The sequence below is a fragment of the Talpa europaea genome (assembly GCF_964194135.1).
Source record: "Talpa europaea genome assembly, chromosome: 8".
In the NCBI taxonomy this organism is placed as follows: Eukaryota; Metazoa; Chordata; class Mammalia; order Eulipotyphla; family Talpidae; genus Talpa; species Talpa europaea.
This window is the reverse complement of record NC_140075.1, coordinates 94,738,483-94,809,529: the sequence shown is the minus strand read 5'-3', so window position 1 is coordinate 94,809,529 and position 71,047 is coordinate 94,738,483. Positions and strand designations below refer to the sequence as shown.

At 47.8% G+C, this 71,047-nt stretch overlaps 2 protein-coding genes across 3 annotated transcripts; one reads left to right on the top strand and one right to left on the bottom strand.

The window, feature by feature from the left end:
* Nucleotides 1-5,116: 5,116 nt before the first annotated feature.
* Nucleotides 5,117-11,692, top strand: PIGH (phosphatidylinositol glycan anchor biosynthesis class H; the record flags this gene model as incomplete). Of its 2 annotated transcripts, none has more annotated exons than XM_084240929.1 (4): nt 5,117-5,302; nt 8,510-8,719; nt 9,737-9,820; nt 11,600-11,692. In XM_084240929.1, the coding sequence occupies 4 exons, from the start codon at nt 5,123-5,125 to the stop codon at nt 11,690-11,692; spliced, it is 567 nt and encodes a 188-aa protein (XP_084097055.1). The 2 variants fall into 2 exon arrangements, with proteins under 2 accessions (XP_084097055.1, XP_084097054.1); XM_084240928.1 differs by having other exon boundaries at nt 5,123-5,302; nt 9,740-9,820.
* A 2,598-nt stretch (nt 11,693-14,290) lies between these two features.
* PLEKHH1 (pleckstrin homology, MyTH4 and FERM domain containing H1) lies at nt 14,291-57,518 on the bottom strand (the record flags this gene model as incomplete). The annotated part of the gene is made up of 28 exons (XM_084240661.1): nt 14,291-14,452; nt 15,397-15,543; nt 15,832-15,918; nt 17,588-17,717; nt 17,844-17,986; nt 19,345-19,486; nt 20,198-20,298; nt 21,367-21,522; nt 22,655-22,832; nt 23,260-23,357; nt 23,631-23,807; nt 24,374-24,486; nt 25,266-25,374; nt 25,723-25,905; nt 26,248-26,328; nt 27,208-27,369; nt 27,728-27,814; nt 29,007-29,117; nt 30,086-30,228; nt 30,406-30,556; nt 33,199-33,290; nt 33,786-33,864; nt 37,898-38,652; nt 38,767-38,848; nt 41,785-41,868; nt 45,491-45,640; nt 46,507-46,569; nt 57,393-57,518. 28 exons carry the CDS (start codon nt 57,516-57,518, stop codon nt 14,291-14,293), a joined length of 4,092 nt encoding a protein of 1,363 aa, XP_084096787.1.
* Nucleotides 57,519-71,047: the final 13,529 nt, after the last annotated feature.

Here is a 71,047-nt window from a genome sequence, read left to right as displayed (position 1 = left end):
CAGGCTGATATGTTTTGGGACCCTGGGGGTGGAACAGTTTTGTTTGTAAACCCCAGGAGATGGGAATCTGGGGGTGGCCAGTGGGCCTTGATGGCCAAAAGCAGCCTGCGCATGCCCAGCAGCCAGGCAGAGGAGAAAAGCTAACAGAGACGGCAAAAGCTGGTGCTGATGCTAAGTTTGAGAAGCCTTGAGTGGCTGTTAAGCAGCCTGAGTATGCTGAAGATCACTGAGTCTCATAAAATCACTGTGGGTGATGCTCTGCTCATTCTTGAGTGAGGGTGAGGAGCTGAGGAACCCGTCCTTGTGGGACGGGTGGGGAATTTGGCTTGGGGTGGAGCCCAAGCCGAATGTAGTCTGGATCCCCAACCCATGTGCTTGTGCAGCGGGTTGGCCTGAGTGCAGGGGTCTGTGAGTCGCATGGGTGGCCATGAAGGCCGAATGTTGGAGCGACTGCAGACAGAAACCCTGAGGGTTGGCGATTACCCCCAACAGAATAGAATCGCCAATCCCAGAGTGAGTGCATCCTGGGGGTGGATGCTGTGTGTGGCTTGTAGCCGAGACGACAGCCAGAGAAGGCCAGGAAGCCTGACAGCTCCTAGCGTGTTACAGTAGATGCCGTGAGTGGTTCCCCTCCCTCGTATGAGCAGTGCCTTCAGCAGCAGAAGTGGTGGATCATCTGTTGGTATCAATAATTGTCTTTTGCCACTAGGTTGGTGCCCTGCCTGGACTTATTTGTGTTCTGTTGTATTTTGTTGTTATATTGTGATATATTTGCTTTTGTGGGCCATGGCTGCATTGTTTATGTTTGATAAGAAAATTGTATATATGAAGACAATATGGCAGAAAACCCTGAGGGGGTGGACTGTGGGGTGAGGAGAGGTGTCAGGCTTTTCTGCCCTCCCGCCATCGGGATGGATGGTGGATCCTTGCGGTCCTGAATGTGTGCCTTGTGGCGGGCGCCTGGAGTGGGGTGTGGGCGGGTGGATGGGATTCACCTGGGCTAAGACTGTGCTTTTAGGGGGCGGTGTCACGGGGACGCGAGAAGAAGCCGGAGAAGAAGCCGAAGTAGAAGCCAAAGTAGAAGCCGAGAGAGAAGCAGAGAAGGCCAGAGAACCCAGATAGAGTGGAGACTTGCTGGGGGCTGGGAGGCCTACCAGCCTCCCGGCCCCCCAGCACCCCTGCCTGCCATGTACTGGGTAAATCCCAATAAAAGACCTGCAAAAAGCCACTGAGGACTCTGACTCCTCCTTTACCCGGTCTGCTGGATTGGAAAACCTGCACTGGATCCATTCCAGCCCCTACATATGCTACCGTCTGATGTGGTTCTTAATGAATATAGAGGAAATGTTAAAGATACTTATAAACGGGAAAGGAGAAAAGTACATAAAGGGAGGAAAGGTTTCTATGCTTCACTCGAATTGATAAAATGCTGATACCAGCAGACTGTGATACACTGTTGTAGCTAATAGGAAAAACTAGATTGGTATTTGTCCTGGGTTCCTAACAGAGTTATTAAAAGTCCTTGTAATTTCCTGACCCTGGCTCCTAAGAGAGTTCCTAAATCCCTTGGACTTTCCTGGGATGACAGCAAGGTCTTCTGTTTTAATGAGGTGACTCTTGGTGGACCGCTGCATGGGGGCCGGTCACCAAAAAGACTAAGTCAGGATTACAAGACTGGAATTCCTGAACAACCCCCCACCCCTGCCACCATTCTTCAGAGATGGTAGAGGGACAGGAAATGGAGTTGCTGATCGATTGTACCTACATGCTGAAATTTCCATAAAATATCCCCATAGTACAGGGGCTGGAGAGTCTCCAGGTTGGTGAACACATCCGTGTAGCAGGAAGATGTGTGAACACATCCATGTACCCCAACTCCAAAGGCACAGAAGCACCTGTGCTTCTGGCCCTCAGACCTCACTCTACATATCTACTCATCTGTATCTTTTATTGTATAATAAACTAGAAAACTTAAATATTTCCCTAACCGCTGTAAAGTGTTCTAGCTGAATAACTGAGTCCAAGATCACAGAAACCTCTCATTTGTAGCTAAGTACCGACTTGTTGGGTAACCTAGGGAACAACTACTTTTGAGTGGTTCTAGAAGTGGGGAACAGTTTTGTGGGACTAATAAACCCTTAACCTGTGTAATCTGACACTATCAACCTAGAGATGTTCCACCTGACAGAACTGAGTAAAAGTGATTTAAACTGACACCAGCTGGTGTCAGAGAGAATTTCTTGGTGTAGGAAAAAACCCACATTTGTTAGAAGTGAGTAGCAGTATGAGAGTAAAGAAGAAACAAGAGGAGGACTGAATTTTTTCTAAAAGTTATATAAAAATATATATATGTGTATATATATAAATAAAACATATACATAGGTAACAGTCATAATGTAATACTACAGTTACCATTGAAAAAGTTATATAGGCCTCCCTGGTGACACAAGGGGTTAAGTCTCAGCACTATGGAAGTTATTAGCAGCCACTGCAGCATGAGTTCAATCCCTAGCCAGTACCCACATAGCACAACAGACCACTCCTGTCTTGCCTGCTGCTCCCTTTAGCATTTCAGTAGATCCGCCTGTTCTGCTCCCCACTCCGTTTCTGGTGAATCCTCTGACTCCCTGCACCTCTGGCCTATACCCCAATTCTTCTATGCATAAATAAATAAATCTTAAAAATATATATATAGACAGTGGATCACAGTGGCTACTTGTTCACCAACTACTTCTCTTTTCCTGTTGGGTATGTTGATAGATGGTGTTGCCCAGGCTCCTCTGAAGTTAGGTAAAACCATGTTAATGAGTTATGGCTAATGGAATATGGGTAGAAGCCTTGGTCATAAATCCCTTCCATGTGTGATCCTTCATCTGTTGGTTATATGCACAAGATGCACTGGGGAGAGTTATAAGGAAATTCATGGGTTTGGCAAAACTTTTGTCATCTGAACAGAAGCATCCAAGTGGAACTACTGACAATCAAGAAAGAAACATTGTGTTAAGACACTGAAACTGAGTTCTTTAAGTCCTAGAAGTCTAAGTTTTTATCAGCTGCTCTTACTTGATGATATATTCCACTGAACTTTTGAGGTGGATATATTCCAATAGCTTTTACTTGTTGATATATTCTACTTGAATAATTTAAAGTCCAACACTGACAGTCAAAAGAATCATTCTTTGCTTTTTTTACAGGGTCAGCTGTATCATAGCTGGCATCTAGGTAAATGACAAATACCTAAGTTTCAATTTCTAGTGTAGTGCCAAATTATATAATAGAGTGCAGATGATATCACGATCTAATACAGTAAAGCAGTTACTCGCATACTATTTATCCCTAATAATTTAATATATAAAAGATAACATTATGAAATGAAAACAACTGTGATTTCTACAGATGGTAATACTAACTGGTTTATTGGCTACATTCATAATCAAAAGAAATGTTGCATTTTAAGTAGAAGTAAATGGAAGTAAGGATGAAATGGATTTCATCCATTGAGTCCACATTAAGAACACCATAGGTTTCCCCAAAATATAGAGAGTGTTTATCTCGAGTCGTTGAAATGAGTGGTTTAAATTTTTCAAAATTTCCACAGTAAGGAAATATGTAAAATTATAAAAAATATGATATTTACAAGTCAGAGGGATGTATTGTTTGGTAAGATTCAGGGCATAGAAATAAAATTGAAAAAGTAATACTTCAAGAAAATTCTTTAGGGGAAAAAAAGGGGAAAATGGAGACAAAATACTAGAAAGAGAAATTGAACCTTTCATTACAGGCTTAAAGCAGGTGAGACCTTTCTGCCATTTATCATTATCCACAAATAGATTCTTTAATATGTGATACGGCCTCAAGGCCCAACCATCATAAAACTCTTTTAACAGACCACACGGCCACTCTTGGGCCACACTTAAAGGGAAAAAAAGGGAACCCACAGGTTGCTATTACTCATGAGTTCAGTAATTTTATTACGCATAATTCTGCACCTTCCACTCTTTCTTACCTTCCAACCAGACTTGCCTGCCTCCTCAATGCTCCACGCAGAAGTTTGGGAGACAGAACTCCCAGGCAGAGAAATTTAAACTCGTTAACCAGGCCTTACAAAACCCTCCTGGACCTCATCTACGTGCCTCCCCAATTCTAAATCACATTCCCCAGGCGTCAGCCTCTCACATCTCTTGATTCCTCTAATAAGCCAGCCCAGGTTTCAGGTGGTCCTTCCAGGCAAATTCCTGCTGCAGCGCTCCCCAGACGAGTCAGGCTCATCCTGCAGCTCTAGCATCTTACCTCAAAGAGATTATCCTGCGGCCCTATTGAAAATCCCCAAGCTAGGGCCTCCCCTGGTGGCGCAGAGGTTGAGCGCTGGGCTGCGAAGCTGCCCTCAGCCTCTGCAGCGCCAGTTCGATCCCCGGCCACCTGCTAGCTAGGGCCCACATGGTGCGCAGACCCCTCCTGCCGCCCGCTGCTCCCCTCAGCAGTGTACTTCGGTCCTTCTGCCTGTTCTGTTCCCCGCTCTGGCTCTGGTGGATTCTCTCACCCTCCCGTGCTTCTGACTGTACCCAGTGCTTGTATAAATAAATACATAAATCTTTAAAAAAAAAAAGAAAAGAAAATCCCCAAGCTAGCCACGGATTTCTCTGCAACCATTTCCAGTTTCTCCTAGCAGGAAGACCGCTGTCTGGAGGCAGGTGCCTTATCGGTATTAACTCCGGCATCCTCAGCATCTAACCCTAACTAGCGCAGGATGGATGGATGGAGAAGGGGTGGATGAACGAGTACCTGTGGACTGTCTCCTTGGGGTGCACTCTGGTTTAGAAATAAAAATCACTCTGTGGAGCGAAAGCACATTTCAACGTGTCCGCTGAGCTGCTGGACCCCTACGAATCCCCGCAGCAGACAGTCACTGCACCTCGGCCGAGGCCGGGCGCGGGAAGCTTCACCAGGATTGCGCCACAGCCGGCGGGGGGGGGGGGGGGGGGGAGAGCGGCGACTGCGCCTGCGCGGCGCGGGCGGGGGGGCGGGGCCCGCACCTTTTTCCGGAAGTCGGTGCGGAGCCGGCGAGAGGACGCGGCGGGCGGGCTAGAGCGACGCGGCCCGGCCGGATGGGGGCGAGCCGGCCATGGAGGACGAGCAGAGCTTCTTGGATATCTGTGGTGGCCGCCTGACCCTGCAGCGCCGCTACTACTCCCCCTCCTGTCGGGAGTTCTGCCTCAGCTGCCCCCGGCTCTCGCTGCGATCGCTCACCACTGTCACCTGCACCGTGTGGCTAGTGGCCTACGGGCTCTTCACCCTCTGCGAGGTAATGGCTGGTCGGCCCCTTCCCGCGGGCGGAATTGGGTCCTGGGGGGTGGAAGGGTCTTTAGGGTGTTGGGTGTTGGGGTGGAAGTCAGCTCTCCACAGACCCTCCTCCCCTCGTTGGACTGGAGAGCGGCGAGGCGCTGGTTCTGGGGACGCCATTCTGCTGCTGGACAGCGCTTCTCATTCCGTTTACTGAATTCTGCACTCCAGTGTCTCATCCCTCTTCCAGGTCACACTGCTCTGCATCGTGGTTCCACCCGGCATCCATCCTGCCCTTGCACGGCAGCCGAAAACTTTAGCTTCCAGTGCTCTGTGTAGTACACGGTCATAGTAGTTTAATTCCAAGGGTTCAGAGGCCTGTTAAGTGATCGTCCTCATTTATCATTTTCACTCAGAAGTATCGCTACTAACAATCTTTATAGTCTTCAAAAACTGTTTGCCTCCATAATGTGTGTGGCATGTGTGTTTACACACACACACATTACTTAAAAGCATGATAGCAGCTTTTATAGTTCTTCCTAATCTATTTTTCAAAGCAATCTAACACCCCTTCAAACCCCTCTCCTGATTTTAGGACTTCCTAAATAATTATGAGATTTCCGAGATGGGTGATTTCTAGGTTCAATTTCCAGATCATTTCTATGTTCTCTGAGATTTAGTTTTCACATTTCTAAAAGGGGATATCTGCCATACTAAATCCTCGGTGAGGGTAACGTACAGTAGCTTTGTGACAATTATCAAATAAAAGGAATTATCCTTTTGCTCCTTTCAGGATCAGTTCTAGTTTCATAATGTAGTGCTGTGACTTGAATGTTGATTCCAAGAGTGATCTGAACACTGCTTAGCACTGTACAGCAGTGCTGTATATTTAAGTACAGCAGTGCTGTATATTTAAGTTATTGTTTCCATTAACATCCATTAGCTTTTTTTTTTTCCTGGCCATCAGAGCATATTTCAGAGCAAGGTCATTTAGCATAGGTATGCGCTAAATTAAAACTGCTCTTATTTATACCAAATTGTATCCTAAGGTTGTTGAAATAATGAGTAAGTTGCCAGGACAGTCCTTTTTCCTCTGCCCTCCTGCAGATTTAATATATATTTGACTTTTAAAACTAGCTTGCGTTCTGGCCATATGGCCATGTAAGGAGGAGATACATACTTATTACATGCCAACCAAGTGCCAGACTTTACTAAATGTCTCACTCAACCTTAGAAGTAAAAAAAAGCCAAGAAGGAGTAATTTTTATTTTGTAACAAAGAGTAGTAAGTGGTAAGTAGTCATAGCGCTAGTAAGTGGCCATACCTGGGCTTCAAACCCACTGCTGATGCTGAAACTACCATATTTTAATGTATCCTCCTTGGAAAGGGTTGGCTTAAGCAAAATTTTTAAGAAGTTTGTTTTTATGCCAGCTCCTTTTTGTACCTCATCTTGGTGTACACCCAACAAGTGCTCAGGACTCAGTGATCTTATCTGTCTTTAAATACCATGGCAACACTTCAGGGCTATGTATACCACAGTTTCTTACCTTTTCTCTTATTAAGAACTATTCATTAAAGTAATGACTGAGTAAGAATGAGAAATCTTATGAAGGAATTCATTCAAACATGTAGCGTAACTTAACTCAAACAAAAAATGAATTGCTAGAATTTTAGATAGAAAAAGAAAGTATGATAAAATTCAAGTAGTAATCCTAACTAGTGCTGACCAGGTGATTACAAGATTCCATTTTGGGGGGAGACCAAAATTGTAATAAAGTCTAGCGATGTGGGCTTAGCCTAGGTGACTCCATTTTGGGCCTGTTGTCTCTTTTTTTTTTTTTATACAAGCACTGGGTACAGTCAGAAGTGAGAGTGGGTGAGAGAATTCACCAGAGCCAGAGCAAGGAACAGAACAGGCAGACAAACAAAATACACTGCTGAGGGGAGCAGTGGGCGGCAAGAGAGGTCTGCACGCCATGTGGGACCCTCGCCAGTAGCTGGAGATTGAACCGGCTCTGCAGAGGCTGTGGGCAGCTTCGCAGCCCCGCGCTCAACCACTGTGCCACCAGGGGAGGCCCTGTTGTCTTGCTTTTAACACATCCTTCTTAGTAATTGCTTTTTGGAAATAAAGGAAAAACATGGAAGAAACATCAATAAAACCACTTTCAACCTGAGAACTATTAAAAGCTTATGTGTCTTAGAAATCACAGCCATAAATTGCTACCATTTTTCTGAGTCCTTAACATATCAGTCACAACCCAAAAACAACAAAAGAGCTCCTAAATTATAGGGTCTTTATTATTTAACAAAACGAGAAGTCAGGAGGTAGGAAGATTCCAGAGGGATCTAGAAGCTCATTTGACTTTGGTTCTTTTCCTCTTGCTGCTCTTCCACCCTTAGAATCCTCTACTTGTCTCAATCTAGCCTTCCACATGGACTGGCAGAGGCCTTAATAGTTGCAGACATCAAAATCTCAGGATGAAAGGACCATCTCTTCCTCACATTTTTTATTTATTTTTAAAGATTTATTTATTTATGCATACAAGAACTGGGGTGTAGGCCAGAGGTGCCGGCCAGGTATCGAAATCGTACTGCTGTGGCTGGTGATAGCTTAATAGCACTGTGTCTTTAACCCCTGTGCCACCAGGGAGTCCCCCTTACATCTCTTTTTAAAATGGACTTATGTTTTCTAGAAGTCTCTCCAGGAGATCGCCTTTCCTGTGTCATTGGCCACAGTTGTTTCCTGTGCCCATTTCTAAACTAGTCACTCTAGGAGCGGGGACAGTCATGATTCATGCCAAACTCTCCTGCCTCCTAGTAATAGTACATGCTCCCTGGAAGGATAGAGTCGTTTATGCTATATTGTGTTTAACACTTTATAATTGTTTGATCTATGATTTTGCACTATATGTTCTCGCGAGGGAGCATGGGAGATAATGGTCTGTCCTTCAGTTGTAATTTTGGAAGAAACATTTGAGACTGGTGATGGGTAGTTTGCTGATGGAGATCCTCCTCCCCAGACCAATCCATTGCTCTCTGCTCTTATCGCACAATAGAGCCCAAACAAAAGGGATCTCCTCTTTCTCCATGCATGTACCTCCCAGCTGCTCAACTGAGAGTACAACAAAAAAGGCTTTTTCCCACATTGCCATTGTTAACTTACTAAACAGTACATAGATGCCAAGGACCACTTGGTAATCTTACTGCCTGTGTCTGGCTCTCTCTTCAGAACAGCATGATACTCTCTGCTGCCATCTTCATCACTCTCTTAGGCCTGCTTGGCTACCTCCATTTTGTGAAGATTGATCAAGAGACTCTGTTAATCATTGATTCCCTTGGCATCCAGATGACTTCTTCCTATTCATCAGGCAAAGAAAGTACCACCTTCATTGAGATGAGCAAAGTGAAGGATATCGTCATTAATGAGGCTATTTACATGGTAAGTATTTAGTTGGTAAGCAATGTAGACCTCTCTGGAGCAGGCAGCTCTCTGTGTGTTTGGATATAAACTCTTAATAAAACTTTAGTATTTGATGTTACAGAATTAAACTTAAAGACTGTTCTAGTACTTCTGGTGTTTCCTTTTTCACTGGCATATCTGCAAACCATAAAAATGAAACTTTGAAGACACATCCCTTTATTTTGAATGAGACACAGTAGATTTTCATGGGTAGGAAATCAGCATTCCAGTTTTTCTTTAAAAACAACATTTTATTTTATTGAGGTAATACTGTTTTACAGCACTATGTGTGATTCAGAGGTATAGGATTACACTTCTTCAGGTGTGTATCACCAGCCATGTCCACTACCAAGGCATCCAAGGTTCTCCAATATAGTCCATTGTGCTCCCTCCTCACTGTGCTCTCTCTTCCCCAACCTCTTCTGGTAGCCTCAGTTCTACAGTTGGATTTCTAGGGTTTGTTACTGGTTTGGCTTTATCTGACCCTTTGGTTTCTTAGTCCACATTCTACATAAAAGTGACATCATCCAGTATTTGTCTTTCTCCTGAATTACTTTGCTTAGTATAATCTCTTCCAGTTCTGTCCATGTTGTCACAAGTGGCAAGAGTTATTATTTTTTTTTTTTTATAGCTGAGTAGTAGTCCATTCTTTAATACACCACATCTTCCTGATCTGCTTATCTGTCTTTGGGCACTTAAGGTTTTTACATAGCTTTGCTATTGTCATATACCCCTTCGAGTTAGTGTTTTTGTATTCTTGGGGTAGTCAACTAGAGGTGAATTTGATGGATTGTATTTCAGCTTTATTTTGTAGCTCAGCTTCAAAATAATCTTTGGTGGTTTTATTTTTATTTAAAGGATAAGAATCTATATTTTTTCCTCATTTCAAAAGCTTACCAAGTGGTTTATTACTTAACCGTCTGTGAGCAAGTTTGGAGAAAAAGAAAACAAAAGGAGTTTCACTTAATTTCCGTTCTTTGACTTATTTTCTTACAGCAAAAGGTGATTTACTACCTCTGCATATTATTGAAGGATCCGATGGAACCACACGGAATATCCCAAGTAGTACCTGTCTTCCAGGTGAGCACACAATACTTAGGTTTCTTCAAAGAAATCCTGTACCTTTCCTCTCCTATCCGCATATCCATTGCTACTTATTTTCAGTAGGAATGTAAACTTTTATTGTCAAGATTATTCAAGGATACCTAACAAGTATTTTTAGTGAGAATAAAGAGTTATTTTAGAAGTTCCTTTCTGAGGCAGATAAGTTTTCAGAAATATGAATTCATACAAAGTTTAGAGGGAAAAAAATCAAATATGTAACAACTTGCGCCTTTAAATCAGCATTCGTCTATTTTTACTATCAGTCCTCCATTGTATGATTTCACATGGATGTTACTGATCTACACAGAACTGCTATACATTATTTTGTGTATTGCTTTTAAAATCTAACATGTATGTTTTTATGCATCTGCTTTAACTATATCACATTGAGTATCAGATACAACTATAAATCATGTCCAGGTTATTTTTTGTTTTGATCTCTTATAAAAAAAACACAGAAATTAATAAATTTCTTCGTAGGAAGAAAAGACCATATGCAGTTAATACTCCATCACTGCCTTTCTTTTTTCACAAAGGGTTAAAAATAGCAGCAGCTAAGATAAAACAATTTTTTTTCATAATTCATAATTATTTTATGAAAACTTCTGAATAGTTTTGTAGATTTTTTTCACAGTGTTTGAGATTTGACTACTGAGATTGGACAACTTTTGAGAATTTGTATTTTTTTTTTTTACAGTCTTGGCTAACAGAATTAGCTCCGTTAGAGTTTAATATGTAGGTAAAGGCATTTTAAAGTTAAATTTGTATCTCTTTAAATAATACTTTTCATATTTCCTTCTGTTACCTGTCAATATTGCTTGTTTTAAATGATCAGTCTCCTTTGTCTACTCATAGAGTTTAGATACTGATTGTGCGTTTGTAACAATTCACATATTTTGGGTAATGGTCTTTTATTAAATATGCTTTCCACATATATTTTTCCTATTCTGTGGCTTTTCTTTTACTTTTAGTTGTATTACATGTCACTGTTTAATGATTTTCTAAATTTGTATATTAAACTGCCCTTCTTGTTTCTGGGACTGTTCCATAGCTTGTGATACTTTCTGAGAGGGTCTGTCCTTGTTATACCTTGTGCTTGCTCTTAGATGGAGATTTCTTACATGTCGTTCATTTTTGTACTATGTTTGATTTCTCCTTTCGAATGTTGGCTCCATAAGATCACCACCACCAAGACACCCGTGAACCATCACCAAAGACTCTTTTGCTCTTCCCTCCCATTTTGACCACTTTCCCTCCCCTTCCCCTAATGAAGGTCTCTAATTTAGAGAATGCCTGTTAGTTTTGTCTTTTTTTCCCCCCGATCCCTTGTATGGTTTCCATATGTTCCTCCTATAAGTGAAACCATCTAATATTTTTCTTTTTCCTTCTGACTTATTTCACTGAGCATAATCCCTTCCAGCTCCATCCATATTGCTGAGAATGGCATATCTTTTTTGATTGCTGAGTAGTATTCTATTGTGTATATAAACCACATCTTGGAGACCATGACATTTTGACAAGATTAAAAAACTGTCTTCTGAGCTCCTGCTTCAGAATGTACAGGCTGGCCTGTGGGCCTAGTTTGGAACTCCTAAGAAGGTGCTCTGAGGCCTGAACTTCCTGCCCCTCTGAGCTCACACCTGTGCCACTTAAACCCCTTGCTGTGGGTGAGATTGAGGTTGCACGTGGACGCAGCACCACTAAGCACTCTCTTACGTTCATCTTGACTCTGCATTTCTCCCCTTTGGAATTCAGAGTGCCAAGCCCCGGCTGGACTGCTTGACTGAAGTGTACAGGAGCTGCCAGGAGATCCTGGCACACCAGAAAGCCACATCAACAAGCCCCTGAGTCCCAGCATACAGAAGGCCAGTATTGTCTTCCATGGGAGATGATTCCTAAGCCATAGTGGCTGGTTATTTTCTGTATTCTAGACCACGAGCTGGACACAGTCCTAGAAACCAGTATGGATGCAGTGAATCGAAGAGCTATAGAGCCAGTGACTGGAAACCTAACTCATTGTGTGATGTTGAGCAAAGGATTTATGTGTATTTGAGTGTTCCCCTTGTAAGGTTTTGCCTACTTTACCAACTGAGGGGAGATCTTAAGAAATGATGTCAGAAGTACTGCTGACGAAGAGCACTTTGTGAAATTCCTAAGCACATTTAAGTTTACTATTTGTTGAAATTTGTGAAACAAGACATGGGAAACTGGTATCAGCTCCCCTGGGAAAGTTATCATTTCCAACTGCATACTCCTATATACAAGTGAAGAAAAAAAAAAGTCAGGCCCTCAGGTACTGGTTAGCAGGAAGAAATGTCTTACAAAAGACTAGTCTCTGTCCACCTAGTTCCTGGTTGTGTACAGGGTTAATTTATGATGACTATCTTAATAAACAGATCTCCTTCCAAAGCATACACAATAATTGCCTGGTTCACAGACAGCTGCTTTTTATTGACAGACATGATCATGGCATTTCAGTTGTGGGTGTCAAGCACATTAATACTCTTCTGTTACTCAGCATTGTCAATAGTTTCAAACGATTCTTGTGCCAAGAGAGATAAGTCAAAAGAAAGAAATTTGACTTTGTTTTCCAGTCATGTTAAAAATCATGCAAACACGCAAGCTATAAAAGCCTTTGTTCATAAGGCAGTTTCTTCTGTATAGAATTAATGAACTAAGGGAGGATTCCTGCAGGATTTGGAAAGGAAAGCAGGTGGGGAAAATAGCTTGACCCCCAAATTCAGTATGAACACAGCTCCGTTTTTGCTTGCTTTTTCTTTGGAATCTAATTATTTTTTAACTCCAGGGTAGGTATTGTACTCTTTGTCTTTGAAACACTCAAGATGTTATAAAATCAGATCTGTAATCCTTGTCTTTTACATCAGTTCCAGAGGGGTTGCCCAGGAGCCTGAAGTACATGTAACTTGTTTGAGGTAGAAATGTCTGAGCTAGATCCAAATTCTGGGGCAATAGGAAGGAGCAGAAATGGCTGAAAAATTGCCAGCCTTATAAAGTCAAGTTCATTTTAAAAAGGCAGACACCATGTGCTGCCTTTTTCGTCATGCTTGTCTGTTGAAAGGGTGAGAGGAAGGTTGAGCAGCTGGGCTGTTCAGATTAGTTGCATTGCAGCCTTGCAGTTTTAGCAGTGTGTGCTACACACATTGTTCACTGTTCGGGTGAAAGGCTTGGTCTGGGCTGCTAATGCTAAACCCACAGTGTTCTGCACTTTATTGACACATGGTAACTACGAAATAAAACTCAGCATCTCTGATGTTGGAAAATCAGAGTATGAATCAACTCTTTCGTCTTTTTTTTCTGTTAGGGGAGGGTGGGGACAAAGACCATCTCATCTGTACTGGATAGGTCTAAGTCTATGAAACAAGGATATTGGTATCATCAGGAAGTGAAAAGGTGACAAAAGCTTTCACTTTCTTTCACCTGATGCCCTTAGGCTACAACAGGTATCACATATGTGCTCACTGCCCTCGAACATTCCCAGCAGAAGTCTGCCAGAAGTCTTGAGGAGAAAATCCAGGCCTATGAACCTGAATGAATCTCGTTTCTGATTTATCTTTGGTGGCCTTACAGAGCAGCAAAAAGCTGAGTGCATCTGCTTGTTATTTCAAAGGGCGGGGAAATGGATATCGACCACTTTGTCGTACAGTAGCGAGCACAGTTTTCACTGAACCCTGTCCAGCTGTTAAAACGGGGCAGGGAGAGGTCAAGTTGGACCTAGCCCTTGCTCGTGGACAGCATGTGGTGCCCATTTGGGCTTACAGTCCAACGTGAAGGAGGGAGAACAGCTTCTATCTCCATGGGACAGCACCTTGCTCTGCAAGGATGGGAGCTGCTAACCCAGGAGGGGTGCTGCAGGCACAGCTAGGGAAGGGAAAAATGAGTATTCCTTTTTATCCAGCCCTCTGTACTTTTCCCATCTGGGAAAGCAAGTCCAGTTTAGAGAGTTTACTAGGCTTTTGTCACAGTTCAGGCAAATTAAAAATTTTAGTCCTATCCTGTTCAGGGATGTTGAGAAAATTTCAAGTATAAATCCCGACACAAGGACCATATATTATATAACATAAAAATAACTAGCTTTCCTGAGAGTATCAGTGGAGACGGTTCTGACTTATGGCACTGACACCCTCAGTAACAGTGGACCGTCCCAGCCTGTGTCTAGAATCAGGCAGCATCCAGAGCTCAGTATTCCTGTGAAAGAGACTGGTTTTACAATGAGTCTGGATTTTTACAAGTTGGGCTCTGAAACATAAGGCACATAGAGGACAAAAGCTGCATGGACACTGAAATACACACTTCACAGAACAGATAGTGTAAGGGGTGAGGGTAGGTGGGGGGGCTGTTAGGCCCATCACAGTAGTATCACACCCCAGGATACCTGTCTAATTCCAGAGGCACTGGGTGGTGGCAGGGGTGGGGTGGGAGAAATAGTCACAGCAATGCTGGGCCCTTGACAGCATGTGGAACCGGAGCAAAGAACTGTCGTCCTTCCAGTTCCCACAAATGGCGGGCGGCAGGTGGGGGGCTGGGTGGGTTTGCAGCCGTGCAGCAGTGGTTCATGTAGCTGGCCACGACAAAGGTAGCTTCTGCCATCTAAGGAGACAACAGAGAACCAAGGAGCTGAACCAGCGTTGGCTGGAATCCTGGCTTTCTCACTGATTTAGATTGGATACATAACCTCCCTGGCCTTCTGTTTACCTCTTACGATACCCACCCAGGAGAAAATGTCCTCAGGATATCCTTACTATGAGGTTCAGGAGCCAGTGAAATGGACACCTGATGGTCTGGTGATCCTTTGAGAGGCACAGAACCCTCACAGAGAAGCAGATGCCACTCTGGTTATCTCTAAGCCAGGGGAGGGGACACCTTTGGAGGGAAGAGTATGTCCTCTCCTGTGGCAGGGTAGTGTTAAAAGAAGGTTTGGAAGACTTCAATTTTAGGATTAGAAAATAGTTTTCCAGTTATACTCATGGAATCAGGAACTATATATGCATCAGGACTTAGGTTTCAGAGTCTAAGTTCCTTTTTCTAGTCAGTATTTCCTGTACTGAGTAGGCACAAAGCCCTTAAAACAAAAGAGGCCTGTGGACTGTCTTCAGGGCCATAAGGAAAGGGAGCACGTGCAGATCGCCTCCCTCTGTGGCCAGCAGAGTCCAGGTAAGGTGAGAGCACCTTGAGGAAGAAGCTACGGTAGCCCAAGTCTGCTGCAAGAAGAAGAGCAGGTGGGCACTCGGCTCAAGCCTGCATGGTGCTGGGGCTTGAGAGAACTAAAAACGACAAGGTGAAGAGCCTAGTAGTAGCTGCACTGGAGTGAGTTCCCGCCCTAGCTGGTCCCTCCACCTACCAGCCGGACAGTGACTGCTGAGCTGCAACTCTACCCGAGCCCTCTCGTGTGCCGATCAGAGACAAGGTCAAATGTTGTTTTGGGGGCAGAGCCCTTCAACCCTACTGTCATAACCCCGCTTTACTTTCTAAGCTTCAAGCCCACCTCTTCATTACCAGATCACAGTAAATGGTTCAGGGGCTGTCAGACCCACCTTGGGAGCAGCCATCCGGAAGATCAACTTCTCAGTATGGCCTTTGCCGGAGCTCTGGTCTAGGGTGGATCTAATTACCAGCATGAAGTCATCCCGGCAGCCACCAAAGGTCATCACTGAGGAGTACGGGTAAGTGACATGCACCTGCTGTGGGAAGGAGCCAGTCAATTCTAGGGAAACTCCTCTTCCTACTGAGTTAGGAACCAGCATCTTCCCCCTGCCGTTACCCCCCCCCCCAATCTTTTCTAGACCAGGAAGGGAGAATTCTGAAGTGGTCATAATGTGGACGTCTAACATCTTGAGTATCTGTTGTATCTACTCTAGAGAGGAGGCAGGGACAGGGGAACCACAGTTCAGGTGTTGGGGTGCAGAGAAGAGAAGACAAGGCACTGCTCAGGAGGAGGAGGGGAAGAGGGCCACCCTCATCCTTCCTACCATGGTGTTGTGGTCCAGGATGCTGACGCCATCCTCATTCACCGCAATCCACACCAGAGCGGTCTCCCTGGAAGACAGCTGGGCAGGCTGGGGGGACAGAAAGGACCCATCAGACATATCCACAGCAAGGGATTCTGAACCATGAGAGCTTTTTGAGGAAGAAGGCACCTCTAGGGATCTGCCAGGCAGTGACTGCCAACCTTTTTCTCATCTGAGAAAACAGAAGAAGGTTATTTATGCAGCATGCAGGATAAATGATGCCTCATGCAGGAGGCGCTGCCTTGGGGTGCTGGCCACCTACTAACCCAAGGGGGGGGTCTTGTTGTTGGAGCACCTATAACCTGTCCTCTGCAGCACACTGATGAGGAGCTCTGCTGATGACAGAGATCAGGCCTGGCTGCTCTGCCAACACCAGGAGAGTAGGCTGTTTGCTCCTAACTCCTGGAAACTGACAGTAATCTACCCCCAGTCTCCCCAGCCAAAGTGCATCTTCCTTCAGCCAGCTTCCCAGGGACTGTAAAAGGAACAGAAGGGAAAGGATGCAATCTGATGGGCTTTAGGTCCTCCCAGTGAGAAAAGTGACTATTTGGTAGACAGTTCCTGGAATGACTAATTTTCTGTCAGGACATGGGGATAATCCAGAAGATTTCCTATCTCTCCTACCCAAAAGGCTGGGGCGAGAAATGTGAGAATGTGTATCTCCCCCACTGAAGGGGAAGCACGATGAAGGCAGGGCACATGTCTGATCTGCTCATCTCTCATAACCTTAAACAATTAGCACTGTGTCCCAGGCTCAGGGGCTCAGCAATTCTTCGTTGAGTGACCAAGTGAATATGTACTATCTAATCTGTATCTTCAGTGAACAGGATCAGAATCCAGTTCCAAGGACAGCATACTCTCTTCACATCCAGTAAAGGCCCAACTGAAATGACTATTGGCCACCTGGCATTCATGCAGGTGAAACGAACTGTTTCCTGAGCAGTTAGCTTCCCCTGTGGCCAGGCTAAGTCAGTAGAGATGTATTAGTCTAGAATGTCAATATGTTCCTAAGATGTCTGTTCTATCTTTCAAATACTTGATAACATTCTGTCTTTCATACCTTTTAATAAATGAAAACATACTTGAGAGGGGGATAGCATATCAAGTCTTTGAATTAGTCTATCCTATCTTTTTTTCCCCAGAGGTAGTAGCATTGAGAAAGAAGTCAAAATAGAAAAGATGAGGACCTCCCTGGTCTCCCTGGTGGCGCAGGGGGTTGAGTGCAGCGCTTTGAAGCTGTTCGCAGCCTCTGCAGCGCGGGTCTGATTCTCGGCTGGCCAAGGAGAGTCCCACATGGCACGGCAGACCTCTCCTGTCTCACCCGCTGCTCCCCTCAGCAGTGTATTTCGTCAGTCTGCCTCTTCTGTTCCCTGCTCTGTCTCTGGTGAATCCTCTCACCCTCCCGCGCCTCTCCCAGTTCTTGTATAAAAATAAATAAATCTTAAAAAAAAAAAAAAAAAAAAAAAAAAGGAAAGATGAGGGTCACACAGAAGTAATTCTGGCTCCAAAGCAGAATTTGCTCTAGACGGTAGAAATCTGGATTTGGCCAGCAATGCGTGGACAGATAGCGACCTCTGGTGGTTACTAGCGTGTGAGCAGGCGTTGCAATCTGGACTGGCTCAACATGACCTCATGGAGACAGTAGCTCCAGGAAGGAATTAGGGTGTCCCTCCTGAAAGTGTGGTAACAATTCCTACTGGAAACCACAGGCACTTACCTGAGCAGCAAAGAGCTTAGCACCAAAGAAAGGCCATTTCCGGGCCACTGTCAGGTAGATGCGGATGCACTCAGGAGAGGAGCAGCCTTGCAGTGCTGCCCACTTTGTGGCCAGCAGATCTGCCATGTGCCTGGTTGGGAGGGGCAGAGAGAAAGGGTGCTAGTGAAGTGTCAACGTGCTTTCGTCCCAGCTCTGAGGCTTCTCCAACTCTGCAGCCCCTACGTCCCCACAGCAACTTCCCACAAGACGAGCCTACCTCAGCTGTTCAGTGGATGCCCCATGTCTATAGCGCCTTGGATAGAACCGATCTAGGACCTGCTGGAGGTGATGCTGAGCCTTGGCAGGGGGTGTGCCCCCAGAGCCTGATGGGGGAGGCCTCTCCAAGTCCCCATATTCTACCTGTGGTGGAAGCACATAGAAGGACCAGTCCAGAGTCCAGAGGTGGTTGGAATGGGGGCAGAGATTGCTATTGGGAGAGGTCAAATAAACGATTAATTAATTACTAGTGGGGTATGAACAGACACATTACCTTGTTTCATAGACAGTAGAGAAACAATCTCAGTCCTAGAACATTAAAGATTGTCTAGACCAACTGCTGACATTGTCTTCTCCAAAGATAGTTAATTAGTGGCGGACAAAAGAAAGCAATGCAGAAAGTCTGGTTCCCATCCAAGAGTAGGCCTATAGGGCTGAATATGCTTCAGATCCCAGAGTGCGGCAGCATGTTCCAAGTTTGGCCTTTGAGTCAGACACCTGGCTCAAATCCTACCTCTGCCATTTACCAGCTTTGCGATCCTAATCAAACTGCTTAAACTTTTTGGATCCGATTTTCTCATTCGTTAAGTGGGAATGAGAACTGACTGGGATAACAAAATTTTTAGCACAGGGCCCGCTATAGAGTATTCAATAAATGTTCATTATGTTAAAGATCAACTGTTATTTCCCTTTTCTCTCCAGCATGTAGGTCTGATCTCTTTCTTATGGGAACCATAAAGGTATCCCGATACCTTTGGCATGAGAGCTTCCTAAAAGTAATAGGGAGATGGCCTCCCGGGTGGCGCAGCGGTGAGCGCTGGGCTGCGAAGCTGCCTGCAGCCTCTGCAGTGTCGATTCGATCCCCAGGAGCCGGGCGAGGGTCCCACATGGCGCACAGACCTCTCCTGCTATGCTCACTGCTCCCCTCAGCAGTATTATTTTGTCACTCTGCCTGCTCTGCTCCCTGCTCTGGCTCTGGTGAATTCTCTCACCCTCCCGCGCTTCTGACTGTACCCAGTGCTTGTATAAATAAGTAAATAAATCTTTAAAAAAAAAAAAAAAGTAATGGGGGAAGAGCTGAAGTTGAAATGTGCCTTCCTCTTCCTAATTCTACTTAGAATGCTTGACAGTTATTAGTACCAGTTTATCCACAGACACTAAATATCAGTCTAACCCTATGGAGGGTAAGCAGGGAGAATTTTAAGAATACAGGAAAGGAAGCTCAATTGACTGGGCCAAGATCTCAGTGGGGAAGTGGCTAGGACCCAAATCAGCTTTCAGGATTCCAAGCCCAGAGTTCTGTGTGTAGCCTGTATCTTGCAATGAGGATCTGCTAGGGGGGAGAAGGGCCCACTGCTCTCCACACCAGTGACAGCAAGACCACCCTCTCCGTGGGCACCATGGGACCTGCAGGACCTCCTGTGTTTCAGGCTAAATGGCTCATTCCACCTGTGAGTCCAAACATGGGTCTCACCCTTCCCGCTTCCCGAGCAGAATCTTACCTGGGCCATGAGGGCAGCCATCTCCAGAGCCAGTTCCTTGTTGACAGGGAATCTCCCTGCCACTATCTCTCCACTAGTTTGGGAGGCAAGCAGCAGCCGCTCCCGCTCTGTCTCCCCTTTGACTTGACTCCGAAAGTACAGCCTAAAGGCAAGAGCAACAAGAAGCCAAGACTCAACTGGGATCCCAAATGGATGAGGCCATCTCTGCATCTGTTGCTCTTGATTTCAAAGACAGAAACTACTCTTGGTAATCATCTGTGAGTCTGCTTTCTGTTGCCTCCAGAAAAAATGAAGCATGACATAGAGCAGATGCAGGGTCAGCAGCTCTCCTAGCAACAGCACGAGGCTAATTCTGAATACACCATTAGTCTTACTAGATTCGGTGAGGGAAATCTGGTACCTAGAATCGTAGGTTATTAGGGAACTGAATGAGTAAAGACTCCAAGAGATTAATGAAGATCAGTTGCCTGGAGACACTGCTTGGGATGGAATTTCTTAAACTGATAAAAAGTCAGGATGTCTCCAGTATTTCCCAGAGTTGGTATAGGACCTAGTTATTTTTAGCCTTAAATATCTAGTGTTCACACATTTCACTTTCCTAATGCAACTCATGCAGCCATGAAGGTCTCAGCAGTGTGTTTGCATGCTCACATGTACACATGCTGCACAGACATTGACAGCCTGAGCTGCCCAGGGCAGCACAGGATCAGCAGAGCCAGGCTGGCCCCAGTTAGTGACTACCAAAAGCAGTCCATCTTGGACCCCTGCTGTGAAGGAAGCAGTGAATGGCATCCCAGAGCAGCCCTCATGCTCACAGCCCCCCGCCCGTCCCCCCAAGGGCAGCGCTCAGGACCTGTTCTTGTACATCAGCTTCACAACACGTGTGCCACCCTCAAACTTTCCAGAGTGCAGCTCCTTCAGGGCTTGTTCCCACTTGGAGATGGCATCACAGATCTTGAAGAGGCAAAAGAGGACAATGAGAAAAGCCCTTAGTGACAGGAACAGGTGCAGCCAGGGCTAGCTACGGGCAGAGCAGCAGGGCAGAGATGAGTGACTGTCCTCCAGCAGGCTGACCTGCAGGGGCCTTGTATGGCCAGGACAGAGTTGCCTACGAATCTCACTGACAAGACAGGGAGGCATAGCCCTGGATCTGGCGTGAGCAGCAAAGCACAGAATGCTGCCCCACTGGCCTTACCCCCTGAGGGGACCTCCCCAGAGTAAGGTGAGCCCCCAAAATGATGTTCCATTTATAATTCCAAATGCCATTCTCTTCAACAAGTATACCCAGAGGCCTACCAAGTGACAAATCTTACAGATGCCCAGACATTTACAAAGAAGATCTGTTCTTTGTAAATACAATTCTTCCAGGCAATAGTAAAAGACTATGGAAGGCTCAGTCCTGTCCCCATAAAGAAAGCAGTCACTGGAGCCAAAGCACTCACATTCATCACACACTCATCACACACATGCCCGAACACCTAACCCCCGTAGCACTAACCCTGACTGTAACACAGCATAAGTCTTAAATCCCATTGCAGGGTCTTCGCTCACAGAGGGAACAGGAGGGTCTGCCTCCTTACAGTGTGGCTGATCCCGCAAGCATAGCACCAGCCCAGCAGAGAGGGTCAAAGTGAGGTGACCACCATGACGCCCAGTGGGTCTTGGCGTACAGATGCCGTGTGTATATGAGACCCAGCAAGCTTGGGGCTGCTGAGAAACTCCTTCCTGTCCTATGCCACACTGAGAAGCAGCATTTCTCCTGGATGTGCAACCACTCAAGGGAAGGTGTGATGTGGAGCTCTCTCCAGAAACAAGAGCATAACCAACTTTTCTCTGCCAGTATGGGCACACTTTAGGGTTGCAGCCACCCTAAAATGCCTACCTGGGGGAGCACCTTGGGCTCAGCACCAGACCTGTTGGAGAATAGTCAGCATCCACCAGACAGGCTCTTTCCCCACCAAAGACCCAAAGCCTGGAGGAGGCTCAGCAGGGGCTCAGTTGACTTAGTGGGGAGCTCATCACCTTGATACTCCCCTGCAGGCAGTGTTCCAGGTCCCTGCCAGAGGGATCATCCATGAAGAGGGCAAAGCCAGAATGTGAAGACTTCCTCATGCCTGTCTCCTGGTTCAGCCGGTGGAGGAACTCATCAACTGTGGAGGAGCCATCGAAACCAACCACCTGCAGGGGAGAGGCATTTGTCCCAGAGAGAACTCACTAGGGCTGCTGGAGGGGTCTGGGTATGGCAGGTATAAAAGCCTGGCTGAAAGGAGCAAGGCCAAGTGCAAGAGCCAAAGAAAGTTGGGTTTGTATTCAGATGCAGAGCGCTTAAGGGATGAGTCCACCCAATGTCAAGTGGAACTGGACATATGCCCTGGTCCTACTTTACTATCACTCGTTTGGAGTCCCTCCCTCATGCTGCTGAGACACTTGGTCAGTGTCTCAGCTTCTCTGTTCAATGGGCTCAAAAGATCTAGTTCTAGGGCCTCCCTTGGTGGCGCAGTGGTTGAGCGCTGGGCTGCAAAGCTGCCCCACAGCCTCTGTGGCGCCAGTTCGATCCCCGGCTGCCGGCAAGGGTCCCACATGGTGCGCAGACCTCTCCTGCCGCGTCCGCTGCTCCCCTCAGCAGTGTGTTTTGTCTGCCTGTTCTGTTCCCTGCTCTGGCTCTGGTGAATTCTCTCACCCTTCCGCACTTCTGACTGTACCCAGGGCTTGTATAAATAAATAAATAAATATTAAAAAAAAAAAGAGAGAGGGCCTCCCCGGTGGCGCAGCGGTTGAGCGCTGGGTTGCGAAACTGCGCGCGGCCTCTGCGGCACCGGTTCGATCCCCGGCTGCTCCCCGGCCACCGGAGGAGGGTCCCACATGGCGCGCAGACCTCTCCTGCCGCCCGCTGCTCCCCTCAGCAGTGTACTTCGGTCCTTCTGCCTGCTCTGCTCCCCGCTCTGGCTCTGGTGAATTCTCTCACCCTCCCTCCCGCACTTCTGACTGTACCCAGTGCATGTATAAACAAAACAAACAAACAAACCAGCAAACAAATAAATAAAGCATGCCTCTATAAAAAAAAAAAAAAAAAAAAAAAAAAAACCCTCTGGCTTTTTTAAAAAAAAAAAAAAAAGAGAGAGAGAGAGAGGAAAAAAGATCTACTTCTACAGCACCAGAAAGTGGGATTCAAACTCCTTCCTCCCTCCATGGCCCATCTTTTTGCTGGTTTGCCTAAGAACCTGCCAAGCCTAAGGAGGCATAGCACCCAAAGGAATTCTTTGGGATGGTGATATGAGCTCTGGGACAGGGAGCACACCCGGCCTCTCACCTGGTAAGTCCCATTGGCGAAATGCACGGGGATACTGAAGGGCAAGGAGTGATGGAAGGGGTTTCGCAGCAAGATGGACACCACTTCCATACGTGATGGCCTGGCTTCCCGCTCCCCAGTCTGCAGGGTTCGCTCCACTGCCCGCTGGCAGTAGGTGGCGTACTGGCCAGTTTCATTTCTGAAAAGACAGGTGAAGGAAGAAGGGATAGTAGGGAATCCATTCATTCCTGCCATCACCCTGGTTCCCTATCCAGCCCTGGACCAAATCTGCAGCCGGGCGGGCCACGAAAAAAAGCCCTGAAGAATCTGGGCTGGAGTGTTAATTTGCCAGCTAGGTTCTGCATGCTGCAGGTTGCTCACGAAGATAGTGCCCCCAGAAGTCAAAAGACATGGCACCAGAGAATGACAATTTGGGGGCACTGCTGCCTCACATGCGGACCCCACAAAACACAAGGATTGGTGTACAGGGGGCCCTCACATGCTCCCATTGCCACTTGCCATTTGCATACACGATGATGATCAAACTCAGAGGGTAGGGAGGACCTGACCTAGTTCCCTGTGTCGCTCCTGCTGGAGTGGCAGGGACAGTGACACTCACTACTCACCTGGGATCTGCGTGGCGCTGGAGCCGCTGTTTGACATACCAGAGGAAGTGGTGCTGAGGCAGGAAGAGTGGGGCGCACAGAGCCAGGAGCTGCCAGCACTGTGGGAGGAAGAGGCCGCACGGGGTGGGGGTGAGAGCTGGGTCTGCAGTATCACCAGCCCTCGGTCGTGAGCTACACAGCCCTCAGCTCTCTCTCCAAATGGAGCCCCCAACCTTCTGTGGGTACCAGGAAGGCCAACTTGGTCAGGCTGTGCCCAGAAGAGCAATCACAGTTTGTGCACAGACATCTAGGAGGGGGCACAGAGTGGGCAGCTGTGAGCACTGAGGCTGCCCATGACCTCCTGTCAGCTGCTGTGCCCTGAGGTTGCCCACCTGCATGAGGGAGTACTTCTGAGTCGGGCGGCAGCTGGTCTGCTTCATGAGTTGGCAGTAGATCTCGCTCTGCAGCTCGGGGTGAACCAGGCAGACCTGCAGGGCTGCCTGGGCTAGGGACACGTGGTAGTCCACTGAGGCAGCTTCCACAGGCACGTTGATGAAGAGCTGGCAGGACTGCACGGAAATGACGGTGGGCACATTCAGTCTCTGGCTCTCATCCTCAGTGACAGCGGACAGACTGTGGCCCCAGGGCTCAAGGGACGCTCACCAGGATCCTGCCCTTGCTCAGAGGGTGTGTTACTGCCTGAGAGCATCTGTGCGTGCTGAGAGGGGCTACTTTGGGGTGGAATCATTCCTCTAATGTTTCCATTACATAAGCAAGCATATTCATTTTTTGGAAAGACACCATATTCAGATGGGCATAAAGAACAGTCTAAAATAGGTCACAGGTACAGATGCAACATAAGCCTAGCCTTTCCTGCTGGGAGCTTCTCATGAGGAATTTCACTGATGCTTCCCAAGGGCTCATAAGTGAAGTCCCAGAGCTGCCTTCCCTCCAAAAAGGACACCATGACTGCCCTGTGGAGCTCATTCCCTACCTCTTCAGACCCTCTGCAAGTAGCCTCCTAACTGGATGGATCCTGCACCCAAGTATAGCCACAGAGGGGGTGGCGGGCAGAGCCAGGGCACACAGTGGGTGTGACGCCAGAGGGTGGGTCTGGGCTCTGCTCCTACTTTACCTTGAAGAGCTTGAGCGCCTCGGTCTGCAGGGCCTCAGAGGGCAGGGTGGTGAGGGAGGCACACAGCCCGTCTTTGCTGTAGCACAGCATGGGGTGCCTCCAGAGTGGGGAATCTGCCCAAAGCACAGCACCAGCAGTTAGCACTGAACTCTCATCCCACCCTCACCCCACTTTCTTTTGTGGGGAAGGCTTGGGTTGTGCTGGGATGCCCTCTGTGGAGTGTGGGGTATGTGGCTGTGCCCTGAAGGAATAGAGGCGTCACGCTGGGTTTTCCTCCCTGGAGTGTAGCGAATGCAGCTGTGCTCACCAGCATGCTCACCAGCAAGGCTTACAGGAAGGAGGTTACTCCTTGGCTCATAGGTGGTGACAGTATAGAGTGTGCCAGGTGGGGGGCACCTGAGAGCACATGCATGCGCAGGGGAGGTCAGGGTGGGGGAGTGCATGCATCAGCCTGAAATTAATAAGCCTCAGGTATAAAGAGGTGTATGTGGTATGTGCCATTAGTTCCTCCAGATCCTGAGAATCAGTTGCAAAATAAAGACTCCCCAGACACCCAGGCTCAGTGTAGCCTGATGTCAATTTAGGTTTCTTATTGATGGATTCTGACTACAGAGTTACCAGCTACTCTCTTTCCTCAACCCTCTGCCCAGCTAGCAAAGTTGCAGGTTTGACAAAGTAAAATGCTGACCCAGGTCACTGGAAACTGCTTCCCAGGTAAACTCCCCCAGACACAGAGTGGTCACCTCTATCTTCACCAGACAAGGGCGATGGAGTCTATGACTTAGGCAGCCACAAAACAGCTTCAGGGTACAGTCCTGCTCTATCTAGATTACTGACCAACAATTATGGTCAAAACCCTCCAACCCAAGCAGTAATGGCCACCAGGCCTTACCTGGGTCTCCTTCGCCATCCATCAGTTTTCCAATGAGCTGCTCATAGGTAGTGCCCACCTTGGCACTGCTGTTACCTGCAGCCACTGTGAGGTGGTAAAGCCATGTGTCCTGGAAAAGAATGGAATGCCATCTGATGGGGCTGGGTTTGGGGGGAAGCATGGAGGCAAGAGCTCCAGGAGGGCCTCCTTAAAGGGGCCAAGCCTGGTGTGGGGCACAGCTGATTGGCTGGCACAACTCAAGGTCACCAGTCTTTAAGGAGAAAGACTCAGGACTAGGTGATGATGAATGCAGGTTTCTGAGCCTGTGGTTCTGTTATGACTCCAAAGAAGAGATTGGTCACTGGATGCAGATTCAACATAACAAAATTCCCATGCAGGGAATACTAGTTTCCATAATGTCCAGGCAGGAAATAAACATGAATTTGGGAAGTTCTGGGGAAGGAGAAAGAGCCCTTACCTTTTCATGCTTGGTGCCAATGAGGAGGTAGGTGGGGCTGTGCTCTGGGGGGTGGATCACCAGGGTGCAGTGTGAGGACAGCAACCGCCCGGTTCCTGCAGCCTCGTAGTCCTCGTCTGAGTCACAAGATCGATCTACTTCCTCTATGCGTGCGTCCCGCACAGGCAGGCGGCCTAGGGGTCGCTGTGGACACGAGCCTTCCATGAAAGTGGGTGTGGTGGGGAGTCCCCTCTATCTGAACCCTCAGGCCCAAGGCTGGGAAATGATGGATGTTGTCAGATGACAGGACAGGGAGGGAGAGAATCTGGTTCCTGGCTGAGCCTTGCTTGGAGAACCACAGATCTGCCTCACAGGCAGAATCTGTGCGCCACACACACTGGCCACATATTCTGGAGGGCTCCAGCCCGCTGGCTTTATAATTGTGGGGTAAGGTGGGGTAGTGGGTAGAACTGGAACCTTCCATCAGAATGTAGAGCCACAGGAATGTGGTTTGGGAAAAGCAGAGCGTGGGAGATCAGGAAGTACCTTGTCTTCATGGCTCCGATAGTAGTAGAAGGTTCTCCCAATGAGAGCACACCAGACCAGCTTGGAGTGGCCATGCTTTACCTGTAAGAAACGAACCAGCATTATTAAAGCCAGGTGACCCCATAAGTGAATCCAGGACTGGCCAAGAGAAGCCATAGGGAGGCAGCTCTCAACACTCCTGATCAAACTCAGGTCTGCAGTGGAGACTCCACCACCCAGACGCCCAACTCATGGGACCAGCCCTTCCACACCACAGGCCACATGTGCGCCACGTGGCGTGCCACATGTCCTTGGACAAACTGATAAACCAGGACAATCTCAAGCTCTGACCCAGGAATATGAATACGGGCTCAACTAACTAGCTGGCAGAGGCCAGAGTTGTAAGGATGCCAAGTAAGGTTACAGGTATGGTTGCCGGCCCTCAGGCAAGTGTGAAGCCTGAGGGAACAGCGGCTGCACTCAGGAGAGCGACAGGAACACTTGCTGAATGGGCAGTGGAGGCGAAGTCGTGGGCGCTGAGCTTCCTTGTGCTTGGCTGCTGGTGTTCGGGTCTCCTTGCTAATGTACCTTTTCCTGGGTTTGACAGGCCCTAACTAAAATGTCTGTGGTAAGACCTGGGAGGTAATTAGTCTTCAAATGGCCCTTGCCTAGGTCACTATTAATATGAGGGGTGGTGGGTACAGGTAGGGATGGGGAGCAACTCCAGATGACCTCAAGGTGGGCACAAGACATTCCTTGCCCTCCTTGTCCCTCCTGTCCTGATCCCTGTTTCCAGAGACTCATCTACCATCACCTGGCGTGGCCAGACTATGTGAGAGCTCACCAGCTGGTCACTGAGGAAATCCCTGGAGAAACAAACTGTGGATAAAGAGGGGCCCACGCCCCCTTGGCACTCTGGCTCCTGACTCCCTGGCTCTTGGGGAGACCACATTCCTCTCTCACTAGCCCAGGCCAGCTTACCTTGGTGAGCCAGCCCTTCACGGTGGGCTTGGTGCCACCCTGAGGCAGGGCAGGAGGCCCAACGGCCTGGACCTTCAGCAGGCTCTGTAACACTCGGATCCACTCCTCCAGCAGGCTGGGTGAATCCGCCGTCAGGTAATAGGTTTTCTTCTCAGAGATGAGCTGTGGAGAAGGGTGAGGGGTTGGGAGCCAGAAGCAGAGGGGGAACAGGAAGGTGAAGTAACAGGAACATGGCTCTGAGGTGGCAAAACCCTGAACCCCCTGGGCCTTCCTTCTCCCCACCCTGGACTCCCTCCTTCCCTTCCTTTCCTGATCTTTTCCCCCTGTCTCTCCTACCTCCATTCCTTCTCTCACAGTCTATCTCCTGTTCCTTTCTTGTACTTACAAATTAGGGTCACACCCAAATGCTGTTGTGATGTTTCTCCCACATGCTTATCTTGCCCCATCTTTGCTTCTAGTCTTATCCAAACCCAGCACCTCTTCTGTCTAAAATACTAGCTGCAAGGATAAAGCTGCTCACCTGGAATGTCTGGGCGCCCTCCCCTCGAACAATTTGGCAACGGGAGTTCAATTCCACCTGTCCTTGAGGTTTCCGGATGACGTCACTCTGGAAAGTAAGGACAGAGAGGGGAGTGTGGTGGCTTTTAAGGACACATCATTTATGCTCATCTCCCCTCCAGGCAGAGGGGAAGAGAGTCCTGAGCTTTCCTGGGCCACGGTAGATGGGCAATTTGCTCTGAATCCCAGTTCTGGCTAAATGGAGCAATGATGAGAGCTGGGTCCTTCTGCCTAGGCCTCCTTAAAAAAGAGCCTTTGAAATTAGGTTAGAGGGCCTTCCTGCTGGCACAAGGGTTAAGTACTGCACTATGAAGCAATCCACAGCCTCTGCAGCACGAGTTTGATCCCTGGCCGCCAGGGAGCAACCCACCTGTCTTGCCTGCTGCTCCCCTCAGCAGTGTACTTCGGTCAATCTGTCTGTTCTGTTCCCTACTCTGTCTCTGGTAAATCCTCCCACCCCCTGCATCTCTGGCCTGTACCCCAGTTCTTATATGCATAAATAACTCTTAAAAAAAATAAAATTAGGTTAGAAACCCTTTAATTCTTTCTACCACATCCTTTATCCCAAGTGTGGCAAGTAAGTGGCATGTATGCCACTGTGGCCCTTTCCAGCACCAGCATCTAGCGCCAGGGTCCAGCACCACCACAGACATCACTAATCAACCAGAGCAGACCTGCTCTTGGGGAACATGGGTCCAGAGTCCTTAACACGGTGTTGGAGACAGCTGCTACAGGTCAGCTGGAGCTACACAAGAGACAAGGCCTTCTTGCCCTCTTTAAAATGTTAACTTGGGTGTCCCAGTCAGGTCTTGGAATCACGTCAAACTAGGTCCCAACACCCAAGGCTCTCTAATTCCAAATAGAGCAGGAAAGAGGTGGAGAAAGTAATGGGCTTCCCTGTCAGAACAATCTTGTCCTCTTGTCTGTGAGGGCAGCCTGGAGATTGCTCCTTTATAGGACATATTGGCTTAAGAAGAAATTGGGTTCTGAAGAAGGAATCACCAAGCCAATTCTCTAAAACTGCCTCTGATGCCTCGGGGCCTGGTTCCTGGTGAGAACCAGTGGCCAGCCAGAGGACAGGTCTTGTACTTTGCAGCTCAAAGCCTTGAGTGCCCAGCCAGCTGTCTCCCCACCTGCCAGATCTTTGCCCTCTGGCCTCAACCCCTCTTTGAGTCCCTCTCACAAAGTTCTGAGTCTGGAGTAGGGTCGTCCTGACTACCATTAGGGAGTAGGGGTCTTACCGGGGACTTGTAGTACATAATCTGTCCCTGCCTCAGGACAAACCAGCGCCTCTTCCAGGTCTTCACCCGGCTCCCCATTTTTAGCAGGTAGCCAGACTTCTCCAGTAACTCCTGCAGGGGTGCAAGGGCACCAGGAAAGAATAGGGAAGTCACTCAGGGTTTCTGGACATCACAGGCCAAAATGGGCCCACTGAGTCACTGCTTTGTCATCTATTAAAACATACAATTGAGTACCAACTATGTGTGCTTTCAGGGCATTGTGCCCTGCTACATGTCTGGAGGGAGGGGGGCGGGTCCTGCTGTAGAAGGAACAGGCTGGTTGGGGATAACACCTGGCCTAAGAAGACAGTTGATGGGGGACACAGAGAGAACGGTGGGAAGGGATACAGGGGAGAGCTGGACCTGGGCTGGCCTTGGAAGAGAAGAGCAGCCTTTCCTTCAAAGATGAGCTGAAAAGAGGAGGAGGCTATTCCAGGCAGCAGAGAGGGGAGAGAGAGGTCTAGGGAACAGCAGATAACCTATCAGGCAGGGGTGGAAGGTTCGTAAGGTGGGCAGATGACGAGGGGCAGCACAGTGGTGTGGAGCAAAGGCTCGGAATGGCGGAGACCAGGGTTTGTGCTGGCATGTGATAGGTGTCTCTGAGTCTCAGGCTTGTCATCCATAAAACGGGATAATAATCCTGACAGGACTGTGAGGACAAATGAGACTGTGCATACGAAGCACTGAGCACAGAGCCTGGCACGGCTAGCTGTCAACAGACGTGAGCTCTTAGCGGTCCAGCGTCAGCAAGGGGCTAAGTGACTGAGGGCATGAGAACTCCTCCTGGAGCCAGGTGGGCTTTGGTGGGCTCTGAACTGCCATTCCTGATTGGATGAGGAGCTCAGCCCCCTCCCCTTATCAGGACAGTGTGTGCTCTTCCCAGGGCCTCTTGTCTGGGACAGCCCCTTCACCAAAGCCAGGCACCCCTCATTTCACAACAGTTGCTGCCTGTGTCCTGTGCAGAGGGTCCTGGAAAGCCTCTGCTGGAGGTCGGCTCCCACCCCGTCCTGCCTCAGCCCCCCTGGGGATGCCCAGCTCACCCCGCCTAGGCCCAGCCCGTCAGTAGAGTAGGTCGAGGTACGCTGCAGTTTGTGTTCAGGCTCGGAGTAGTCGCTGTCCAGTGAGCAGGCATCCGGGGGGATGGCGTAGTCACCCTCAGAGCTCAGTGAGGACATGGAGACTCCTGGCCAAGGGAGGAGGAGTCAAGGCCTGAATCCGGCCTGCACAGCCCAGGAACTTGCCCACCGGGGACCCCGAATCAGGTGCTGAGGGCTCAAGGACAGAGGGCAGGGATGGCCATGGCAGGAGGTAAAGAATCCATGTGGCCTCCCTCCCATCCTGCCCCCTCACTGCTCCCTACCTCTCTTGATGGCCCGTGGGCTGCCCAGTCCGCTGGTCTTCCTGGACTCAGAGCAGGGGACTGAAGTTCGGAAACTTGCCTGAGAGCTGCAGTCATCATCGGACCCAGAGGACTCGTCCACAAAGGGTACGCTGCTAATTTGCATGGCTCTCTGCAATGAAGACCTTCCCGCTGCAGCTCAGGCTGCAAGGCCTCCCACCTGTGCTTGAGCTCAGCTGCTCAGGTGTGGCCTATGCAGCCTGTCTGGGGCACATGGGTGCCATCCACTAACAGGGTACCCAACAAACAACTGTTCCTTCCTGACCCCACTCCTGTGTCCTCCATGCTCCTCCCTGAGCCTCCCTCTCACATCATCCTCTGTGCTCCCCAAAGGAGCTGCCCCATCCGGGCTAGTCACCTGGTCACTAGGGGTGACTCACTCCTGGCCACTAGGGGTCAGAATGCCACACCAGGGGACAAGTGTGAGAAAAGAGCTTTAAAAATGTGTGGGAAAACATGAAGTGACAGATAATCAGCAAGCAACTAAAAGACCAATTTGGGCCTCCCTGGTGGCACAGGGGTTAAGTCTCAGCACTATGAAGCTATCTGCAGCCACTGTGGCACAAGTTCAATCCCTGGCCATGGTACAGACCTTTCCTGTCTCACCCATCGCACCCCCCGGCAGTGTATTTCAGTGGCTCTGCCTGTTCTGCTCCCCACTCTGTCTCTGGTGAATCCTCTCACCCCCTGCATCTCTGGCCTGTACCCCAACTCTTGCATGCATAAATAAATAAATCTTAAGGGCCTCCCTGGTGGTGCAAGGGGTTAAGACACAACCTATGAAGCTATCTGCAGCCACTGCAGCACGAGTTCGACCCCCTGGCTGGCCAGGGAGCAACCCACATGGCATGGCAGACCTCTCCTGGCTTGCCCACTGTTCCCCTCAGCAGTGTATTTCAGTCAGTCTGCCTGTTCTGCTCCCCACTCTGTCTCTGGTGAATCCTCTCACCCCTTTCCCCCACACCCCTGGCCTGTACTCCAGCACTTGTATGCATAAATAACTTTTTAAAAAATCTTAAAAAAAAAAGACTAATTGTCTCAATACTGGTGGAAGTGTGGGGTAAGGGATGCTCTGAAATATGATAAAGTCTTTTTAGAAGATAATTGGATAGTACTAAAATTTAAAACATGCACACAATTGCCTATAAATTCCACCTCTAGAAATGTCCCACAAAAACATGCGCAAAGGACCTCCCTTGGTGGCGCAGCGGTTGAGTGCTGGGCTGTGAAGTTGCCCACAGCCTCTGCAGCGCAGGTTCAATCCCCAGCCACCGGTGAGGGTCCCACATGTCTGTTCTGCTCCCCACTCTGGCTTTGGTGAATTCTCTCACCCTCCTGCGCTTCTGACTGTACCCAGTGTGCTTGTATAAATAAATAAATAAATAAATCTTTTTTAAAAGAATTTAAAAAAATGCACAAATAACTGCACTATGATAAATCTGCACAGTGATGTCTATCACAGCACTTATTTTAGAGAAAAGCAGAGAGATAAGACCTAAGTGGTCAGGTTAGGCCAGTATGGGGCATCGATACCAAGGGGTAGATCCCTAAAAGGGGAGGCAGAGCTGTGTGACAGAGGCAGAGCATGGCAGGGAGACATGACACACAGCTGGCTAGATAAGCCAGGGGTATAATATGATCCTGTGTGTGTGTGAGAGAGAGAGAGACAGAGACAGAGAGAGAAAATGACAGACGCAAAGAATTTCTGTAAACATATTCCCAAGAGGGTCTTACATAATAAACACCACATCAGCCGCTCTCATCCCAAGACTACCCACCTTTATCTAAACAGCATTTCTTTTCATAAACCTGACCCTTTCAGGGGCAGCTCTTTGTGCCTGCTTGTGTCCAAGCAAGCGTCCTCTCTTTTTTTTAATAATAAACCTGACCTTTTGGATATTAAAAAACAAAAAAACGCCAAATCATTGATGATAGTTGCCTCTAGGGTTAGGAATCAGGGAGAACAATATGAGAAAAAAATTTTACCTTTGGGGCCTCCCCTGGTGGCACAGTGGTTGAGCGCTGGGCTGTGAAGCTGCCCGCAGCCTCTGCAGCACCGGTTCGATCACTGGCCACAGGCGAGGGTCCCATATGGCGTGCAGACCTCTCCTGCCACACCCGCTGCTCCCCTCAGCAGTGTACTTCGTCAGTCTGTCTGTTTTGTTCCCCGCTCTGGCTCTGGTGAATCCACTCACCCTCCCATGCTTCTGACTATACCCAGTGCTTGCATAAATAAATAAATAAATCTTTAAAAAAAAACCAAAATTTTACCTTTGGCTTTACATTCTTCTATAAATAGTCTTATAAAGCATTACTTTATAAGAGTAAAAGTTATCTCAGAAAGCAGTAAAAATGTGTATGAAAATATCATGTTGCAGTCATATCTGAATTCTGTTAAAAAAATATGTAGAGACAGTTTGAGAGTACACAGGGGAATGTCTTAAAGACATGTAAGAAATTCTAGAAGGAGCCTCACTGCCCTCTGAAACAGACATGTGGAAAGATGGGGCCAGGAGGCGGAGTCAGCAGAGGGTTAACTTTTAACTTTTTACTTGGCCCACAATCACACTGATTCAAAATTTTATAAATGTAGAATTTTTATAAAAAAATCTAATAAATAGTAAAATGACATATGGAGGGGTGAGCTCCTAGAGCAGAGCCATGTGTTGTGCAGAAGCCTCACCCTAGGCCCCTCTCCAGCCACTGAATGCCAAGGGAGGGGCCCTTGGGTGGGGCAAAGCAGCAGATTCTTACCCCCTTCAGGGTTGTGTAGACCGGCACAGTGACATTCTTGTAGATGAGGCCAGAGAAAGGCCCAGGGGATGCCAGGGCAGGAGGGCTTGAAGCTGCAGGGGGTGGAGAAGAGGAATGAGATTAACTCAGGTGGCATAACCCGGGTACAGGATGTGGGGCGGCAGAATGCTGGGCAGAGTAAGAGGAGATCCCTAGAGACAGTTCCCTGAAAAGGCCCTCTGGGGACAGACAGGTGACAGATCTCAGGGCAGGGAAGGCCATCTTCAGGCCCCATCACTGTGCTGGCCTGTGACTCAGGAGCCAGTGGGTGGGGAAGCATTTCTTGGGTGGGCTCCTACCTCCTACCCCAGCCCCTGCTGTGGAACCAGTGCAGGTGGAGACATCTCTGGAGTTCGGAGTTCCAGCTCTGCACCTGCCACAGTGCTGCTCACTTGCAGCAGGTGACAGCCGAACCTGAACCATTTCCATTTCCCTTGCTGTGTGATTTCTCCTGTAGCTCACAGGCAAAGGGAGGGGATGGAGGGTGCTGCTCAGTCATCTCCTCGCCATTGCCTACCCAGTCCTCCGAGAGCACGCCTAGGACTTACCGCAGCTGGTAGCATTACTTCTGGGAGACACGTCTGAGAGCCGCATGCCTGACGTGGCCACAGCATAGATTCGGCTCTCCTGCAATGAGAGTTCCCAGAAGGGTCAGGGCCCAGGACTGGGCTCACCTCAGCAACCTCTGAGGTGTGGGAGAGAGAGCTCCGCTTTGGGGGTGGGCAGACCTGGGGTCACATCCAGGCCTGGCAGTGACTGCTGAGTTACATCATTTCTGGGCCTCATTTTTCTTAGCTCTAAAATGGGGGTAAAAGTCTTAGCTCTCAGGCTGTTGTGAGAGTCAAAGTGAAATCATTAACGTAAAATCTAATACCTGAAATATAATCAGAGCCCAACTGACTTTCTCTCTCTCTGCCATCTGGCCCTTGGGATGGGAAGTTCATCTGGAGGAGAGGGGTGTAGGAGCTGGTCTCCCTGATTCTTGCTCATTCGAGAGTCCTTGGGGCTCAGGCTCAGGTTGGGGGTGTTCATAATGAGGATGTCAGCGCCACGCAGAGAGTGTGCCCTTTGGTAAGCCAGTTCTCTAGAAGCTGGAACACATTTTTTCCCTCCAGTATTGTTACATCTTGGCTAGGCTTCAGGGTCAAGCTACAAAGCATGTTTTAGCTCACCAGGCTCCAGAATCCAAAAAAGGGAACTTCCCTCCCCCTAGATTCTTCCCTCAGCCCTCAACCCTCAGGTTGTCCCTGGAGCCTTTTCTGAAGGTTTTGATCTCACAAACAACCAGTAGGCCCTGCCTATGCTTTTCCATATCTCTCTTTTGCACTCAAGATAAAGGGAAAACAAAGATCCCCCCCCCCCCCAGGTGACAGCTTACCCTGGCTCAGGGAAAAACTCTCTCTGGCCTTGGGAGACTTCCTAGCCAAGTCCTTCGCTCCCTCCACCCCCTAGTTCCCAGACAGCTGCTCAGTCACCACTGCTAAGGATGTGGCCTCAAATCCAGGGGCCATGGGGCTCTCTAACTGATAGGGGCTATGGAGGAAGAGGACACCATATCTGCTATAGGAATCTGCACGTACACACATAGCAGAGGCCACATGCAAACACCATGTGATTACTAATCTACTCTTTGAACTGAAACCCTTGCTTTGAACTAAGAGTTCTGCCCCAATGATGCCTGAAGATGTGTTGGACACTGATGCCATCAGGAGAAAATAGCGCCGGCAAGGCACGAAGCAGGTTTTCTATGATGCCGGCAGACGGGAAAAGGAGTCCTGGCGCCCTCAGTGGCTTTTTCCAGCTTTTTTGTGTGTGTGTGTGTGGGACCCTTGCGGGTGGCCGAGGATCAAATTGGCGCTGCAGAGGCTGTGGGCAGCCTCGCAACCCAGCGCTCAACCGCTGCGCCACCAGGGGAGTAAGGCAACCAGGTGCAGGGCAGGTGGTGTTGGGGGGAAGGGGGCCAGAAGGCTCGCAGGCCTCCAGCCCCCAGCAAATCTTTACTCTTTCTGGGCTCTCTGGCTTCTCTTGTGGTCTCATCTCTAGTCTACCGCACTGTCCTCTGCCTCCTCCCGTCCTCTGCTGCTGTGCTCGCTTGTATGCTCCATCTCTCAACTCAGCTGTGCCCACTTATACATGCCCACACCACACTTCAGGCGTCCGCCATCGGGCACACATGTTAAGACCAAAAGTGTCTATTATCGATGCTAATGGTGGGAGGGCGGAAAAAACCTGGTAAGTTCCATTTACTCTACTGAGAACAAAGATGTTTTCCCAGGCCCAGGGAAACAGGCCATACATGCATCAAGATGACTAAGGAGGTGACAACAAATGGGACGTGATGAAGATGAGGGCACCGACTGCAATGGTCTGCTGTGGCAGGAGGCTCGCTTATGATTAAGTGTCTTTGTTTAGTTCTCTAAGAAAAGGCCAGCTTGAGATGAGATGTTAGAAGGGGCTTTCATGGCGAAATGCCCATGCTTTCAGCTGGCTGGCTCTCTGATAGAAAGTGTGTCATAGGTTCAATTCCTGTCTCTGTTCAATTGGATGCCAACAGCGATAGGCAGCCCGACCCTGGCATTTTCTGGTTATACAACTACTGGCATTTCAAAAGGACACCCTTCAAAAGGTGTTGCTGAAAAGGTGGGTCTCTAAGACAGTGGTGTGGGGTGGTGCTACTTTAATGTAAACCCCCTCCAGAGTACCCCATTCCCTCTGCTGCCAGGAGACAGACAGTTGCCATTCACAGGTGCAGCCTCACACCATAGTGGCATCTGGGGGTCTGACTGTAACAGGGTGGTCCCCAGAAAAAGGGGAGGTTCCAGGTTCCCTGCCCTACCCAAGGGAGGGTGGAGCAGAGCAGGGAGGAGAAGAAGCTGAGAGGACACTGAGAAGGAAGGAAGCAGGATGGAGAGCAAGAGGGAGACCTGGAGAAGGCATGTGGAGCAGAGAGACATGTGAAGAAACTGCTCTTGCTTCTTGGTCCTGGACTGGGTGAAACAGATGCGGGTGAGAGAGCCGTGGGGAGGTGACAATGGCAACCTTTTTTTTTTTTTTTTTTTTTGTGGGACCCTCTCTGGCGGCTGAGGAATGAACCGGCAGCCCAGCGCTTAACTGCTGCGCCACCAGGGGAGGCCCTGACAATGGCAACTTTTATCTCAATTTTGATTTTGCTCTTTTCCTCCAGACTTGTCTGACTGCTTCTGACCATGTTCTATGGGTCCCCGCTGGAAGGTGCTTTAGACTTGTGGCAGGCTTTCGGGCCGCGCTTTGGGCCAATCCTGTTTGGGTGGACTTTTACCCACGAGGGGACGGGTAACTTTGGGTGCTTGATTTAGAAACTATATTCTTTGTCTTTTCTGTATCACACACTAATTGTATTAAAGTTCCTCTCCATAAAGGTCTTACATGTTTTGTTTTGATGGGGCAGATGGCAGAACCTATTTAAAACAGGCAGGTTTTGGGCCTCCTTGGTGGCGCAAGGGGTTAAGCTATGAAGCTATCAGCAGCCACTGCAGCACAAGTTTGATCCCCAGCCAGGGAGCTACCCACATGGCACAGCGGACCTCTCCCGTCTCGCCCACTGCTCCCCTCAGTAGTGTATTTCAGTCAATTTGCCTGTTCTGTTCCCCACTCTGTCTCTGGTGAATCCTCTCACCCGCGACACCTCTGGCCTGCATCCTGTTCTTGTATGCATAAATAAATACATCTTAAAAAAAATAAAACAGGCAGGTTTGGGGGTTCTGGGGTGCCCCGTGACCACGGGAACAAGGCTGACATGCTCTGCCATGTCCCCTAAGAGGCAGTACAGCTGGAGGTGTCTTACAGCATAGCCCTGGACTAGCCATTACAAGACTTTGGGGAAGTCACTAAGACAGCCATTTCCTTACCTGTAAAAGGGTTCCACCACCTAACCCCCTGCACAGGTAGAGTCCTGCCCACATGCTAGGCTCTGTGCTAAGCACCTGACACCCATCATCTCATCACATTGTCACCACATACCTCACATTTATTTTAACTTTTTTATCATGGAAAATGTCAGACACAGAAGTTGAGTATAAAGAATAACCTCAGTTCCCCAGGTCCCCATGACCCAACTCCACAAAGATAAATGCCTGACAGTATTGCAGCAATACCCCCCACACCGGGGCAAGGTTCCAAGGCAGTCCAAAGACATTGTGTCATCCATTACCACCAGGAAGGAATCCAAGGCTCAGAAATAATAAAAATAGCCAGTACTGACATACCAATTAGTATGAGCCATTACTGCAAGTGCTTACTACATATTAACACATTTAGTCCTCACCAAAACACTGTAAAGGAAGTATCATTATTCCCATTTTACAGATAGGGAAGTTGAGGCAGGGTTGGGGGGGGTTAGTGCCTCGTCCTGGGTCACACAGTTAGCATTTCCACCCTGGGGGTTGATCCTGGGACCTGAGCTCTTAACCACCACACCACACCACCTCAGAGTTTAATCAGAAGATTAAAGGTAAATGTGCACCAGCTCAGTGGCTGGCGAACAGCAGCACCCTGTGAGCATTCTAAACCCTGGCTGTGCCCCATGCGGTTGGATGGTCTGGGCAGGGCGTTGGATGATCTCCCAGAGCTGCCCTGAGGATGACACCCGTGCCCAGCTCTGCCCCGCTGCTCAGGCTCTTACCCAAGATGGAAATCGGTGTAGGGGGGGTGTAGGTGGTTTGTTCCCTGAGTCCACTTCCTCCAGCTCAGCTCCAGGGACCTTTGAGCTTTCTCTTTCCTCCTTCTTCCCTGCTGCTGGTTGATCCTCCATCTCCATCTTCTCTGGTTCTTCCAGAGGCTCAGCTCGGGGCTCCTCAGGAAGGCCGGAGGGGTGGAGGGCCGACAGGGTCCCCATATCAATGCTCACCATGTTGTGGAAGTGCCCAGGGCTGACCTGGGGCTGGCTGTGGTGCCGCTTGGCCAGCTGGATGCTGTCCCTCGGGGTGCCAGGAGTCCGCACCTTCGGGAGTGTCAGACTGCTGCCAGGACCACCTTCCCTGACAGAGGTCTTTGTCCCAGGGAATGTCCCCCCCTGAGCGATGGCCAGGCCCTCTCCCCAGGAAGCTGAACCACGTCTTGGGGTGTGAGGTTTCATACACAACTGGCAAGGAGAACCCTGTCTTCCTAGAGGTGGAAGAGTCTTGGCCTCCGGTATTTCCCTGGAATGGACCGTGCTGGAATTAGAATCCGCCAATGGGCTTTCTGCTTTAGGAACAGCGTCCTTGCTCTGTGCTGCACCTGAATAAGATGCAGGCGGAGATGCCTTCAGGGCACCCTGGGCCTGAGGGCCACTGTCCTGCCCCACTGGTCGGGTTCCTGGCTTTGAAAGGGCAGAATCCTGTTCTGGGGTTCCCTGGGGGTTCACCAGTAGCTTCCCCGAAGGTGCCATCTGAAGAGCTGTGGTTGGGTCAAAAACAGGCATAGTGAGAGCACCCTTAATTCAGCCCCACACCTAAACACACACACACACACACACACACACGAACACACACACCCCTCTGGCCTGCTCACCTCCTAGTGCATCTTGAAGGGCTCCTACTTGCTCTACCAGGCGCTGATTACAGCTTTTCAGGTGCTGATTCTCCATCTCAAGCTAGGCAAAGAGAAAAAGATTTAGACTACTCAGCCTTTAGGTTCAGACATATAATTCAAAATAAGGCTAAAATTATTTTTAAAGATTAAATCTTTGAAGAGGAACACATGCCCCCCCCCCCCAATCCAAGGCTGATCCTTCCAGGGAGTCCTGCCCTCACCTCTTCCCTCCTGCTAACTGGCTTTAGTTGGGACAGACTTGCATTTGGCAGCTCCTACGCTTTCTTTGCTAGTTATTTTTCATCCTTTTTTAAAATGTGAAATGTAGCACGTCTGTAGAAAACCACACACACATCAATGATCAGATGAATGAATGACTCTGAAATGAATACTCATGTGACCACCACTACCCAGAAAGCAGAAGTTTGTAAGACAAGAGTAAATAAATTAAAAAAAAAATACAATGCACCCAAATTATAGTGCTGCCTTTCTCTTTAAGTCCTCATGAATTAAAGGCCTGAGTTAGCTTGATGATGGGAACTTATACAATGGTCATTAGGTCGTAACTCTTAGCAGCAGCCACCAGAGAAAGCAGGGCGCCAGTGCTTTCCTATTGGCTTAATCTGCTAACTAGAGAGAAAGCTTCGAGCTAGGAGCTCCCACTTCTTACATTGTGAGCATCTGGCTATTCAATTAATTCTTGTTAGTTGATTGCTTACATCAATAAATCTGTCTTCAGGCCTCCCTGGTGGTGCAAGGGGTTAAGCACATAAATATGAAGGTATCCGCAGCCTCTGCAGCATGAGTTCGATTCCCGGCTGCCAGGGAGCAACTCACATGTTGCAGCATACCTCTCCTGCCCTACACGCTGCTCCCCTCAGCAGTGTACTTCGGTCAGTCTGCCTGTTCTGTTCCCCACTCTGTCTCTGGTGAGTCCTCTCACCCTCTGCACCTCTGGCCTGTACCCCAGTTCTTGCATACATAAATAAATAAATCTTTAAAAAAAAATCCGTTCTCAACAGGAGTGTAAAAAATATATAATAATAAAAATTTGCCAGTGTCCAGACATGTCCCCACCTCTCCTTACACCCTCACTCCCCGCCATGGTAGCCACTCTTCTAAGTTTATGACTCACTTCTCTACTTTCCAGGCTTTTCCACCCAAGCACACATCCCTACAATGTTCATCGAGTTGTGTCCCTCTCCGAACTTGATTACAGCTGATATCGGAACAACACAGGCGGCAGGGGTGCTGAGTCCCAGGCAATCAAAACCCATGTATTGCTTTGACTCCCCCAAAACTTAACTACTAATAGCCTATTGTAGACCAAAAGCTTTACTGATAACATTGATTAACACCTATTTTATATATTATATGTTTCATATACTGTATTCTCACAATAGAGGAAGGAGCCATGTGAAGAGCTATAATTGGGTCAAAAATGCACACAGCACCAGCACCCTCAATTCAGCCCCACATCCAACATCAGAGAGAAAGGAAATTTATTAAGAAAATCAATGGAGAGTACATTCACAGTACTGCACTGATCTGCTGAGTTTACATGGTCTGATGACCAGATATTCTGCAAGTGATTGGACCCTCACAGTTCAACCTGCCCTGTGTCGGGCTGCTTGGCGTGGAGGAGGTGCTTCTGCACTGACTTTTCTTGCTCAACAGACTAGCTGTGAGACCCAACTTCAAGTTGCTGCCCTTGCTTTTTTATTTTAAAAAATTTGTTTATTTATGCATACAAGAATTGGGGTATAGGCCAGAGTTGTGGGGGGTGAGAGGATTCACCAGAGACAGAGTGGGGAACAGAACAGGCAGACTGACTGAAATACACTGCTGAGAGGAACAGCGGGCAAGTCAGGAGAGGTCTGCTGCGCCATGTGGGTAGCTCTCTGGCTGGGGATTGAACTCATGCTGCAGTGGCTGCAGCGAGCCTCACAGGTTGCGTCTTAACCCCTTGCGCCACCAGGGAGGCCCACTGCCCTTGCTTTGAAACAAAATCCAACACACTTTTATTGAGCACCTTTTAGCAAGGGTTAGGTTGTAGAACATGGAGGTAATGGAGGCCACAGCCTCAGTTCTGTCTCCCAGAACTTGTCGCCTTGCCGGTGACATGAGATGTGTGTGCACAGGAGACGAGTTGGGGGGGATGGATGCAAAAGGAGGCCACGCTCCCTGCAGGTGCGAACCACTTGTGTCAGAGAGAGGAAGGAAAGCTAAGTGTTCATTCTTTAATTCCCTTTCCTATTGTTTAGAAAGTTGTTTTTTTTTTTTTTTGGCCTGGGGAACTGTAGCTTCTAGATTGGAGTTTCTTAATAAATTAAGTGGTGACCAGGGATGAACTTTGAAATAAATGAATAGAGGTTATCATAGAGCTGGGGAAGCTGGGGAAGAGAGAACACTCAGTGTTTAGTGGATATAGTTTCTGTTTGAGTATTTTGGGAATAAGGATGGGGATGGTAGCATGACATTGTGAATGAACTTAATGGCCTAAATTGTATATTTAAAAAACAGTGTATTTCAGTAGATCTGCCTGTTCTGCTCCCCACTCTGTCTCTGGTGAATCCTCTTACCCCATCCCACACCTCTGGCCTACGCCCCAGTTCCTGTATATATAAATAAATCTTTAAAAAAAAAATAAAGACAACTAAACTGGTCAACTTTATGTCTATGACATCACAAAAAAAATTTTTTTAAAGAATCAGAGGAACAGAAGAGAATGTGGAGATAGGAATTATGTGGGTACCTCAGATGGAAAGTGAGCCTCTTTCCTTCTCCCCAAATTAAACACAGCACAAAGCCCCTCAAAAGCTCTGGGAAAATCCAACCCAGACAGAAAGATGGGAAAAGTAAGTGAAGCATCTTAGCATTTAAGCAGAATGAAGGGTCAATGATTAACAACAACGGCCAGTCCGAACCACAGAGGCAGGAGAATCACCGATGTGAGAACAAAGCTCTCACACCCGGTCCCGATACTCCTCCACTCACCTCGGCCAACTTCACTGTCACCCACTCCTTGATCTTTGCAGCTTTTTCTTGAACAATTTTTGCTTCCTCAGCTCTCATCTGCTTCTGCAAGAGAGGGCCTCTAGTTAATCTCAGCAGTCATGGTGCAGTGAATAATCAGCGGTGGGAAGCCCTGAGAAGAAATATCAAGCAACTGGAGGGGATAGCAATAGAAAAAAGAGTTCATTTAATTTTTTTTTAACTCTAAAAATGGAAAAGATCTTCCTAAGCCTTTTTGAAGGAGCAATTTAATCATATCTGTCAACATTTTAAATGTATATGTCATTCACCTAACAAGCCCATTGCTTAGGAATCATTTTTTGCAATATTATTTGATAAGTCAACAAAACCAAAATACTCAAAACTGGAAATAACCTAAACACCCTACCAATCATGGGCTGGCTAAATAAACAAAATGAAATGCTGTGCTTTGACACACAAGAAATGTTCATAATGAACAGTGGTTAACAGCGAGGAGTGGAGTGTCCTCCCTAGTGGCCTAGGGGTTATGTCTCAGGGCTGTCTATCACTTTTACCACCTGAGCTCCATCCTCAGCCAAGGAGCTGACCCACATGGCAAGGAGCTGAGGACCTTTCCTGTCTCGCCTGCTGCTCAACTCAGCAGTGTATTTCAGTACATCTGCCTGTTCTGCTCCCCATTCTGTCTCTGGTGAATCCTCTCTCACCCCCGTACCGCTGGCCTGTACCCCAGCTCTTATATGCATAAATAAATAAAGACAATCTTTAAAAAAAAACAAAAACAGCAAGAAGTGGAAATGAAGGACTGGAGATAGAGGGAAAATATTACTTGTCATTTTATCCCATTTTGGTCTTTGTGCATTTTTTTACTGTTAGCATGTATTTAGATTACATTTTTAAAAAAACAGCTACATGAGTACAAAAGTGCATTTCTTCAAAAAAAAAAAATCAAAAGGATAAGAGATGATTTAAAAGCAAGGTTTGTTGCCCTCCTATCCACCTTATTTACATCATGATAGTGGCCAGCTAAGCTAGGAGTCCCTACTATTTGGAAACACACTGGTTTGAGAGATCTGCTGTGAGCTGCACTGGAACTGCTTTGAAGTCAACTTTTCTGTGCACAGAGTAGTCATCTGTTTGAAAATACAAAGCTTCTTCATATCGGCTTATATAAATAAACAGTGTGACACTCTGAAAAAGAAGCTTGGCGTGGTAGTGGTAGGACAGGAATTGAAACAAAATCAGATGGAAACATACTGAAAATCCCACATTACTCATCGCCAAAGTAATTTTCATAAAGATGATGTTCAACAACATCAGAAAAGACACATAATCAAGGAGACACCGATTAGTGTGTTTACTATAACGTGACACATTTAACACGGACTATTTTTCAATTTTTAGAAAGCTACACACGCCAACACTTTGTAAGTTTTCAAAGTTAAAAATTTCCCTGCTTTTAAACAGCTCTTCAGAATTGTGAATTTATAATAGTCTGAAGTTCATGTGCAGCTTTGTTTAGGCGAAGCAACATCTTGTCCATCTGATAATATTTCAAATTATTTTTAGTTTTTTTGTTTAAATTATTGCTTGATTGCTACAACTCAACATGACTTTTCCATTGAGAAGCAAAACAGGACCCAGAGATGGAGACTGCGCCATTTAAGTTTTCATTTTTATGCTCCACAGTGTTAAAAAGTATATCTACAGGCCTCCTCGGTGGCGCAGCGGTTGAGCGCTGGGTTGCGAAGCTGCCTGCAGCCTCTGCAGCCAGTTCGATCCCCGGCTGCTCCCCGGCCACCGGAGGAGGGTCCCATGGCGCGCAGACCTCTCCTGCTGCCCGCTGCTCCCCTCAGCAGTGTCCTTCAGTCCTTCTGCCTGTTCTGCTCCCCGCTCTGGCTCTGGTGAATTCTCTCACCCTCCCGCGCTTCTGACTGTACCCAGTGCATGTATAAACCAAACAAATAATAAATAAAAATAAATAAATAAGACATGCCTCTAGAAAATTTAAAAAAAAAAAAAAAGTATATCTACAAATAAGCAAAAAACAGTCGGGAGAGCACCCTGCTGAGTGGGCACTTCACGGTCCTCGCACCTTTGCAGGCTTGGAGTGGAACCCTGGGGGTTCGCCTGTGTCCTAGTCACTAGAGCACCCAGGAGTTGAGCGACCAACATTGAGGGCTCTGGTTGCACTTCAAGGCGATGCCGCCTGCCAACTGTAAGATGGTGGACATGAGCTCTCAACAGGGAGTCTGTGGATATGAGAAGGGGACGGGAACCTATCAGACCCTGAGTATTTAGGGGTAGCAGGGCCTTATGAGCATATAGTTTGTCAAACTATGGACCTCAGTCCAAATTCAAGCTTCCACCAGTTTTTTTCTCCATGACAATTTTTGCAGAGTCATAATACCACCAGGTCCTTCACTCTTGCTACAATGACACAGTCAAGTAGTTGCCCAAGGCCTAAAATAATTACTCTTTGGCCCTTTACAGGAAAAGTTCACCAACCCCTGTCCTAGTTTGATACCTTGTAGAAACAGCAGCCAGAGGGGTGGAAGGACTTGCTGCTGTCAGTTTCTGGCACAGCCAGGGCTACTGACTTGCAGGACAGTATTCTTTCATTCTGATCCTGACCTCCTGATTATCACTGTAAAATGATTTTTTTCTCACCTGAGCTTTAGCAGGGGAGCTTTTGCTCACCCATCCTCAGGAGGCTGTCACTGCTAACTACAAACAATTCAAGAGAGAAAACAAAATTAAAATTCTATTTTCCCATGATTTTTCAGGAGCACATGGTGCCCCACGACCTACACAGGCACACAGCACAAAGGAAATGCTCGAAGAATGATGATGAATGATTACCAGTGTGCCCAGGATGGTGGGAAGTTTCTACCAGGACCACTGGGGCCATCATGGAGAAGGCACATGTGGAGAATTAAAAGCCCTTTGGTTACACTTGGGGTTGTTGGTTGGATGTGACAGAGCCCTGGGACCAGGGAAAAGTTGGGCAGGTGAGACCAATGACAGTGGGGAGAAACAGAACAGGATTAAGTGAATGAGACTGAGAAGGGAGGAAGCTTGGCCTAGGGAGCTGGCAGGGGGAGGTTTCAGATGTCCCTGCAGGAGCCGGGGGCTGTCTCCACATGCTCAGAGGGGAGCTCTTGCTGTCCACAGGCGGGTAGCAATTCTGGCCTCTGCAAATTCAGGTTCACTGAGAAATGCTGGCCACCTAGCAGTCTGTCCAGCTGTGTGCTGCTTGGACGCTATAGGCCAGCATGGTATCCCTCATGTGGGCAGGTGAGAGGTGAGGATGGAAGGTTGGGAAGGAAAAGTCCTCCTTACACTCGCACTGACCTCGTGTTCCATACTATACACACTTACCTGAAGTAACGTGCGCAAGAACCCATGCGGTATTTTGGTGCCTACTTGATAGATGTGTAAAGTGAGAATCAGCACCTTGAGTAACTGCCCAGTCAGAGAGCAGCAGGTGTCATAAGTGGAATTCAAGCCCAGATTGGTCTGCCTCTCAGGTTCTTTTCCAACTACATGCCCTGCCTGATTCTTTCTCATCTGTGAGTGGGAAAGAGCTTCCAGGAATGAAGTCTCCACAGGAAAGGTCTCTTGATGGAGTGAGGTGTCCATCACTGGAGGGATCTTGCAGAGGGGCTGTGCTAAGCCAAGCACTGGCGCCATGGCACATGGGCCTTACCTGCTTCTCCAGCTGAGCCTCCAGCTGACTGATGAGCTCATCTTTGCTTTCCATGGCTTTGAGCAATTCCTGGTACTTCTGGTGCAGGCTGCCTGCTGAGTCCACATTCTTCAGATTGCACAGTTTCACCTTTTCTTCCATCACACCCACCTGAAAAGTATCAATCATCTCAAAAATCTCAAAGGGTTGGGATAAGGTAGATGAAGAAATAAATGGCCACTAACACAGGACAGGCTGCTTCTGATGAGCGAGTCTATGACTTGACTTGACTCTACCTGGTCAGGGGCCAATTCATTCAATGACCATTTATTAAGGCCTCAACTGGGCAAAAGAATTGACAAGGAAGGCATAGCCAGGTATTGGCCTTGCAATTCTGGAGGCCCCAGCAGGGACAAATGGGGCAGAATAGCCCTGGTGGGGAACTGCTCCACCCTCACTATGGCAGAGTCATCTGCTACTCACTGAATGTCCACATGTGCTCCCATGTTTCCCAGCCCCCATGTGGATAGATGGCCATAAGTTTGTTCCCGTCAAAAGCCCTGAAGGACTGACACGTTTCTGGGCCAAAATGTTTAAGAGCTAGAACACAAGCTCTCTTTCTGTGTCATAGCAACAAAGAAGCTGCATGTTCCAGATGGTGCAGCTAGAAGATGGGACGCTCCCGCAGCCTGGATCCCTGAATCACTGTGAGAGGCAGACTCCCTGGATAACCATCAGTGAAGTGGCACCACGAATGAGAATTGAACATGATAAACCGCTGGATGTCAGCCTTACTACTCAAAGCACAACTGAGCCTGTGTGGACTAATGCACACACATGCTCCCAGCACTGGGCCTCACTCAAAGACTCCTGCAGGCCCACAACGAGCTCCATGCTCCTTTATTTGTTTGGACAGTCTAACAGGCTGATTTGTAAGGAGCTCCTTGTCTCTGTAAGGAGCTCATCACCATGATGAGTGTGTCCACGTGTCCATGGGTCAATGGTCATCCCCTCTGCATATACCCACTCCCAGTTACCTGGGTCTCTGCGTTCTCTGCCCTCTGCTCTGCCTCCAGCAGCCTCTGCTCCAGCTCCTGCATCTGCTCAACCAGAGAGGGAGGGGAGATGTAGGTATGGTGTCCACATCAAGGCAAGGGGGGCAAACTGTGCAGACACAGCATGCAGGCAACTGTATGTTACACATACTGTAGACGCATTAAGTTCCAGCCTTGTCCTTGAGGCCTTGCTTTCCAAGCTCTAGCCCAGCCCTCGCCCAACTACCCCCTGCAGATTTGGCCTTTTCTCCAGAAACCCAATCTTCTCCCTTTGGCCTGGACCCTGGCTTCATGTTTACCAGTAAACTGAGTAAGTCATTCCTTTTCTCTTTCCCAATCTCTTACCTTCTCAGCTCAAATTCTGCTTTCTCTCCCTGATTAAAGAATGGAAGAAGAGAAACCCCCAGCTGACTGCAGGACAGAGAAAGGAGAGTTACCCCAGAGTAGATCATGTTTGAGAACCTAGGGCCCCTCTTTTCTCAGGGCAGACCTTGCTCATCCATCTTTCTCAGGCCAGCTGCTCTCAGTACACCCTCCCTCTGAAGGGACCTGCGGATTCCAAGTAAACTCAAGATGTTCAGGCCCTTGGGCCCCCCATGGCAAGGACCACCTTTGACAGGTAATCATTTGCTCAGAACAAGGATGCCTGCACATATCAAATCATCAAGTGTTCTGAGAAGGGGGCTTGGTTCTATCAGACTCAGGTATCCATCAGAGTCAGGTGGCCTTTCTGACATCAAACACAGGCCTGCCTTCCAGGAGTCCCTTGGCCTTCAAACAGCAGCTTTGCAACTTTAGGGGAGATAACAGAATAGGATAAACCCATGTTGTGGTTACAGGGGTGGCTGCTTGGTGCTTGGGTGGGTGCGATGGTGGGTGATGCTGGTCACACCAGCAGTGACCTAGTGACCAAGTGACTACTGTATAACCATCCCCTTTCAGCACCAGACCCTCCTGGGCTGATCAGGTTCTCTCTTCCCAGGAATCTGAAATCTGGGATTGAGAGACCAGGGATGGGGTGGCGGGGGCTGCTCCAGAGATAAGCACACAAACTTCCCGAGCCTCCACCATTGGGTAGTTCCTTCAGTTCTGTGAGTGGTGCCAGGAGCCTCCTGATCAATTTCCTGTTTGCTTAGGCTAACCAGATTTGGAGTTTTTCCCCACAATCATATGGACCATTTAGGTTTTTTTGGGCTATGATAAAAAATAGTGAATGAAAAGGCTTTAGAGTCTTGACAAATTTGCTAGATTAACCTTCAGTGGGATCACAGAAGGCTATGAGTCCATCCGCCTGTAGCTGAGAAGACATGGGATTTCTCCAGGAGATCATTCCTAGTCGTGACTTGCAACACCTGATGGAGAACGCTGTCTTCCTATTTTACAGATGGAGAAACCAAGGTAGCAGGAAGCGCAGACTGTACCTGAGTCCCAGCGGGGCATTTCCATTTAGGTCAAGAGATGTCAATGACACTGGTGAGGAGCCAGAAATCACCCCATTATTGTTGCAATTGTATGGGGAATGTAAAAATAAAATTTAAAAAAAAGAAAAAAAAGAAAAATCTGTCTAAATAAAGCCTAAAATACCATTTTCAAAAGAAAAGAAAAGAAAAAGAAATCACCCCGTTATTAACACAGGGAACAGCTCCCTCTTCCCCACCCAAGATCGGCAGGTCATACATCCCTTTAAGAAGTGCCATCCCCGAGGCCGATGGAAGCAAAGGCACTTTTCAGAGCAGGCGTCTCCTCCCAGCCTTGGTTTGGCCACCACGTGGCCCTCGAGACCACTGACCCTCCCAGCTTGGAATCTCTGGCAAGGACACTCGAGATGCAAAGCAAAGTATTCTTTTTTCTCTAAAACTAATTTCTGAAGACTAAAAACCTTTCGAACTGCAGCTTTTTAAACAGTGTGAGGCCATCCACGTAGCCTTCACGGCGCTGCAGCCATCATCCGCATCCTGCTGTCCTGGCTGGAAGAGGTATTTTGAACATCCTGTTTCCTCTATTTTCATGAAAATATATCTTCTCCGTTGCCCGTGGAGGACTTCCAGGTGTGTTTCTGCCGGAATGTCAGTTTTAGAGTTTCCCAACTCTTCCTTTCATCTCAGCAGCAACACTTCTGACAACGGCAGGCTGCTCTTCACATGCTCCTGCCTTGACGGCAGCTCTAAGCACAGAGGCTACGGGTTGGCCTCCCCTTCTTTAGTTCTCTTTCTCCTCTCAGAAGGTTCCTTAGCACTGCGCCCTCAGCCACCCTTTGAGTCTGTGGGGCTGGGGTGATGCACCAGTTGAGGAGGTGTCAGGCTCCAGAGACTAACTCAGTTGGGACCTACTTTCCCCAGCTTTCACTGCACACGAGACTCTTGAGCTGTTGGAGCACCAGCAGCTGCAGTGAGTTCTGGGCAGCGCTGATGAAATGCACCTGCCCAGCCTGCCCGCAGCTCAGCGGAGCTGTGACACACCAGCCCTGCAGTGGGAGCACCGTCTTGCTTGCTGAGCAAAGGCACATCTCGCTGGCTCTCAGCTACCCCTTCAAAAAGGGGGCACACATTCTCAGCACTGTGCTGCACTCACCGTAGAGATGGGTACAGGTAAGAGCCAAGGCTCTGGAACCTACCTGGTACCACCAGGGTATGAGTTTGGAGAAGTTCCCAAACTTCTCTGCATCTCGTTTCCTCAATAAAAAGAGAGGGATGAGTGCCCACTCCCAGACACTGTGGTGTAGGGTGCACAAGATACCTCACTTGAAGCTCATGCACTTGACCTGGCTAAGCAGGTTACAGACCTAAGCAGGTTACAGACTGGTCTTCCATATACAAAGATGGCACTTAGGGCCAGAGAGCCCAGTGTGTCTGGGAGAGTGTCATGTTCTCCTGCTGTCTGGGGATAATTAGTACTAGAGCCTCCTTTCTCTCTCCAAAGTGTCCTGGTTCAGACGATAATTTATATGGTTGTCCCATGAGCCACTGATACAAAGAATGGCTTGGAGCTAGATGTGGCCGGCTATTAGCCCACAGAGTGTTGTGCACATTGAGCCAACAGATAACTAAATAAGCCATTAGCTAGTGACTGGCATTGTTTTAAGCCCTTCACATATATTAACTCATTTAATCTTTATCCCAGCCCCAGAAGCAGGTACTGTTATTAACCCTGTTGCATAGATAAGGAAGCTGACTCAGAAGGGTTAGGTAACTTGCCTAAGGTCACACAGCTAGGAGGGAGAGCCGGAATTTAAACTCAGAAGGACTGGCTGGAGTCTCTGGTTCTGTGAGGCACTGTGCCTGCCTCTCCCATCCAAATCTTATGTCACACAAGCTCCAGATTCCACACAAAATCCCAAATTCCAGCTTCTCTAAAAAACTTAGATCTGAATAAACTATGGTTACAATTTCCCATGGATGGGCCTCCCTGGTGGTGCAAGAGTTAAGATACAACCTATGAAGCAATCCACAGTCACTGCAGCATGAGTTCAATTCCCGGCCAGCCAGGGAGCAATCCACATGGCACAGCAGACCTCTCCTGTTTCTCCCGCTGCTCCCCTCAGCAGTGTACTTCAGTCAGTCTGCCTGTTCTGTTCCCCACTCTGTCTCTGGTGAATCCTCTCAACCCCCCCCCCCCCGCACACACACACCTCTGGCCTGTACCCCAGTTCTTGTATGCATAAATAAGTAAATCTTTAAAAAAAATTCCCATGGATATAACTGCCTTCCTTCTCCAATTGTAGCATGTTCCCTCCAGGTCTCCCCAGAACCCACTCTCACTGTCTCACTTATCTAATTTACCCGCAAGCATTGAGTTTGCAACCCCTAGTTTTAGCTACTAAATGGTTCTAATTCTGTTGTCTTCAAAGACAATGGTTTTCAATTTATCAATTTTTAGTAGCAGATTTTTTGCTCAATTGAAATCATCTCCTTATTCCTAAGTATATAAAATACACTAGTGAGGGGCTGCCCTGGTGCCTAAATGGACTAGAGGTGGGGGGAGAAAGTCTAAGTCTTGTCTGTGGGATCTACCTCACCCCCACAGCCCCTCCCAGAGCTCAAGGCACCCACTGGGTGGGTGCCAGCTGGGTGGCACCCAGGGTGAGGCTGTGGCAAGAGTCCATGGCAGTACATATCAGAAGATTCAGGGATGTAAGAAACTGTGTGCCTTATCCCAGGGGGAATGGACCCAGGAATGTGCTAGAAAAGAAACCCCAGGTGATCCTGATGAAGGTGATCCCAATGAAGGTGAAGAACACTGGAGTGTGCAGAAGGCAAAGCAAAGCTAACTGACAACTCTGGGGTGCTGCCAGGCGGAGGTCCCCTTGGCTCAGGGCTCTTCTCCAATGCCCCCACAGCAGGATAGCTCTATAAATACTAGTTCCTGAAAAATATCATAGTGGGCCCTAAAAAACTAGGGGATTAGGAGAAAAAAATCTCACACAAACTCATACTTGTGTGCGTGCATGCACGTACACACACACACATGTGCATGAGCATTCACACACAGTGAGTAAAAGTTCCGGAAGGCCTCTGGTCCCAAAGTTGATCACATCTGTCAGCACAGGAACCTGCCGAGGCGTATTCTGTGATGAGTTTGTGCAGACATCTCTCCTACTAGTTGACAGCCCCACAGCCTCCTTTTATAGTAACTGGCCTGTCCCACACATTTAAGAATATGTTTTTCTGGACCTTATGTTCTATCCATACGTTGCGAAGCTGGTGCCTAAACTGAATCTCGCCTCTGAATAGTCCATGGGAAGGGAGAGATTGGGGTGGGGGGGGGGTTGTTTGTTGTTCTTTTAAGGGGATGGACTGGACTGTTCATACATTCAAAAAAGGTCCTGAACTACAAAACTTTGGTATGTAAGTACAAAACTGATCAACCATATTTTAAAACCTGGTGAAACTGGCAGGGAATTCTGGAAAAGAGGAGGGGTGTGCAGTCCCTCTGGAAGGGGCCTGGGAACAGCTGCTATGGTTAGAAATGTTCTTGCTAAGAAAAGAAGGGTGTTTAATTACATTATTTCTTCTTCTATAAGCCTAGTCAAATCCCTTTTGGAAGGAGGGGGGGCAGCACATTAAAAAAAAATCAGTGACTTTTAACACTGGTGCCATGAATCCATCACAATGCCTATAAAACTCGCTGTGGATGAATATTACCTCCCAGTGGTCTGAAGGAGGAACTGAGGCACACGTTTAGTGAGAATAAAAGAAGTCTGAGGGGCTTTCGGTATCCATTCATACTGACTCTTAGAACAGTACCAAGTTGCGTCTTCAGCAGGAAGGGAGCTGAGGAAGACGGTTCCAGGGAGAACAAGATGTGGACTCCAAGACATCAGCCACTCCCTCTACTCTGGATGGAATATGAACCCACCGTTCACCTGCTTCTGGACTGGGGTGGCTCTGACCATCTGGGAGTAACAGCAAAAACAAAGTCTGGTACTGCCTCCTCTCCTCACCCTTCATCCCTCCTCTTACCCTTAGATGAGGGATTATTTAGTAGCTATGACATTTTTCCTTTAAAAAAAATTGGGGTGGGGGGGCTCTCCCTGGTGGCACAAGGGGTTAATTCTCAGCACTATGAAGCAGTCCTAAGCCACTGCAGCATGAGTTCAATCCCCAGCCAGGGAGCTACCCACATGGCACAGCAGACCTCTCATCTCGCCTGCTGCTCCCCTCAGCAGTGTATTTCAGTCGATCCACCTGCTCTGTTCCCCACTCTATTTCTGGTGAATCCTCTTACCCACCCTCCTCCACCTCTGGCCTACACCCCACCTCTTGCATGTATAAATAAAATAAATCTTTAAAAAAATTTTTTTTCATTTTTAGCATGGTTTATTCTGTCTGGAATGGCAGTTCTGGCAAGAGGGAGATACGTGTGAGTAGGCTGTGTGCTGGGGGAGGAGGAAGGGCACACGTCTAAGCTTTAGCAGCCAATGGGTGGGATCTGAATCCAGGTAGGGCTGGTATCCTGGGAAGCACCCAGGCTTGGTTTGCCCTGCCCCGCAGCCAGCAGTCTGAGTATTCATCCATCATCCAGGCAATGAGATCTCTGCTAGTGGAAGAGACTGCTGGCCAGGAGGACCCAGCTGACCTGGGCTCGCTCCAGGAAGGTGGGTGCTGATGATGGACAAGGTCTGGGAGGAGCAACAGGAACTGCTGGCCCCAGCAGGATCTCTCCTGGGAAACCCCAGTCATCTCACCCATAATCTGAAACTCACCTTGATCCTACTGGGGAGAATCTCTAATGAATTGGGTTGAGAAATGACTGCAGGTGACAGGCACCATCCAACATCGATTGACATGGTGTTTATGGACATAAGGTTTCTTACCAAGAGGTCCCGGGTCAGGCAAACATCTCAGCCCTCACCGATACTTACATCTCCCAGCCCATGATCCTGAGTCAAGATTTCCTTCTCTATCTTCTTCCTCCCTACACCCCCAGTCTTGTCTGCACTTTGTCTTCATGTTCTCCTTTCTTTACCCTGTCATACTTTGATCCCTCATTTTGGAGGGTGGGGAGGCATTCTGGTTACACATCAAATATAGAAAGAGGGGCTGCTATTATCAAAACTTAACCTACCCAAAGCTAAGGGGCTGTGGGCAAAGAAAGTGTTTATTTTTCATGTGTTGAAAGCTGAGGAACGGGGGACGGGGGCACATGAGTTTTTTTACTATGAAATATTTCAGGCCAAATGAAACATGTAGAGAATCATGTTGGAAGAACATCTATCTACCAGTCAGCTTCTCAAATCTTAGTTTTTGTCATATCTGCTTCTGATGTTTTAAAGAAAAGAACCGCTACAGACAGTTGAGATCTTCGAGGTACTTCTCCCCATTGTCACTCCTCTCCTTCTAGTCTTTACCCTACACCCTACGCGTGGTTGTACTCACATTTTTACCTCATTTGTACATATTCCTAAACAACAGACAGTTTTGTTTTTACAGGCTTTAAAACTTTATATAAAGGCCTCCCTGGTGGCGCAAGGGGTTAAGCACTGTACTATGAAGCAATATGCATCCTCTGCAGCACGAGTTCAATGCCAGGCCGATCTTCTGTGTTGCTAATGATGGGGATGCACTTTGAGAATTGCACTGTTAGGTATTTCTTCACTGTGACACCATCAGAGTGTGACCACACAAACCTAGATGGCACAACCTAGTCCACAACTAGAGTTTAATGAATAGTCTATTGGGGCCACCATTATATACGTGGTCCCTCATTCACCAAAACATGGTTAAGTGATGCAAAACTGCAGCTCTACGTGATTCATTTTTAACTACAATGTAGTATTCCATTACACAAATACACTCAATGTTTTTCCATCTCCCATCCAAATGACCTTTAGAATATTTCCAATTTTTCATATATCAATGTTGCAATATACATGCTTTATTATGTCTCCTTGTGACCAATATATTTAGCTTTTTTCTACCATTGCATTTTGTACTTTTTATTCCTTTATTTCTGCACTTTTTTTTTGTCCTTTGTCTGTCTGGATTTAATAGATTTTCTTTACTCCATTTCCCTGCTTTACTGATTTCCTCTATTTCTATTTGTTATTACTATTATTCAAGACACAAATTTTAGACTTAAAGACTGCTGGTAGTTCCCCAGCATCTGTTCTCTCCTTCTCTCATATAAATAGAACCTCCAACTTTTCACAGAGCACATGGTTATCCAGAATAAAGACTACACTTTCCAATCTTCCTACAAGCTAGATATAACCATGGTAATAAGTCTGGACCAAAGTGATATGAGCAGAAGGAACGACAGTAACCCTGGGGTCATGCCCTTTGAGGGAAGGAGCTGGAATGTGGACATGTGAGTGAACCATCCTCAATATACAGAACTAGACTGCTTATGTCTACAATGTCACATGAAAAGGAAACAACCATCTGACTGGTTTAAGTCACTGTTATTTTGGGTTCTTTCTTACAGCAGGCAGACACCAATCTTGCTAATACTGTAGGCATGGATTTTTAAAAATTGTATCCTGCTTTTGCTCATTCTGCTTCCTTTATATATTTCATCAAGTTTGGAAGCTTTGAAGTCAATATCCTTCTAAGTAATGTCTCTACATTCTCTTCTCCACTGCTGGAATCTTATTTAATATACATATGACCTTGTCATTCTAAGATCCATGTACATTCCTGGGCCCCACCCCAGCCCCGATCCAAGTGTTCTGCTGCTCACTGTCTGCATGTTGAACAAACTCCCAGAAATTGGTTTCATACACTATAAAATTTGAGAACCTTGCCTGAGGCTATGGTAATGGGAGAGGTGTTCAAGGGAAGTCAGTCTCTGTGACTCGATCTTTCTGTACTGTGCTCTGGACAATTTCCTCAGATCTATTTTTCCATCATTCAGGTCTGTCTTCAGTGGTACCTAATCCAATGTTCAATTTATCCACGGAATATTTTTTTTTAATCCACAGAATATTTAATTTCAGTGAAAATATTTTTCACTTCTAGAAGTTCTATTTGACTGTTTTTCAAGTCTGCCTGGTTTTGTTGGATAGGGTTTTGTTCTTGTCTCATGTTTTGAATTACTGTGCTACATCTTCAATAGTTTTCAACTCATTTAAAAAAAAGGTTTATTAATTTATGCATACAAGAAATGGGGTATAGGCCAGAGGTGCAGGGTGGGGTGGGGGGAATGTGTGAAAGGATTCAATTCATTTTTTAATAGCATCTTGCCTAATAGTTGCTTAATTAGAAGTTCTGGGGTGGGGGTGGGGGAGTCTGGTCCAGGTGTTTGTCATATATGTAGACTCTCACTCACTATAGATTATTTGCTCAAATATTAGTCATTCTGGATCATAGATTCAACTTTACTAAGGTTTCCCTACCCTCCTCCCCATAACCCCTCCCCCACCCCACCCCTACCTCCCAGGGATCTTGTGTGATCTGGGCTGAGGTCTTGTTTTCAGAGAGATTCCAAGAATTCAGGTTTCCTACCAATACCACTGGTCCAGAACTTAAGGCTTAAGCTACACAGATAATATAAATTCTAATGCTAAACCAGTATTATCATCAAGTTCTCAGGGAACAATTTTCTTTTTTTTTTTTTTTTTAATTTTACTTTTTCTGCCCAGATCTTGGTTAAAGGTGAGAAGCTGTTCCGTCATCTCCCTGTGCTAGTGGATGACTTTCTTTACCTTTTCTGTCTACTTTGTATTTAAAGTAAAGCCCTTACATGGAAGTCTCAGTTTCAGCTCCAACCTCCACCGGCGAGACCTCATCTGTCTCCACAGATGTCATAACTCAAACCTCAAACTCTTCATGACTAAGGGGAACTACACACCCCAACCCACTCAGCTGCAGAGCTGAGTCCCACCCAGTGTTTCCTTTGTTTTGTCCCCAGAGATTTGGAATCTTCTTACTTTTTTTCAGGGCATAGATCTGCACTTAGAAGGATATTTTAACTATTTACTCCAGCATTTCTATGTGTATCATCGTGGTACTCTTTCAGGTAATTTGTTATCCATATTAACAGAAACAGAAGTCTCCTGTTTTAGACCAGCTGACTGCGTCAATCCCTTCCTTCCCTCGGACACCTCTCCCATTACCATAGCCTCAGGCAAGGTTCTCAAATTTTATAGTGTATGAAACCAATTTCTGGGAGTTTGTTCAACATGCAGACTGTGAGCAGCAGAACACTTGGATCAGGAGGACTGGTGTGGGGCCCAGGAATGTACATGCTTAACAAGCACTGCAGATTTCCAGCATAGGTGGTCCCAGGACCACCCTTTGAGAAACGCTCTGTAAGGCCTGCTTTCCTTGCCCTGCATTTGCCCAGGTATTAGCAGCACCTGAACCACATCCATAGGAACCCTGACAGTGTCTTTTTTGCCAAGTCTGAAGGCGGAGACAAAAATGGAAATAGATCCAAAGTTCAGGAGATCTAGCCCAGGCTACTCCACACCCCTCCACTCTGGAAATGCAGAGGTGACGCCAAACCTTGTCTTCCTGGACTCCAGGTTGTGGGGTTATCAATAAAACAGGTCACTTATTCAGGCTTTACTAATTGAGACTTTTGACATTTCTTAGAGAGGGCTAGACTGAAGCTTATTTTTGTATTATGAAAGGTTTTCTAAGCAGACAGATGCAACAACAGAAGTAGAGAGAAACTGGTTGATTCACTTAAGATATAGATTTTTTTAATGTAGGTCTCACTGTCTAGATGGGTTATGCTCCAAAATGCCTATGAAATTCAGCCACTTGGAATGTATCTTCCCACAGAAATATTACCAGTGGTGGTTTTCCCAGACCAGCCCATCCAAGCCCATAAAGATTAAAATTGTTCCCATTTAATACCTGTTTTATGCCAGGACCTCTATATATGTGATCTGATATAATTATCAAAACACTCTGAAAGGTAGACATTTGTGCCCTTGCCTTAAAATGCTCAGGGTCACGCAGCTAGTAAGTGATAGCCAGGTGGGCCTGGCTGCAAAGCCTGTGTCCTTGTCCCCAGGAAACTAGGCCGCCTTCCGTAGCTCAAATCCTTGATCAAGGGTGAGGGGTAGGGCGGGGATTTCATTTGTCTCTCCTAAATATCCCCCTCCCCCACATTGGGGAAGAAATGTTAAGGGAGTAACAGACTCTCCACTGCAGCTACTCAACAGATAAGGGAGGCACCAAAATGTGCCTCATTTCTTTAGTGTGTCCCATGAACAGCAGGAAGCAGGGAAGAACACAAGATGACAGCTTAGTAACTGCCTTGATTCTGGTCTTACAAAGAAAACCAACTTGCTTGCCTTTCCCTTGGCATGTGTAGGCAGTTTTTTTGCATGCATTGAAAGTTCACCTTCCCCAATGCTGGCCCTCTCTGCCATAGAACTCTGCAGGGAGACTGGCAGCTACCTGCTCTCCAGGACCCACCTTGTCAGCCAGCAGCTCCCTTATCTTGCTGGCTTGTAGGCGGAACCGGAAAAGCTGGGTTTCCAGGGCCAGGCACCGCTTCTGCCAATCCACGCTGCTCCGGGTCTCCACCTTGAGCTCTGCCATGATGGCGTCAATGTCAGGATATCCCAGGGAGCACTGAGAACCAGCACACAGAGAGAGGAAAAGATAAATAAGTGTGCCAGGAGGAGTCATGTGGGGAAAGGAGGAGGAGGAGGAGACCATGGGGGACAGAGAAAACAGGACTGAGGAAGCAAGTTAGTCATTGCTCTCCCTCTGCCCGATTGTTCTGTCCATGATAGGTTAGCTGAGCAGCCTCAGGAAATCACTGGGAAGAGGTAAGGGAAAGCTAGTCTCATTTTCACAGAAGTGAAAGCAGGACTCTTTTGTTTTTCATTCAATTATATACTTAACAAATATTCGTCCATTCAACATTTATGTGCCAGATGCTGTTCTAGGCACTAGATATGCGAAGGCCAGTAAGAAGGGCCCCATATTTTTGAGCAATTCAATAGCCTAATGGCAAAACTACAATGCAGTCACAATTGCTAGTCTATGTGCAACTAAATGGGAGCAGGGAAAGGGGGGACCAACTTATCAGAGTTCCACAGCTAGAGTAGTGGGGCTGGGATTCTCATTCCAAAGTCTCATTCCACAGTGCTCCTCACCTATCCGAAAAGTAGAAGGAATTCTGATTTCACAAAGAGTGGTATGGACTGTTAAGCATGAGAGAAATATTTTAAAGGACCTTCCAAGAAGCCTCGGGGCTAAGGCGAACCTATAGCCCAGATTTTCCAAAGCTTCCTGGTCTCTGACATTCTGACACCATAACCTCCATGAGCACAGATATTTATCATGTGGCCCAACTTTTTGTTTAAAAAACAGGGCCAGTAAACCTGTAGAGAAAGACCCAACAATTAAACTACTGATGGGATTGGTGTCTGAGTCTGTCAGTTCTGGGCCGCTCAGAACACTGGACACATGACCTCAGCCCCACTCCCTTGGAACAGTCATCTCAAACAATCCCCACACTGTAGCCTCCCAGCCGTCCCCACCTCAAAGGACTGGGACCAACTGGAACGGGCAGGAAGACAAAAGACAAAAACAAAACATGACCTTCTGTTAGTTAAGATCAGGCCTGAAAAGACAAAATAGAACCTTGTAGGGCCTCCAGAAAAGGCCGGGAGGCTTCATATTTGGTTTGCTTTGTCTTTTAAGGGGATAAAGCTTTTCCTCATAAAAGTGAAAAAAAGCAGGGGGAGGGGGCAGATCTGAAACTGGGACCTGAGAGTCTTGCAACCTAGCCCAGGGCTAAGAATTAGCAGTAAAAGCACCCAAGTATAACCAAAGGGCAGGGGAAACTTAATCCTTTTGTGTCTTGGAAGTTTGGTGAATTTTAATTCCCTTTTATTGATAGTTAAAGCTCAGGCTCAGATTCCTGGGGGAGAGTAGAAACCCAAATTATTAAAATCTCCAGGGATTTTGGAAATATAATACGTCACTGGCCTTGCCTAGTCCTGACATCTGAGAGTATACCTAAACTGTGTGTTCTCCCCAGTCAAGCACCTTCATGACATCATGGTTTTGAACAGATCAAGTGCTCTGTTTAATCCTCTGCCTGCCTTGGGGATGCTGGCGAGGGGGTGGGCCCTCGTGCTGGGCCTGTCTCAGCATGCAGGAGACCTAAGAGGTTTCGAAGGGATCTGGAGCAAGGGCCTGCTGCCAAGCCAAGCCCAGAGGCTCTTCCGACAGAAGCAGGTGGTCGGAGCAGAAGCTATAAAAGACGGGATGTTGAGAAAAGATACCAGTAAGTGGAAGCTCACCTGCTAAATCACCTTGTACTTATACCTCCCATGAAGACTCACAAGGATGAGCAGAAATGAATTTGCAGAATGGCCCTTAACTTTTCAAAGCCGAGCAACAGGTGTTACTCCTCTCAATAGCTCTAAGATGCAGGGCAAGTGATGTTACTCACAATGAACAGAGGAGAAAACTCATCACATTGTGACTTGCTTAGAGCTAAGGAGTAGCAGAGCTGGGGCCAGAATTCAGAGCTCCCCATCCCTAGAATTGTTCCCTTTCCATGAAGATGTTTCTGTAGTTATAGGAGAGACTCAGGCTACCAGGTCAGCCAACAACACACACATTAATTAATGGCAAAAGTAGGGAAATGAGAGAAGGGAAAATAAGTTGGAGACAAAAGCCTAGCTCAACTTTTGTTGTTTTTTGTTTTTTTTTTTCCATTTTTTATTCTGGGAAGCTTGAAAGATACCTAAGATGCAGTAAACCTCCAAGTGCACTACACCCACCTAAATTATCACCAACTCATGCCACTCTTGGGAAACCCAGTTCTCTTGTCTCCCCAGATGTCCAGTATGGCAGGTGAGAATGAAACAATCACTATGGCCCCCACACCTGTCCCAGAATTCCTCACAGGCCACAGAGGTCAGTAGAGTGGGAGTTGTGGGTAAGATAGGAGGATAAAAGAAGGCACAGGCTTAGGGCCTGTGAGCAGAGAAAATACAAATCAGAGACCAGAAAGATGTCTCTGAGAAGTGTAGGATTTGACCAGAAACAGATTAAATTATAGTCAATCAACTTACACTAAATGATTTCTATGTGTAAGGTTGGGGACACAAAGATGAATAAAAATCCTGTGGCTTTCAAGGCCCAGGTCTACAGACTGAATATCCTGACGCCTTCCTGCAAAAGGGGCCTATCAACTCAAGGGCTTACAAGAGAGGTCAGAGGGCACTGTGGGAGGCATGAGAATATAAAGGGGACTCTGGCATGAGTGTAATTTCCATTGGGCTCTCCCACGTCACCTCACCATGGTTCACACACTGAGTGTGAGCACCTTTTGTGACATCTGCTTGCTAGTGATGGGCTGCCACTATCTTCTGAAAGTGGTCCTCTAGACTAGGGGGACCACATGCCAATTATGGGCAAGTAAGGGGAGATCTTTCTGGGGATGAGCTGGGAAAACGGTATGAGCACGCATGAGCACATCTCTGTCTCAGCACTGTCATATGATCATGCCAACAGCATGCATTTTACCTATTTTGGGTGCCCAGTGCCACATTTCCCAACATTGGAGGAAACAAAGGAAAGGTGCACATATCTCAAACCTTCAATGCTCTAAATACCAACAAAGGGGGCCGGGGGCCAGGAGCAGCATGCCTTGAGAACCAAGCCAGTCAAGTAAAACAGCAGAGCTAGTATCTAAGAGCCCATGTTCTGGCACCCAGAGATGGGCTTGACTAGTGGTTCAGGCACTAATTAAGCATCATGTAACGACAGGGATACGTTCTCAGAAATTGTCTCTAGGGATTTCATCGTTGTGTGAAACTCACAGAGTGTAATTACACAAACTGAAATGCTACAGCCCCATCCACACCTAGGCCACATGGTGCAGCTACTGGGAATACCACCAAGGATGACCAAAACGTTAAGGGACACGGGAATAAAGCCCCGTGATTTTATTTGCTTAACTTCTCTGTGCCTCAGTTCCATTTTTCAAATCGACAGCAATAATAGTTGAAAAGGAAGCAACCATATTAGGTTGAACCCTATGAAGCTATCAACATTTAACCAGTTCATATCCTTCAAAAATAGCAGTTTCAGAGATCACAGACGTTGAAGCTTTTTGAGAACTGAAAGAGCTATTACAAAAGCTTAGCTTAATCAATGAGAGCTACACCATCAACAAACAAAAGGCAAACCGACATTGCCCTGGGCATAAGATGTGGCCCATAAAGGTGATGGCCACCAGAAATTATTTATGTCTTTACTTTTTAATATGGAACAAAAGCACAGAGTGCAAAGTAAGGTTCTGACCATCCCTGCAGCTCAGCCACAGCTCAGCCACAGCATTCATATGTGGGGTACATACACCCACCCCCACACAACTGGTGGCTGTACTTGCTGTGCCTAGCAATATAACTTTGCCATCTTCCTACATCAACATGTGCTCCTGCTTCCCTCTATGATTTTGAACAGCTTTATTGTAGTCACTGTGTGGTTAGGACATGATTTTATTTGACAGACATTGGGTTGTTTGAAACCTGCGCTACATCACTTCTTACGCATCAGAGTCTATCTGAAGGTGAATGTTTCAGAAATGAAATTGTAGGGTTAAAAGATGCCCATTTTAAATGGCCACACACACAAACCGCCCTCCCCTCAGGCTATTCTAATTTGTACTCCAGCCAGCAATATGCGCCTGTATCCCCAGGAAAGAGGTGAGTTTCCACCTAGTTTTTCACAGAAGGGAGAAACCGCTCAGCTGGATTGCCCAGAGATTGCAGGATGGTGGCTCAGCCACTTTGAAGTCACCTGGACCAAGAGTGAGGCAATTCTGGCACTTTCAAGTGGGCATGTTTACAGCATTCTTCAAACCAGGAGCAGATTCCCCACACGGATACGCAGCCTCATAGAGAGAAGACACGAGCAAAGAGGAGCAGGGCAGGGGGCAGCAGAGGGGGAAAGACAATCTTGCCCTGGTAGCAGGTGAGCTCTGAGAAAGGCACAAGAGGCACCACGTTTTCACAAATTGTCAATTTCAATGAGTTTGGGCCACCGGCTGCACCCCACTATACCCCAGCTGAGCAAACCCCCCTCGGTCACCTATGAGAGGAGGGGGTGGCAGCGAGTGGAGCAAATGCAACCATTTGGAATCTAGAAGGCTTGGGTTTGAGTCTGGCCTCTTCCCACGTTTAGACATATGACCTTGGAAAAATCACCATTTTTCTAAGTCTGTTTCCTCTTTTGTAAAAAGGGGATAATGACATGCAGAAACAGTGGACTGATGTTCCACAAAGTGTTAAATGATGTTACCACCTACACATAAGGAGTCACACAGACGATCCAAAAAGTTTGATGAAGGAATCAACGACTTTCCACAGAAATTGTTATTATAATGATCAGAAGTTTTGGCTGGAACTCCAGAAGCGTTTTACGAGGTGGAGTCACAGTAAAAGTTTATGGAGCTGTCCTGCCAGGGAAAATCCAAAAGGGAGCGGCTTCTACGCCCAGGTGAGGGTCTTCGCTACCTCTGCCGCCCCCACGCAGGCCCTGATTCCTAGCTAAGGTTTCTAAGACACAAAGATCCTGGTGTCATGCGGCGCCCAACTTGTTTCTTTCTTTTTCTTTTTCTTTTTTTTTTTTTTTCCTGCTTGGCTGACCTGCCTGTAGGAGTCGATCCCGACCCACAAGGACCTCTAAGTGAACCACCGAGAAATCACAGGCAACCCCAGAAGGGATAACCAGAGATGGGGTGCTAAAGGGGCTAAAGGGGTGCTAAAGGGGACACGCGTGCTCCGAGGGCCCTTGCAGGGAGCAGCTGGATCAAGCCGGTCCCACACTCCGCGTCCTCCCCGAGCAGGCTACTCCTCGCCTCCCGGGGCGAGTCCCCCAGAGCACCCCACGATCCAGGCGCTCCCAGCCGCTGGGGCTCGTTGGCAGGTAGGGAGGCACCTGCTCCAGAAATCGCCCTCCGGCCTGGGGGAGCCGGTCCTCTTCGCCCGGCCTCCCGGGCCGGCGCACCCCGCCGCCCCAGCTCATCCCTGCCAGTGCGGCCCCCGGGGCCACTCACCTCCAGCGAGCTCGCGGCCGTGCCCGCCGCGCCCCGGGCACTCGCGCGCCCCGCGAGCGCGTCCGCCGCTGACCTTGCGTCGAAGCCGCCCGAGTCCGCGGCGGCCGCCGGGTCTCCGCTCCCCGGCAGCAGGGGTCGGGGGAGGCGGGGCGGGGCCCGGCCGGGAGAGGCGCCCGCAGGCTCGCCGCACAAAGCTGAGCCTCGCCTCGCTGCGCCCCATTCAACGCTCGGCCGCGCTCCCTCCGCCCCCTCGCGCTCCCCGCGGCTCCTTAAAGGCAGCGCGCCGGCTGCGCTCTCCGCGCGGCTCGCGGACGGGCACAGGAAATGACCTCAGCAGGCTCCAGCCCCCCACCTCTCCGCACCGCGGGGACCGCGCCCCGCGCGCCGGGGTCCCGGGCGCAGACCCTGCGCTCTCTGAGGAGGCCGCCCCGGCTGCCCCGAGGGCCGGCTGGGGCGCCCGGGATTGCTCCGCTTCAGCCCGCGGGGGACCCTCGCGCGCCAGGGCGCAGGACCAGACCCTGCCCCCCCAAAGGAGGTCCCAGCATGTGGCTGGCGACCTGTAGGAACTGCTACGCCCGCAGATCTGCAGCAGAAGTTCTTATTGCAATAGTCTGTCCCACTGGCCCACCAATGTTCTGAGCGCGATTTTTAAAAATGTCACCGTAGCCAGAGGGTAACTTGCTGGGGGTGGGGGGTGAGGGGTGGGGGGTCTTATTAAGGAGAGGGCCAAGGAGCCAGCAAGGCAAATAGCTTGCAAGACAGTCTGCAGCGGATCCTTATTCATCAAGGGCTCTGCAGTCCCTTGGCTTCCCTGTCTAAACCTACACCCAGAAGAGCTGGAACATTCAACTTTTGGTCCAGTGGATGTGGAATAAAGATGAAATGGAGGCTATTGCAGGGAAGGACTTGTGTTTCAAAACAGCGTTCCTCCCCTCCCCCAATCCTGCAGGCTCTTAGTCTACCGCTGAGCAGCAAACAAGGCCCGTTTCTCCAAAGAGACTTAGAAATCTCACCCAGCCTTGCTAAAGAATACCCTGGCTCCGCCCCAGGTTTGAATCTCAGTCTCTGGAGGTGAGGCTGGGAAATTGCCAGGCTAACAAGCTCCCTGGGTAATTCTTAAGGACAATTTTGAGAGCCCAAACGCTTGGGCCCAAGTGGTTCTGGAGGTCGAGAGTGAAAGTTCAAAGGGCCAATGAGACTCCAGGAGCTGAATCTGCAAATGAAATCAGAGCTCCTGGAGGTGAGGATAGATCAGACCTAAACTGGGACTCAGGCCTCTGCTATCTCCTCCAACATTTTGGAAGTTGCCTCAAGAAGCCAATAGCAAGTCCTCAAATTTGTTACCAATTCCTTCCTCTCTCCCTCCCTCCCTCCCTCCCTCCCTCCCTCCCGTCAGCTTGAATAGGTAGTCATGCATATAGCATAAATTACGAATAATACAGAAGAGATAACCATGGAAAGTGTGAAAGTGTGTCTTCCTCTTACATTGTCCCTCCTCTTCCAGATCACTCTTCCCCAAACACAACAGCTATTACAAGTTTTTTTGTATATCCTTTCTAGATATTCTAGACATGCATAAGTATCCATGCATTCATAAATGCATGTGTCCATGTATATATAGTCATGCATACATGTTCCTATTCCCCTTGACCACTTGCTTTTTTCTCTTGACCATTTGGGTTTTATTTTAAGATTTATATATTTATGTAAGAACTGAAGTACAGGCCAGAGGTGTGGGGAGGGGGCTGAGAGGATTCACCAGAGACAGAATGGGGAACAGAACAGGCAGATGGACTGAAACACCCTGCTAACGGGACCAGCGAGACAGGAGAGGTCTGTGCCGTGTAGGTCAGCTCCCTGGCAGGGGATGGAACTTGTACTTCAGTGGCTGTGGATAGCTTCATAGTGCTGCGTCTTAACCCCTTGCTCCCCCGGCGAGGACCCTCTTGACCATTTGTTAACTCTAAGTGTGACATGTTGGCATGTTAAAGATTTTTGTTAATGTTAATCATTTGTTAATGTTAATCATTTTTGAAATGATTCCCTAATATTCCTAATTATGGATATGGAGGGTGTTTCCAATCTTTGGCTACTAGATACCTTTCCACAATGAATAATTGTACATACTTCTTCGTCCACATATATAACTATCTATGGTTTAAAGTTAGAAGTAGAATTGCTGGCTATAAACAGAATGTGATTTTAAATTTCAGTAGATTCTACTAATGGCCCTCAAAGGAGACTGCATCACCCTACATTTCTATCAGTTGTGTGTGTGTGAGTGCCCTGCAATCCCTTCCACCTGTGTGTGATGAATTGCTTTATCACAAAGTACAAAGCTTTTAAAAAGGGAGGACTAAATGAATTCATATGCATGGACAATTTTCAAACACAGCTAGCGCACAGGCTCTAGAAGGCTCTGGAAAGTGCTAGCTGCTGGCCTCCTATTGCTCTCCCCCCTGTGACCTCTCCCAGGCTCGGGCTGTGTTTCAGCCCCAGCTCTGTAAACTTGGGCAAATTCCTCACCCTCTCTGGGGCTTAAGTTTCCTTATATTTAATATGAGAATCTGTGGGTGTAGCGTACAAGGCTCTTTTCAAGTTAGATAAGAGCAGGATGCTTGATCGTCCTGGGGCAACAGGTATACAACTTGAGGTATGACTAGGAATGCCCAGAGGGGAGCTGTTGATTGATGTGCTTTGCACCCCAGGAACTGATCAGTGGAGAACCTTGTTCATAAGATTGGAGCCATGGGTGTGGGTCAGGAGAATATCAGTGGATTCACTGTCCCTAAAGCCAAAATCCAGTATTCAGTTTGACCCACCCTTTTCTCTGTCAATAAAAAGGCCAGGATCTTGCTCTTGAGCAGTGTCCTGCATCCCATGGCCTGCTCCACGACTCCTATTTCTTTTCTTTACAGTACAGTATTGCTGACGCAACAAAAGTCATAAAGTCTTTCCCTGGAATTGGTTTGAGGATGAAATCAGATAATGGAGTTTCATAAATTTGGGGTTCCAGTCATTTATTAGTGATAGTTATTTTTCTTCCCTCAAACTTTCCCACCTAATTTTTTATTTTGAAAATTACAAATGCATAGAAGTTGCAAAAAATTATGTTAAACATCCATATACACTTTGCCAAGATTTACCAAATTTTAACATATTGCCAGATTTGCTTTCTCTCCCCCCATATATTTATATGTATATTTATAAATGAACCATTTGAGAGCTAGTTGTACACATAAACTTACACCCCTAAATACTTCTTCTTTTTAAAAGAGTTATTTATTTATGCATACAAGAACTGGGGCTCAGGCCAGAGGTGTGAGGGGTGAAATGATTCACCAAAGATGGAGTGGGGAACAGAATAGGCAGATTGACTGAAACACACTGCTGAGGGGAGCAGCAGGCGAGACAGGAGAGGTCTGCTGCACCATGTGGGCAGCTTCCTGGCTGGGCATCGAACTCATGCTGCAGTGACTGCAGACAGCCTCATAGGTTGTGTCTTGAACCCTTGCACCACCAGAGAGGCCCCCCAAATACTTCAACTTGTACCTCCCAAGAATAAGATGTTCTAATATTATCACACTATGAAAATTTAGTATCAATACAATGCTATCATCTATAAAAAGCTCATATTCAACTTTCCCCGTTTGTCCCAATAATATCTTTATGGATCTGTTTTATATCTCTTTATGTATTTTATAATCTCTTTATTATTATTAGTCCCTATCCAGTGCTTCTAGGGAGAATGGGTTGCCTGAGTAGATTGGGCTCTCCTCCCCACTCCAGGGAAACAGTGACTATAATGGCCCTAGAGCCTCACTTTCATGGGGAGGGGGTGGAGTGGGAAGGGAGCTTCAGGTAATCAATAACCAGCAGGGATGTTCACAAACAGAGCAGTTTCCCATAATGCTAGGGACTGACCCAGCAATCTTCTCTGCTAAAGTTGCCTCCTCTGCCTGACCCTAGTCACCTCATGCTGGCAGCCCAGGGAAGGTCCTGCTGATCTCCCCCACCTCTGGTTGGGTTTCTGTGCCTCCTCCATCCCCCACTGGTCCCCAGTCAGCACAGGCAATAGTCTGGGCTCCTTCATTTCCCTTAACTATAGCTCCCCATGCCATTCCATTTCAGGGATAAATACCTGTTACCTCCAGGCTGGCTCACCCTTAACTTAACCCTGGTATTAAGGATTGGGATGTCTCAGACACTGTCTTTTCCCCACTTTTTTTTTTTTTTTTTTTTTTTGTCTTAAGACACATTCCATGTAACACTCCATGGAGCTGAGACTGAGAGTCAAACTGTGGTCTAATCCAGAGAAAACCAGCAGTTATGTCCACATCTTTCTCTCCTCCCCTCTGTATTTTCCATTCATTCATCCATCCATCCATCCATCCATGAGAGCTGACTTTTAAGTTATTCCAGGAGCTCTAATAGATGCCCCTGACTAGAAGCTTGGAGAAGTCACCTCTTTGTTTTCTACCTCTGCTTGTCCTGTTGGAAAATGGAGGAAGGATTTCCTTGGCAGAGCTACCTTTCAGCTCTGAATATTCGAGAGTTGGAGGAGAAGCCAGGACTATGAGGGAGCCACAACAGCAGAGGGGGACTTTGCAAAGCTGAAGTAAAGAAAACGCCATCACGGGTGCCAGCTCTCTTGGCTAGGGTGGGAGCTGGGTGCGTCTTGGCTGGAGTGGGAGCTGGGGAGTTCAGGAGCCTGCTGGCAAGGATCCGTGGAGAAATGGCACCCACCACATGGAAAGCTCATTTCTTTTTGATGTTATCTCCTTATCACAAGTACCCTAAGCTGGAGAGTGGAGAATGGAGCAGAGAGAGGGGAGAAGGTCATCATGTACCCAGAATGGAAGGGTCAGCGGGGCTGTTGAAGCTGAGGACCCCCTTTTACTCTTCTGAGAAGAGGCTGAGGCCTGAGTGGGTGTCCATTGGGAAGACTCTAAACCAACTTAGCTCTTCGGTGATTGCAGGTTCTTATATTAGCAGCCAGTGGAGGTGAGAAATAAGTGGGAGGTCTTCATATTCTCTCCCATAAACTCTACGGGCGGGATATTAAAAATGGTCAAGGGCCAAATCTGCCAATGTATGAACATCTTTTAGCAAGCGGGCACAGAACGCCCCATAACTGGTGTCAAGGGGCTAGACAGTTGGCTTGAATGGTTCCTTAACCGGACTTAGGGTCCAGGCCATCTTTCTGGTAAGCTTCATGTTTTGAAAATCGTTACTTCACTTATGAAAGATTATATCTAGCACATCCTTCAAGTAAATAGAGCTTGCTGGCGTGGATTCTGATGGCATTTGAGGTGCCCTTTTTTTTTTTTTTTTTTTAGATTTATTTATACAAGCACTGGGTATAGTCAGAAGCACGGGAGGGTGAGAGAATTCCCCAGAGCCAGAGCGGGGAGCAGAGCAGGCAGAAGGACCGAAGTACACTGCTGAGGGGAGCAGCGGGCGGCAGGAGAGGTCTGCGCGCCATGCGGGACCCTCCTCCAGTGGCCGGGGAGCAGCCGGGGATCGAACCCGCGCTGCAGAGGCTGTGGGCAGCTTCGCAACCCAGTGCTCAACCGCTGCGCCACCAGGGAGGTCCCTGAGGTGCTTTTTTTTTACCACCCTCTAGACTAGATTCGAGTATTTCAGATGCTAACTAACCACTGAAGGGGGAGAAGAGAGTGCTTTTATACACACACACACTGCACAGTTTAGACAGAAGTATTTAAACAAATAACTTCCTATCAAGTCAGTATAACATCCAAATCTGTGCCCCTGTTCCCACATTCTTTCTGTGGGAAAGATGAGGACCTCAGAACAGCCAGCCCTCAGTTCATAGCCCACCTTTATCACTTATATGCTGAGGTAACTTGAGGCAGTTGCTGAAGTTTTCTGAGTTTATTCTTCATTTATGAAAGGGTGATAATAATAATTCTTACCTCTTAGGGTTGTTGAAAGGAGTAAATGAGATAGTATAGTGTCTGGCACGATCAAGCCGCACTATGAATGGTGGCTTTTGTTATTCATTCTCTGAACAAATATTTGCTGGCAGTCTAAAGTTTACCAGATACTCTGCTAGGTGGCTCGGTATCTACTCTGAGATCGAGAGGTGGTATCTGCTCTGAAGGAGCTCTCTTTGTTGCAAGATTGTGATAGATGAGCAGCTTTAGAAAAATTAGTGAAATGCTTAACAACTCATCTTCCCACATCCGGGTCTTTCTCAAACCCCCACATTCGAACCCAACTTGTTTTCTGGGCCTGGGCTCCAAAGAGCTCACTCCTACTTAATCAAAATGCTCCCAAATTAAAGCACCCTCTGCCTTTGGAGCTTGGTTCTTAGCTACCAAAGGAGAAGAGGGAGAGGGAAGAAGATAAAGGAGGGGGGAGGCCTTAAATTCCCAGGAGTCCTGGGGTCAGTCCTGGTCCACTCTCTACCTCAGAAGCCAGGGGCGGAACTCTCTGGACCTCACTGGTCGTTGGGGAGGAGGCTGTTTCCACTGTGGAATCCAGGCAACCATGGGCTGGGTCAGAGATTCGCAGAGAGCGCAGAACATGGGACTTGCAGAAGGTGTGGGCTAGGGAGGAAAGGAGATGGTCTAGAAGCAGGATTCTTAGTGAGTGTTTGTGTACGTGTTTGGGGGGGGGTGGGGGTCCTAACTTTGAACATGGACTCCTCTTTCATTTATTCAAACAGTTACTCACCAGCAAATCTTTATGGAGTATTCTCCATTTCCCAGACACTGTGCGAGGAAGCGTGGCAAGAGAGACCAGTGAACTCAGGGCACAGGTTTGGAAACTAAACATGCCTGCTGTTGAGTCCTGGCTCTTCCCAGTGGGGAACACAAGGAGAACTGACGCAATGACCACATATATCACTGCACATGGTCTGTCCAGTGCAGCTGTGGGCTCTGGAGCCAGAGGGGGCCGGACAGAGGGAAGAGGGGTGGGGAGTTTGTAAAAAAGAGGGGTGGGAGTTTGTAAAACAGGAGTCAGAATTCTTTCCTCAGGTTGTAGAGGTGGAGATAAAAGGATTGCCCCGTGCTTGGCATATTACATACACCTAGTAAGCTATTAAATAAGGAAGGAGTCCATTTTGGGAAGGCACAAGGGGTAAAGGACTCACAAGGTGCTCAATGACTAAGGACCTGGCAGAGGAGCGGGTGGGAGGAGCTGTGGGGGAGGAGGGTTCCCATGAGCAGGGGGCAGTGACTCCCCATCTACCCTAACATCATAAAATGCTGAGGGCACTGAGGATAAAAATATGGATTCTGGTCCCACCCCTGGCCATTGGACTGGTAGGGTCAGGGATCTGTATTTTCATGTTCTTTAGAACTGCTAGGGTGTCTGGTATTCATTGAGTTGTCATATATCATTTTCCAACACCCCAGTGATCTCAGAGAGAAGCAATAGCTCCAGAGGGGAACACAGGGTAGAACTGATGTAATCACAACATATGTCAGTGCAAAGTGATCTGTTCGGTGCAGCTGTGGGCTCCCCAAGGAGGGGACAGCCAGGCGGGGGGTGGGGGGGGGTTCAGTAGGGTGGGGGTGGGGTAGGCAGGGGGAGTGGAGCCAACAGGGAGGAAGAAATAGTAGCTGAGCTCAGGAGCTGGTGGAATTCGGGAATGAGAGTTATCTAGCTGGAAGTCTAAATTATTTTAGAACTTGCAACATCATGATTTGAAACTAGCTATCTTATTTCTCCATCAGCTTTCATCACTGATGAAAACAATGGTTGCCCCCATGGGGGGTGGGGGTGGGCGTGGACCAACTCCAAGTAGGTGGCAGTTTCTACAGCAGCCTGGGGAGTCCATGTGGGAAGAGACTCAAGGGTTCTAAGAAGCAAAGGAACGTCAGGCCCGCCAGGGAACTGCTTGTGGCATGTTAGCTCCTTTTCTGTGTGTGCTTGTGAGGGCTGTTCTAGACACTTCATTTCGAAAGGTGATAGTATGTGTCTTCTGGGGTCCTACTTTCAGCATTCACATTCCAGCTCTGGCGTTTAGCTCATAACTGGCATGTACTAAGTGCTCAACAACGCTGGCAAT